The sequence below is a fragment of the Dermacentor andersoni genome, chromosome 6 (assembly GCF_023375885.2).
Source record: "Dermacentor andersoni chromosome 6, qqDerAnde1_hic_scaffold, whole genome shotgun sequence".
NCBI lineage: Eukaryota > Metazoa > Arthropoda > Arachnida > Ixodida > Ixodidae > Dermacentor > Dermacentor andersoni.
Window position 1 is genome coordinate 119163812 of NC_092819.1, and position 72089 is coordinate 119235900.

The window sequence follows — 72089 nt, forward strand, 5'->3', positions numbered from 1 at the left end:
TGTCGAATGTATTCTCGTTCCATCATGTTGCAACTGGCGCGTCAGAAAAGCGCCCGAAGACGTCTTCAATGTACGCAGTGTATGACTCACCGTGGTGTGGGAAATGGTTGGCGAGCTTCCTTTTCGCTGCATCAGACCGGGAAGCAGATGTGCAGAAGGTATGTGTGATCTTCTGCGTAAATGTCGCCAAATAGGCGATTTCCTGTGTGCGGTTGGGGAACCAGGTTTCAGCGACGTAGATGAAGAAGAATGTGACGTCTAATAACTTCTGATGATCGTCCCATTTGTTAACATCATTGACTCTGCTGTAGTTGTTGATGCAGTCCTTAATGTCATCACCACAAAGTCTTGCGAACATCTGGGCATCATGCTAACGGCTATTGACTGACCAAACCGGCGCGTTTAGGGCTCCTGGAGCTGTAGCGTTAATAAAAGTAGAGCCGCTGTACTCCAATACAGTGGACTTACTTCAGTGAACTTCAACCGAACCAAAGAAATAGTTCGCTTAACTAAAAGTGCAATAAATTGAATATTCACGAGGATATAGAACATTATAGGGCACAAGACACATTGAGTCAGTTGTGTGAAATGCAATTTATTGAGGTATGTACATCGATATATACGAAGTGCGTAACAGTTAAACTGCTGAATAGCTCATTTTAAAAAAGAGAAATCTAATTTTCATTTTCAATGGTGCTCTTAAAGCGAAAGAAGTAACAAACCTGTCCAGAGAATCTAACTTTTTGTGCACTTCCTCTGGCATAGCTTGTTGCTGATACACGAAGTCTCGGAACTTTCCAAGCCATCCTGCAGCCTCGATCAGAATAACAGGATTTGAACCTGCCTCTACCGTCGCACCTTCCTCATCGCCTCCTTATTCTGAGGCACCAACACTCGAAACAACTTCCAGATCTGATATTTCAGCTCTGGTAACCAACTCACTGTCACACTGCACATAACCGCCGCTGGAGGGGCAATGTGGTGATGGTGGGCGTCGGCTACTCCCGTGCTGCAGAGCGCAAAACTTCGTTGATCTGATTTCCAAAGTAAGCCCGGTTCGACTGATCAAGCTCACTCAACTGAACTATTCGCTGTTCAGAAATTTGCTCAACTGAAAGATTTTTACATTTAACGCATAGGAAAACTGGAGGGGATTTTTCAAAAGTTCATTATTCTAAAATATTCGTTAAACCGACATTTATACAACTGATAGTTTACTGTGGCTCGCATTTATGCGAGCGCACCCGGCGACCTAAGCGCAGCTCAAGGGAGAACGGGAAGCTGGTACGGCACAAGGATGGAGGGAGACCTCCAGCAGTTAATAGTAAAGACCCAACACAGGGCTTTTATTAAGCGAGGATGCAGATAGCGCCCGCCAAAAAGAACAAGACCTGGGATGATGACGATTATATAGATGAAAACGGTGAAGTGCGCTAAAAGCGCTCACAAAATTGTCAGTTGTAAAGGAAAGCGAAAGTGTTACTAGTCGATTAAAGAAAGTCCTTTTACCGCGTACGTCAAAGAGGATGAAGGCGAAAGCCTTCGCGCTCGAGAGACATCCATTAAATTACCTGACATTCTCCTTCGAATGCGCTCTTTCTTCTTATTACTTGTTTTTCCCCGTAGCAGTCGTGAGTTCGAGTGCCCTAATTAAAGCTACGTTAATTAACAATGTCTTAACCAATTGAGCCCTAATTAACACCGAAGTTCATGGGTTTGACGCACACCAAAGGTCGTAGGTTCGAGTGCTCTAATTAACTCTATATTATTTAACTGTGCCTTTGTTTGGCATGATTGGCGGCATCGATGTGACAGCCATTTGGAAGAAGACGACAATGACCGCGTCATCAGTGGCACGATTGTTTCGATTTTCTGCAGCTCACAACGCGACCTTGAAGCATAGCGTTCTAACACTCTTGCCTTAAAAGGCAATGTGCCAAAGGGCTCGTTCAAATGAAGACGCATCAAAAATATTCCTGAGACAGTTATCGCTAACTGGATGAATGCCAAAGCATTGCCACCATCGCGCAATGCCTAGGCTATTTCAGTCCTCTCAATTTAACTTCGCCTGAATGAACACCAGAGGTCGTGGGTTCGGCGCACAATAAAGGTGGAGGGTTCGACTTCCACAAAAGGTACTGAGCCCTAGTGCCCTAATGAACTATATATCAATTAGCGGTACCTTAATTAACTTCACCTAACGAATACCAAGCACACCAATAGTCATGCGATCACCCACCACCTAAGGTGATGGGTACGACTTCTTTAAATAAATCCATCCTAATTAACTGTGGCTTAATTAACTTCGCCTCACAACCAAAGGTCCTTGCTTCGACTCCCACCAGAGGTCGACGATTTGTAGCCCTAATTTACTCCATAGGTCGTGAGTTTATTTTGCTGTATCTTAACTAACCAGGGCTCAATTAATCCCGCTATAAATAAAACCACAGGGTGAGGGTACAATTTCTGCCAAAGTCGAGAGTTCGCAGCCTTTTTGTGCCATCATGTGGTCACGCCGACAACGGCGCATTTTCTGCCTCGTGAGCCATTTAAGGCTTTTACATTAATAACCATGTAATGTTACACTTAAACAACCTGCGTCGCAATGTGTGGTAATTTAGCTTACGCATATTCGACAAATACTGAAACAAGAAAAACTGTGAGACAAAAAAAATTTATTCACAATGCTGCCATATATTCTAATAATTCTGTTTTTGGTAATTTCAGCGGGTTGAAAGAGTGAATGTTCAATGTTGTCACCATCGTGCACCAGGGGCCAGGCGGCTAGGGAAGCATATGGGTCCCGTGAAGAGGGAACCACTTCCATCGACGGCGTCTAAGAAGATGTCGAGCTCGGCTCATAAAGTTGTTTCTCTCTCTCTCTCTCTCTCTCTCAATGTTATTTCTAATTTGCAATGCATTAGTTGATTCTTAGTTTTCCGCATCGACCAGTTCTTCTGGTGCAAGCGATACCCTACGTGTGCAAGCTTCTGTACAGTTAAGACGTCGTGCGGAAAGACATTGTTCGTTTCAGACTTGAGCGCGGCGGTTTCTTCAGTTTTTTTTATTTCCTTGCCTGCGTGTTCAAGCCGTGTCATGCGCTTCACTTCAAGTTTCGAGTGAGCTAGCCCACGATATTTTTAGCAAAAGGTGTTAGTACGTCGCGGTCGCTATCGTGCATATTCAAGCTGTTGCATCCGACGTGCTGTATCTCTCGGTCATTATAAATGCGGCACGCTACGCGATGAAACATCGAGCTATGTTCTTTCACTCTCCGTAACACAGCCTCTGAGCTCCCTACCGGCTGCTAATTTGGTAGGTTGAAATCTATCTAAATGATAATATGCTTCTACCCTCTATTCTTCGATAACTGCTGCATATGGATGTATTGTGTCGCACAGAATCGTGAGTGCTTGAAGGAATCTCTGAAAAGGTTTCGCATATATTGCTATCTTGTGGCCGTGTCTTGGCCGTATACCTTTCACGTATTGAAACATATTTCCTTTATCACATATTTTGGTTCTCTATTTTATGGCAAATAAGAAAAGTTTTTTGGTTATGATTGTGATCTGATTATGAGGCACGCCGTAGTGGGCGACTCCGGAAATTTTGACCACCTGGGGTTCTTTAACTTGCGTGCACCTAAATCTATGTACCCGGGTGTTTTCGCATTTAGTCCCCATCGAAATGTGGGCGCCGTTAAGGGATTCGATCCCGCGACCTCGTGCTTAGCAGCCGAACACCATAGCCACGAAGCAACCGCGGCTGGTAATAAGAAAGAAGTCAACCTTGACATTGTACTCACTAGCACTGTAACTCTTTCCCATCCCATTTCGTCCTGTTCTTAGGGAACCTAAGAATTTGTAGTTGATCCCATTCAAATTATGTTCTTAACGCACAGGCCATTCCCGTAGTTTGAGGATACACTGGAGCGTCACCTGAGGCGAGTATGCAACCTCAGAGCAAAAAAATAATCTGCACGCGTGATGGTCGCCAGAATGCAGGACCCCAAAGGAATTCCAACATTCATGCCAATCACTGTCAGGTCTCGATGTTAGCGCCACTTGTAGATGGGGCGTCTGGCTCATTTATTTGTAAACAGTTGTCTTCACGAGCCCCAGGTGGCGGTGGTTGCGGCAAGTCGGCGCTTTCTAGTCAAGTGGGTTTCGGCGGAAGCTCTGCCACCTTGGGACACGGTTAGTTGGCGGCCCGCCAGCTGTTATCTTTAAGAGGGAGAGAGTGAATGTAGAGAGGAAGAGAATCCACACGCATACGCACGGGTGAGAGGAGAAGCTGAGAGAGAGGCGGCCGATGACCGCGATAGGGCGGCAGTTTTCCAGCCGGCAAGGGAACGCGACGCACCGCAGACGCCAGGAAACATGAAAGGAAAGGCACTTACGGGTGAGTTCCATGGCGGGAGAACGCGCTGCTTCGTCGGGCGCGAGCTGTGCCTTTCGCTTTGCTAGGCAGCGAGGCAGGCGTGTCTTTCGGTAACTTCGAAGTCGTGGCAGCGCAAGAACTTTATTCAGCGCATCACCTATAATTAGAAAGTGAAAGAAGCGTTGTTTTAGAATTGTTGCCGAAGGTTTTGTTCCTGTTCCTGGAAGAATGTCCCAAAGGTTTTTCTAATTCCTACGTAAATCCCACCGACGCCGCGGCATGCAGACGCTGAAGGTCGTCCCACAATAGGTGTCCCATAATTTGCACTATCAACATCGTCATAATTAATAATCGTACGTAATCAAAACTACTCATAAAATATAGGTTAAATTGAAGGCGCTGATGAACTGTGGGCACAATAAGAATGTGCGATTAATTCAAACAAGGAAGGCACAGTACTGTGCCAGTTAAAGTTACCTTACGCTGTTCGAAGTCTTTTAAACCTACTTGCCTTTGTCATTGCTCTTTTATTTCTGTTTCACAGGTACATATACAGTAATAAATTTTGCTGTTTGCCGTTTCATGCTGGTGTACGCAAATCTCGACGCTTTCATTAAGTACTTAGTTTCATGCGCATTCACGGTCAAACGCAGGCATTTAACTCGTCGCCACTACCTAGAGCTATTGCATATTGGAACGGTCTCCCGGATAAGATTGAATCCATCTCCAATCGTGAAATACTCCATGATAAGCTGAACTCGTTGCATATTATTACTGTATAGCTATGTTGCACTTAGCTTTTTTTTCTGTTATGTTAATACTGTTGCATACTTTACTCAATGCCCTTCAGTGGGCATATAAGGTAATGCGAATAAATGAGTAAAAAAGTAAATAATACACAGATATGCTTGTTAAATTGAAGGAACACATTTACAAAATTATTCAATAGTTTACGGATGTTGCAAACTGCGCTGGTTCACTAGGACTAATTATTAGAAGCAACCGCTTTAACGCAGAGAAGAGTGATGTTTAGGTGAGTTTAAGAGCGATGCTTAAAAGTGATGTTTAAAAGAGAGTGATTTTAAGTGAAAGGTTTTCTTAACATGCAACTACTTCGTTTTACCGGATTTAGATCTTTATGTATTTTAACAAGTGTTAATACGCAAACGCAAGAAAAGAAAGCCATTCTAAAAAGAAAAAGGACGCAAACGTCACCGAACGGGTCCGTGCGTCGCAAAGAACAATCATGAATATCCCGGATTTGGTGCCTCGCTGTGGGACCGATGTAGAAACAGTAGCCATCTGACAGCCTGTTACGCGTTCCCTGTCGCGAGCTTCGCGGCGATATGTGCAGCGTGATATTATATTGTATATTTCGTATACATAACTTAGTATATGCATACTGCTATATAGTATAATTATTTGACATATATATATATATATATATATATATATATATATATATATATATATATTTTGCCCTGCTGTAATCTGCCGTTTTGCTGAGCCTTCATTTCCGTCACTATGGCACCTTAACACCCATCGCGTCCGCGCACCCTACTTTCGCATTCCGAGGTTCTTGCAAAGTGTCGAATTGGATTTCTGACTGCAGCGGCTTCATTTCGATACCCCTGGTACAATCAAACGTTGGCTTGCCGTGTTTCAGTCCACCTTAAGCCACGTCGGGTTGACAGTAAAATGTATAATTATGGCATTTTACGTGCCAAAACCACGATTTGATTATGAGGCATGCCGTAATTGGGGACTCCAGAATAATTTGGACAACCAGGGGCACTTTACCGCGCACCTAAACCTAAACCTAAGCGAGTGTGTTTGCCCGCATCTAAAGGCGGCAGCCGTGGGTGGAATTCGATACCGCAACCTGCTGCTTTGCAGCCCAACACCATAGACACTAAGGAACTACGGCAGGTAAACGGCGTGACGGCCGAAATTCAATTATAAATATCAATTTGTTCAAACTGGCGGCTACTCTTCCGACATGATCCCTGTTACCTCAGAAGCATCCCACGGAAGTGTTCTTGCCCCCATTGTTGTTTCCAATTTATGTAAATGATTGAACCGCAGTGCAAACACAGAATCCGTTAAACTATTTGAAGATCAGTGTACTGTATACGAGTGTTGCGTGATGAGTCTCGAAAATATTGCAGCGTTCTCTGCTAGCAAATGAACGGTGATGTCGAGAATGGGACTTTGGAATTAATGGGGACACAACCATCTTTTTGATGATTACACCCAAAAAGCAGCCTTCTGTTTTTTGCTGTAACATGAATAATTATGAAATCACTCAGGTAATCAAAGATAAATGTTTAGGTGCTATTCTCAATCTATCCTATTCTCCTAAATACACATTATAGAAGTTTGTTTTTCTGCATTTGTGATGCCATTATTCTTAAGGAAGACACTCAGAAACACGCCATTGAATCTTGAGCGACTGTCCTTTACTTTCACTTACATCACATCATAGATACAGTACGCCTTGGTAATTTGGGACCCGTGCATTAACAAGGATACACACCACTTGGTGCTGACACAGCACAAGCCAGTCCACATTTTTTTTTTTGGGGGGGGGGGGAATACAAAAGATGCCATTCCCCTAGGATGCCATAATGGCTGATAGTAACATTCCAACCGTAGCTTAACCACCTAGTGATCCTCTGTATTATTCTTACAGGCAAACACGACACCAGTACTTAAGTGGAAAACCTTTTAGCACACGATATGCACGACATACACAGGAACATGCTTTGCAACCAATTCTTGCAAGAACAAACGGCCCCTTTGTCCTGATTGTTTGCCAGCTGAATGCACTATTTTCACTACCCTTACCATTTGAAAAAATTTTGTTAAGTTTTTGTTGCAATAGCCAGCAAGTGTAATGTCCAGTACATCGCATCTTGTCAGGCTGTTGTTCTTTCTGTTGTTTTTTATTCATTCTGGAACTGTTTCTGCGGCGTGTGCAGAGTCCTTACGTATTTCCAATATATTTTATCTACATATACCGGGACCATGTATTCTTCGCATTAGTATATGTCTCATTGTGCTCGGTACTTCATTCTGTCGTTGTTACTGCCTTGCTTTGGCGAATGGAGATGCTCATACTATTTGGTGTGTTTTCTCGTACATGCACCTTGATTCTCTTTGTAGTCATGCACTCGTATTTGGGCTTACTGGCCTGCAGTATTATAAAAGAAAAGAAAATAATCCAGACCGTTTGTAGTAACCTCCGCGTTTTTTTTGGGGACGTTGAGTCGCATCATCCCTGTTAACAAACTCAGCTTGCTGCCACAGTTTATTACAGACACAAGCGGAGTGGTAAAGTTTTACTACCTGTGGCCCGCTATCTCGGCATGTTATGCCCTTGCCCTCGGCGCCTCCTCAAAAAAATAAATAAACAGAAACCGAGATAGTCCTACTTTTTTATGGATATAATCGCGTTGTATCGATCACTAACTCTAGAAATGATCACTTCGCTTTCGCGCGAGTTGAAGTCGTAGAATGAATATTTTCTTGCGTAAGCACTATTCTAGTGCCACTATGCTGTATGGCCTGCAGGTTCGTGTTTTGAAGTACTTCTCATTGATGTACCCTACATGATTATTAATATTAAGGTTAGATACCGAGCCGCATAACACAACCAGGGCATGGCCAACGTACTTATGAACTGTTGATTTGACGGTGATTCTTCTTCCTTCCAGACGTGCTTGGTAAATTCCGCATGAGAAGTGGTTTAAGCGTGGGAAAAGGGCTTGAAACATTCTGGAGAAGCGTTTACAAAAACAAGTCATTTTCTTGCTAGGCTATTTTCGGGCGATCATTTGTGTTTATACTTTAGCCTTCTCGAGATTTCGCGTCATTAGGACTGGGCACCGTCGTCGTGTAAGAGAGACAGTCTCTGTTCTGCAGTTTCAAAAAAAAAGTGTGCCTGGTACTGCGCCAAAACCGATCTTTCTCGTAGACGTCGGCGCGTCTGGAATCTCGCGAAATTTAAAGTAGGACCCTGGTCAAAGGACACCAGGAAACGATCGCCCGAGGATGAGGAAGAGTACATTTTAATGAAGGGAAAGGAGGAGCGGTCGGCCGGGAAAGCGTGTTTCTAGCCTGCTACTCCTCAACGGGTAAGGGGATGCGCGAGACACAGGGGAAAAGGTAGGTGGCAAGTGATTACGACATGGTACAATTAGCTACTAGATACATGTCCAATACGCGGATGCACGTTTTAGACACACTACATGCCAGATGGATCTTGTCCACGCAACACGTTACGCAATGTAATTGCGTCTCACAGGTCATAGAGACGAACGCGTAAGCCATTCTCACATAGAAAGTTCCAAGAGCAATATTATGGTGCGGTGGGCATGGTGAACACTTCTCTAGGCGCCTAAAAATCTTTTCTTCCGAAAAGGGGCTGTAGTCCGAGCAGTGCGAGAATGCGCACTGTGGTGGAGATCTCGATGAAGCGGGCACTTCTGACAGCACGTGCACGCCGTTGGAAAGCGTGTGAGCACTAGAGCTATTGCGCGCTGTGGGCGACCATTGACGCATACTGAGGCTTCATCTGGCACAATCACAGCTGCGATAAAGAGAATCATGGTTGCGCGTGTTCCAACGATTTAAGTTATAAGAGACTAACTGAGAGGACTTAGTTTTGTAAGTGATGAATTACTTTTCGTTTTCCTTTGGGATTCCATTCCCAGAGCACGGGATCGAACCCCGGCCGCGCCGGCCGCATTTAGATCACAGAGGATGCACGCTAAATAACCCTGGGTGGTCAAAATTAAAACCCCAGTCCCCCACTACGGTGTGCCTCATAGTGAAATTGAGGTTTTTTTATGTAAACACCAGATGCTTTTTGTTTAGGTGAAACTTTTTCAGCGAGTGATCACCACTTTCTTCTATCGGGTATGTGTCTAACCTCTTTCATGGGCCGATCTCATAGATTGTGCAGACTCAAATTGTGTACTCCTGCAGCCGCTGGTATATATACATACGTATAATTTTTTAAGTAGGAGCTCACTCACGAGAAATGCCTCGTCATTTGCTCATGTTTGGGCTTCCGCACAGCATTCGTTAGACATTTATTTATACATTTATTTATGTATCTTAATTTTAACAAACAAACAATTATAGGACGCTTAAGCTTCGCCTTAACGCAATAAAGTTCAAAGATATCTGACTGCTGCTTACGCTTCCCCGCAACGGCAGGTTGCGTAAACGTAACGCATACCGAAAAACGCTGGCGGCGAATGCTTTGCACGAAGGCGAGCTTTCTGATAGAAGCGCGCCCTCTTGCGTGGGCCCATCCCCGACGTTCTGCACAGGTGCGCAAAAGAAAAAAAAAATACATTACAGCTTTAGGGTATCAGTTATCGTGCCGCTCTTTTAATATTTATGTCCGAGAAGATTTAGCATAAAAGGCATGCACTCTCGGTTTTTCGTTTAATGACGTTTGTGCGCTCTCATTCTCGCAATTCTGACGAATAAATTTGCCTAGAATGTAAGATAAGCTATGAGCTGAATTAGTGATAGAATAGTGTGGCAATACAACGCGCAAGTACGCCATGTCTTATAACAAGCGATGTCATGTACGTATGATTAAATATATAACAAAATGTTGGCTGACCGACAACTCCGTCTACGCTGACAACAGACTTTCTGCGACATGGGGCCCTTAACGCTGTCGCTTTAAAATAGATGGCAGCAATGAACAGAGTATCGCACCAGCCCGATGCTCTATTCATTATGCCACGGACGCATGCCTCAGTAGACGTAGTAAAGCGTCCTTAAAGCCACCTGCTCTACCCTTTGAGCGTGCAAAACAAATCCTACTAGACGCGAGAGAATGCTTCCCTGAACATCTGAGCCAAATATTGATCAGTTCTTTGCAGTGGGGAACATACAATGCCTCCGTAAACATCCATCGTGCTTTCGTACGGCTACGTGAAACCCCTATCAACTAAAGTGCACACGATGACGCCATGACACCCTGATGGGCTAGATGTGAGAAAAAGTCACTAGCATGTATAACTTCAACAATGATCACAAAAGCGTCTGCAACGGTAACAATGTTCATGATACTTGACATATTAATAAATTTATTAATACGAGATACTCCTGCATTCGGACTTCTACACAGAAATTCACCTTTGTGCTTGCGGTATTCGGCGACCTTCGTGTTCTCGACTTGTCTCACCTCCTCCGAAGAGCAAGATGGTAGCTTCGTTTTGCCGACTGCCGACACACTAGACGCCTACGCGTTCCAGAGTTTCGCTCGCTTCCTTTCTAAAACGTGTGCTGGAACGCAAGAACATGGGCAGCGGGGGAGTGGTGTCTTTAGTTTTCGCAGCTGTTGATTTTCTTGGGAGACGCACTTCACTAGCGTTTGTTGCGAACTACGACGGCAGTGCAGTTTGCAACAAAGTGGTGAGTGTGGTAAAAACGCGCTTCTCCGGTTTCAGGAAGAGGAGCTGCTTTGGCAGCATAGTTAGGTGCCAGGCTCTAAAATTAGCGTTTCCAAAGCGCCAATACCAGAATACCAATACCAAAGTCACTCCGGCACCTTTTCTCACTGACGACAAAGAAAGGAGGGGAGTTTCGTAGACAGGGTTTTCACGCTTGACTCAAGCTAGCGGGTCTTGGTTCGTGGGATGACTTAGCAATAAGTTGGAACGTCTGTCAAACTACCTTGACGGCTAATAGTGCCCATGAGGAAACAGGGTAGAGCGGCTTTTGTAAGAGTTTCTTTCTCCAATCGTCAGGCACAGCCGCAGTGAATCGTCCATGAAGCCAAACGTGTCTCGTCTTGTTGTCTCCGAAGGTCTGTGCCAGGGGACTCGCAAGGGGGTGGGAGAGGCGAGAAGGTCACTTTCCCCACTGGCCGATCTTAACAGCGCCTAGACGCGGCGCTGCGAGAGCGCAAGATTGAAGCAATCTGCCAGGGCCGTAAAGATACCGTACCTATAACCAACGCTGTTTGAGATCATTGAGTTCTCTGGGTTCAAGTGTGTCTGCGCGCGCCAAACTAGCCGTGGTGCTGAATCAGATTGTGTTTATTGCAATTCCCAGTGGCACTAAAGCAACACGTATTTGTGTAATACTGCAACAAGTGGGAATCTTTCAATAAAGCAATCAGTAAACTTCGCCAACGGCCGGTTTCGAACAGATAAGAGGAAGTTTTGCGCAGAACATTTACGGTGTACTCCGCCTAGACTGCCGTATCATAACAATTTGCACAAAGCCACTCAACAAAAAGCTACCGAGAACACTGATGTGAGTGCGGAGAGCGTTCATAGAGGCAGCGGAACGTAGAACGCGGCCTACGTTCCACTAGGAAGCCGATGTAGTGGAGCGTCAGGCTGCGTCTAGTTATTCTCTTTACCGTTTTACAGCAAAGCTGTGAGCACGTCACTGGCGACTGTGGGAGACGCGCTTCCTAGACGAGCGAACTCAATGCATTCAATGCAGTCATCGGTGCGCGTGAAATGTGTGCGGAGTCGAGAGTAAGCAAATGCTCTGCTAAAGCTGTCTAATTTCGGGCACAGAAGAACCATGCTACTAACTGTTACACCACGGGCTTTTTTCGGCCACAACGGATCGCCTCATAATCAGATTGCACCTTGGCGTGTAAAATGCGGAAAATGGTTTAAAACGAAACATTTCGGGAAGCGTCAGAAATGTGGACCAATCCCGAAAGTATTGCTGAAACATTGCGAAATATAAAACCTGCAAAACGCCCCCGATATATATACATATATATATATATATATATATATATATATATATATATATATATATATATATATATATATAATGTAGATGAAGGCTGTATCTCACCCGCAACATTGCGAATGCATGTTTGATATTGCGTTTCTTCTTTCTTTCTATTCTTCTTTTCCCGTTTATTGATATAGAAAAAGGCCCACCATGGTGACGTACTGGCTAGGGCGCCACGCTGCTGAGCCCGAGAGCACAGGATGAAATTTCGGTCCTGACGGCCACATGTCGATGAGGGCGAAATGCAAAATCTCCTGTGTACCGTGCACTGGGTGCGCGTCCAGGAATGTCATGTGGTCGTAATCTGGAGACCCTCACTACGGCGTGCCTCATAGTCGAATTGTAGTTTTGGTGCGTAAAATATCGACTTTGTGTAATGCAGAAAAGCAGGTGGTGCTCATATACTGGCACGAAAATGGGTGCAATAAATAAAAATACAGGCACCTTTCTAATTTCGTCTCTCTGACTTTAGAGGGTCTCAGAAACAGGTTTATTTGAACTCTAAAAAATGCCTTAGAACAAGTGGGTGCCTCTAGTGTGTTATTTAAATAATTATTCTACAGACCTTCCACGAACAGATACTATGGTATCTGTGCTTTTTCGGGGATACTGCAAGCGTATCATTGTTGCAATGTATTTATGACAGCCCCTTCTGCTCCCATGTTGATTTTTTTCATGAGTGATTGACGAGGCTGGATCAGTCCTGGCATCTTAGAGTTGGGCCACGGGGCCCATCTCACCGAAGTAACCGAAGAGTATGCTTATTATGCGCTTGCGCTTTCGTCCACTCTTGGTGTGTGGATGGCGGGGAGATGAATGGCAGCTTTTGTGTATGCGTGTACCACGCTGAGCGACATGCTAACCTGCCTACTTTCTCTCTAACGTCCCCTGTTCCGATGGAGCAGAGTGCCGCTGGTACCGTGCCTACGGCGTTACGTCACCTGCCTTCATTATCTTTGTTTCTTCTTTTCATGCCAAGGTGCGCTAATCACGCAAGTTACGAAGCTCCAGTTAGACGTTTTACACGTTATTCTCAATCGCCTGATTAGACTGCGTCGACAGCACGCACATTAGGCGGGCGACAGACGCTATACACCGGATTCGCGTTGCCATTATTTCTATTGTATGTCTTTCCACCAGGGTAGTGAGACATGTCGAATGTGTGTAAATGCGGAAGCAGACAATTCGGAGCCTACATGATCCCCGCAATCAAACGTCCACGATAATTATTGGTGCTTAAGATCCTGCAGCAGCACGCGTTGCCACGCCGAGCAAGAAATGTTTGTTCTATATTTCGCGCTCAGATCTACATTGTCCTTTCATGCTAACTATTTCGTGCGTTTTTCTGCGAGTTTGTTAAGGTAAACTTTGAGCTGACTAAAATTTGGCGGGGAGGAATTGGGAGGGTTAAAGTCTACATGATGCTTCGTACCAACGCAAAAGGCGGGAAATGATTGCATCCGCAAATTCTTGTGTATGCGATCACAGCAGGAGTGGGCCACACCATAGCATAAATGCTGTTGTGCTGTGCATCGCAGTATCATTGGGTTAGAACGATCTGGATGCAGCTGAGGTATCTTAGCTGGACCTTACCACTCCAGCTGCATGAGTGCTATTTGCGCACTATCTAATGCTCGCTACCACTGCCAGAAACGTGCGCGAATCTGACAAATGACCGATGTGGCAATGCTTTCAAAGCGACACGCTCCAAAAACCCTCGTGAGTTACTTGCCTTGAGGCAATATCTTGTTGGCAGGCTAGCAACGCAAGTGTAGCTGCAGGTTGTTTGCAGCCATGGGACATACAGTAGAATAAATGCTGCCGAGATAAATCAGACGCCGTCGTGAAAGGCAACGATGAATGATGATTTGTCATGCGCTTCTTTCAAGCATTTTATAGAAGTCGGGTGTCTCAAAAATGGCACCATCACTGCAACAGAAATCCCTAAGCAACTTAGTCTGCAAAGCATTTCATTTACATGAATTTGTCATGCCTTCCTCACAGGAAATATCGCCTTGTGGCGTACAAGATCTTTGCCCGATCGTTGTAAATTCAGTTTGCATGATGTAACTGAGTGGCACAGCCTGCTGCAATAAAGAATTCATAAAGTGCAAGAATCATATTCCCTATTACGCGAAAATCTCACGTCATCGTCGGCGTGGCCAAGTGATAGTCCCAAGAATGGCCGACGGTGGCGAGAAGATGAAAAATACGTAAAAGTGTTGATGTGATTTTCTGCTATTAACGTGAAATTTTTTAGCGAATTCGTGTAAACAAAGTAAGTCAATGGTTCTGAGAAAAAATTCACACATTTCGGTCTGGGGGGGGGGGGGGGGGGGGGGAATCGAGAACGGTCATCCGAAGTGTGAGACGAGCACGCTTTACTGAGCGACGGCTGGTCGAAGGTTCTGGCTGACTAAACGTGTGCCGAGCGAGTCCTTGCTTCAATTGGGCACTTGACGGAGCCGTCAATGGAGATGAGAAGCAAGTGCTAACCTGGACTGGTTGGCACATGTCTGAAGAAAAGCGGTAACAACGCTGGACAACGGGACATCCCATTGCTCAGCGCTGTTACTACTTTTCTTCAGGAGATGAGGGAGCGCAACGCCATGAGTGTATAAAATGAGCACGTTCACGACGTTTCGACGTCTACAAATGGCATACTGCTTTCGCGTTCTCTCGCGTAAGAAATCTTAAGTGCCTTTGCTGATGCTGAAAGCTTTACCCATCAGCATAAATGTCGACTTCAAGTGTCCTCCACTTCTTGTCAAAGCCTAGCCAAACCTACCGAAGCTGTTATGCACAAAGCGGCAAGCCAAATCAGGCAAGCCTTTACCGGGATGGAAGAGCGAATTATGTAAAATTCCAGTACTTTATGGAAAGAGTAATGACGTCAAAATAATAGAAAGAAAGCAGAATAAAGGAAGACTGGTCTACACGGTTTAGCGTTCCTTCCTTCTTACTGTCCCTGATACATTAACCTTTTTTGCTCTTTACCACTGCTTGAGCACTGGATTTCTTCTGGTAATGTCATGCATCTAATTAGCCCAACGTCATCTGTTATCCAGAATGCCATCACCAGGATAACGCAGACCATCGTCAGCAGCAGTGATGTCGAAATGTGATAGTGTGAACGGAAACGGGCTTTTTGTCCTGACGGCGCCTCGTGATTCCATTGCTTGGAGACCCTCAGAGAGCCTGACGGACGTGAACAACTGCAAAGAACTAGCCCAATGCAAGACGTGTGTTTTTTTTTTCAATCAGCCAAATGCGTTTACGGTGCGCTCCTCGGAGGCCGATGTATGCTGGGAGTTCGCACGCATTCGCTTTGAAGTCACACTAGTGGGCCTACGCACAATCCACATACCAGCTGCGCGACGCAGCATGCTTCCTTCGCCTAGAAGCGAGACGCATGCACCAGACCAGCCGTGTCTCATTCCACTACAAAGCAGACTGGGCGGCCCGTGAGCGCGCATCGACTTGGCGCCTTGGTCATTTTTCAACCAAAGTCATGGCGCGTCGCTCACGTCTCGCTGATACGTGCTTGTCATCACCGTCGATTCTGCGCATTTCCCTGCGGTACCTGAACAGGTCAAATTAAGGCGGAGCGGGGCGTAAACAACGCACAGCATGGGCTGTCTAATCCTTTTTCCGAGAAGAGTTTATAGTGATCCAGGTGACATGCAGATGATGACATAAGAATGCTGTCAGATGAGCTTAAGCGCCGCGCTAAACACTGTTATCGCTCTCAATACTCGACCTTTGGGAAAAGCTGCCACATCTTACGTTCTGTCGTTGATTTGTGGTACAAATTAAGCACGATGCAGCTCACTGGTACTTGTGCACGTTTTCACTCCATCTCTTTCATTTACCCTTACCTTTGGGAGAATCGGCAGGGTCAAAACACTCTTCAGCCCGTCATCTCTTCTTTTCATTCAATCAGCGCCTGCTCTCTTCGACAGAGATGAAAAAACGTGATATTGGTCTTGTTTTTACACCTATCTGCTTCAGTGGTGGCAGGCAGTATGGCTCACTGATATGTTCAGATGAACGTTCCACGTGCAGAATAAGTTCTTGAATATGTTGGAGACAGTCACTTAAGCTTAAAGTTATATGCATTTCCTTCATGCAGTGCTGGGACCCGTGGAACCATCGGTGCTCGGCCCTGTGCTGACACATGAACATATATCGGATACCCTGGACGACCGAGTGTTCCTTAGCGGACCATCTGAGCTGCACCATGCCGAAATGAGCAGCTGCTCAATGGCCCTGGAGAACCTTTGGTGGATACGGCACTTTCCGTAAGGACTTCATCATGGGTTTCTTTCAATGTCTCAATGTCCCAAACCCTAACACTGAATGCTTTATGCGCCATCCTTTCATGAAAATTGCTGAACTTAAGGTGCAGGGTTCGCAAAAGCACTCAGCCTAAAGAGTGCTCAGAAGTGTTCGGTTCCCAAGACGAGTGTAGCAGTCACGATCCAAACCATGGTCGTATATACGTAATATGGGCCAACCGAGTGTATGAGCAACATTAGAGAAGAAAACTCTCTACATCACTCACGCGAGGACAGCTGGTGAACAAAAACAACGGTATACCACCTTTGCTGGCAATCAAAATGCTTAAGGACAGATCCATCTCAGAAAATTGCATTTTTGTCAAAAAACATTTTTTAGACTGTTTGCAAATTACGCCTCAGCGTTTTATCTTCCTGTGTAATGATATGAAGGCACGTCTCCATCAAGAATAGTGCGAAAAAAATATTTTCATGATGACGTGGTTGCTGTAGGGGCCTTAATTTTTCCACTTAGGCTCGGCTTATGAATCTCAGGAACACATGTTTTGCCAATAACAAGTGAGCGTAAGGCCTGACTGAGCCGCGTCCGGCTCATTTTTCAAAATTTCCTTTTTCGGTTCAAGTTCAAGTTCAAGCTTATTGCTTCATTCATTAGTGGTACATATATGCAGTAGAAGTTAAACAGAAAGAGGTCCCACAGTTAGAAACTGCAGCGGGACCAGTGCTTACACAAAGCTTCTCACTGTTAAGGAGAAAATCACTTCTCTAACCGTATAATCATTCAAGAAGGACCACAAGGGCTTAGAGGAAGTTTTGTAGGAAGTAGGCGTCCTTAAAACGTGGCAATTTATTCGGTCTGTGGGATGAGACAAACCAGAAAAGTTACAGACAAATTTTTGGAAAGGAGACATCGTCACAGTGTATCAAAAATCGGCCAGGAAGAGAAAGGCCGCAAGTGTAAAGTTGGGAGACCAAAATTTTAGGCAAAATATTTTTTTCTTACGTCCTTATTGTGCGTATTTACCTGACAGTGCGGGGCTTATTTTGAACGTTCAGAAAGAAGGTTCGTCACGATCTACAATGGACCTCTTCCTAATAGAGTTGTGAAATTTCAATCAGTCTCGGAAAATTATAACAGGGATGGCTTTTGGTACTGAAACAGCTGTCACGTGTTGTGACTGGTAAACATTCTGCGATTCAAGAGTAAATTTCTGCACTGAACCTTCTCAAGTAAAAGTGTGGCAAAGCTGTTTTGCAGAATAACCACAGTATGGTAGAAGCTTTGTAGCTTTATGCTAAGGGTCGGGTCAATGAAAATTTTATTCCTTTCGTGAAGTGCAAGTATGTGCTGCTAACTTTGATGTATGTTGATCGTTCCTTTTCACTACATAAACTACTACTCTGTGAAGAAACGCTCATCGTGAAGGCTTAAAACCTTTGGATTGTGCATGTCCGTCACTGATTTTACAACTTTTTGCGTCGTCTTTATTCACAATAGATATCAGATAAGTATTTTACCCTTTGAAACATACGTCATTTTGCTTTATTGAGAAAACGATCTGCAGAAAACGGGGGCATTTTGGTCGTTCGAAAACCCTAGTCAATCGTAATTTATTCCAAGACGCACATCACTAGTTATTAACTTAGTCTAATCGTGCCCACAAGACAGTATTGGCGCCTTTATATGCCTTAAATAACATATTTAGGGCAGGTTATAGGCGCATAGAACCGCAATTTCTAGTGGCTAAATAACTGGTATTTCGTTATGAGGGTAACACCTTAAGAGTAAGGGAATGTTGAAAGTTTCCTGCAAGAACTTGTGTACATCGCGACCAAACGTCATCCAAGTTGACCATTTCCTGTTGCCAATATCATGTTATGAAATTGGATGGTTGTTCTTCTTTCTTCAATATCAGGCCGTTTCTACATCTTCTGCAACAGAACAATTTCACCTATTTTGGCAATTTCACCCTAGTTTCGCCTGTATGTGCACAAGGATGCGTAGAATACAAATATATAAGTTTTATTGTATATTTTACCATTTGTGACTTAGCGCTTTTTATGAAATCACTGGTCATTGTTCTCAATAATAGAATTTGGGAATAAAATAAATTTTCTCAAATACAAAGTTACAGGAAAATTATTTTTTAGCTTGTTTGCAATCAGTTTTTATAGGGAGTAATATCTGCTACTTTAACCACCCTCTTGAGCATGGTATAATGCCTAAGTGTTACAAGAACAAGCACATTTCTCCCACATTCAGAGATCATAGAAAAATTGCGAAATATGATATTAAAATACAAGAAAGTATTCAAAATCAAGTCATGCCCCACCTTCTTCGAGAATTTCATTTAGTCATCTTCATTATTAACAAATGTAGGTGGCTAAGGCGCATTTCCATTTAATACTGTGTTGTCAGCATATGCGAGTGAGCTGTTTGCTTTGCATTTTTCTGCGGCTTTGGCGAGAGTGTCCAATGAAATATGCTCGTCCTTACTGTCATGCGCACGATCAGCGTACCCACCTAGGACAACACGTCAGAAAACCTGGACAATGATCACTACATTATACTTATTCATGTGCCTGCGTGCCCGACCATGGAGAAAGCTATACCGATCGAAATCATGGAATGCGAGACTTTTCGAAAATTTCATCTGACACGAGACCAACCTAAGATATAGGTGACCTAGGCCAGGGGGTTGCAGAATTGCGCTCCCATATACAACACTCCGCCAAAGAGATACCAGACGATGCAGAGCTAGAGGTGATTGACAGCCACTTCCTACAGCTACGACAAAGTCGCAATAGTCTCCAACAACACTGGCTCCAACTTAAGACCAGCCGACAGCTACGGTCTCAAATTAATGAACTGGACAAGAAAATTGTCCGATATACCACACGCTCACCAATCCAACAATGGCACCATGAGTGTGATGACACGCACGATTTTCTGAGATTGTCCCGGCCATGGCAGCTTCTTTGCCACCTCCTCGACCCAGATCAAGCAAAGGTAGAACAGCAGTAAAATATAACCCGACTACTACATGCACACAGCTGGACGCGTCTGTCCCTATGTTAGAGCCCGAACTCGCATATATTGTCAAATCTCTGACATAACCAACCACCCTTGTGTGGGTCCGGAGAAAGCGGAACTCGACCGCCCCATACTCCAGGCAGAATTCGGAGAAGCCCTGACACATCTGCAGATTACATCTGCTCTGTACCCTGATGTCGTCACCAACCATGCCTTAAGCAAGTTGGAAAATCCAATCAGTCACCCAGCTTACAAACTATATAAACCGGTGCTGGCACTGCCAGACCGATCAATAGACGCAAAGATTGGACTCATAGCTAAACCTGTAAAGAAATGAAGCCCGTGCTATCTCTTTTCCATTTGATTCACATCCTGCACAGGGAAGCTTATACAGCATGTTATACTGAACTGCCTTATTAATTACATGGATATACAAGAACTCTTTCCACCAACCACGTATGGTTTCCACAAAGGGTTATTTACACAGGACAGCATGGCAGAGGGGCAATAGTGGACCTGGACCTTGCCGAAGCCTTCAATTAATTAGGTCGTGAGGCTATACTACAGAACCGCCAATCTAACGGGATTGGACAAAAACATACAAGTACAATGCAGAACTTCTTGACACATACGACGGAATAATTACATGTAGGAATTGTTAAATCTTGAAGAACCATATTAGGCGGACACACACGCAACATGGGTCTGTGCCCTCACCATTACTTTTTAATGCAGGCACGATATGGCTACCTACAGAGCTCAATAAATTGCCGAACCTCCGTCATAGCTTAAAGAATTATGGGGTTTTACGTGCCAAAACCACTTTCTGATTATGAGGCACGCCGTAGTGGAGGACTCCGGAAATTTTGACCACCTGGGGTTCTTTAACGTGCACCTAAACCTAAGTACACGGGTGTTTTCGCATTTCGCCCCCATCGAAATGCGGCCGCCGTGGCCGGGATTCGATCCCGCGACCTCCTGCTCAGCAGCCTAACACCATAGCCACTGAGCAACCACGGCGAGTCCGTCATAGCTTCTATGCTGATAATATTGCGCTTTGAGTGAATAAGAGCAATGATCTCAAATTGAAGATACCCTATAAACAGCAGTAGACGTTATCGTTGCATACATCAATCACAAGGGCTTTCATGCTCACAGGCCAAGTCGAAGCTTCCGTGCAACCGCCCCCACCGAAAAAGAAAATTTGCCAACTCACATCTGCATAACCGCACAAGGCACTGTAACTTGGGAGATTCAGACCATCAAAGAACAGGAGTCATGCATCCAAAACAACCACCGTATCGCTGCAACCATAAAGCACTTGGAAAGCACACTGTACAGACCCTCCGGCTAACCAAATGAAAACAAGACCTCGTCCTTTAACCAGGTACCTCGATGACCAAACTTCTTGCCCTAGGAGGCCACAAAAGCTTGGACGAAGTTAATGTGAGCTCGGTTCAGCGGAGGCAAGGAATACACTTTTTGACAGGTTGAGAAGGGAGAGTTGACTGGATTTATACAAAAGTAAAAGGTTTGCCGAGGGGTAGTGGTGGCACCCAGGTAGGGCCGCCACTCAGGTTCCCAGAAAGGGCAGTGGGCAGTAAACCCTATGCCGGGGACAAAAAAGTGACGGGTGGCCGCCTCCCCTCCCCCCTGGTATTCTGTAGGCTTAGGTGTGAATGGCGGAAGTAATGATGAGTTGTTGTTCAACACTGGCTAGTTTCACGCGGTCTCACAGCAACGCCTCTTCTTTGCCGCGAACGTGACTCTTGAAGGTTTTCTCTGAACGCGACACCCCACAGCTTGAGGGCGGAGTCAACTGGCTATTATTCAAAACAAAAAGCAGGTTTGCGGAGTGGTAGTGGTGGCGCCCCAGTCGGGTAGCCACTCCCGTACCAAGAAGGAGAAGGGGGCAATGACACCCACGACGGGGACAGCGAAGTCATGCACTGTCGCTACGTCGTAAAGGAAGCCACTCTAAAGGCGCCGGAACAGCGCCTTGCATCACGACACACGGGAAGATCCCAATATCCTTTGGACGCCGACTCGCTACCACCTAGCAGAAGCAAGAACCACTTCCCTATAATCTTCGTGCCCACTTCACAATCACACCTGTCCGCCGGAACATGCACCTGGAATTCCACGAAGCTAGGCTACAAGGCAGAGTCACAGCATTATTGAGGCATTATAGCCCCTGCTTCACTGTTTGCTATGTGGACGCCGTGCGCTATCACTACAAACAAGCAAAGTCGGTGGTCACCACAGACCATCTGGACCATACACAAGGCTTCATAACCATCTCTCGGAAAAGAACTGTAGAATCAGAAGAGATTGAGACTGCCATAGCCATAGCAATAACCATAGCCCACACTGAATGTACAATCATCATCAGTGATTCACAGTACGTGATCACGGCCTGCAAACACGGAATAATTTCCCCCTCTGCAATGAACATCTGATGATACACTCGAACCAACCCACCCATCCGCTTAATGTGGACACCCACGCATATTGCCCTCTGCGGCAATGTCGCTGCACAATCCGTCGGCCGAGAACTTGCTGGTCAGGGAGGATAAGATGAAGGCGACATCGCTGTTGGACATGGAAGAGTGGCACCTACGTACTCACACATCACGCAGCATTGTAGACTTTCCTAATTGGCATGCTCCCTTGGACACCATACACTCACAGAGTATGATGAATATCATTGTCGGCGTCTTCAAACCAGTACCTTTCAATTCCCATTATGTGCACAGAGATACTATCCAGATGGTTACCAGACCAGCTGTCAATGGCGCAATATCCCTGCAGCTGATAGCATATCATGTGGGCACGCGGTAAACACCCCCCTACGCCATTAAACGCGACAAGTGAGAGGGACATGGAGACTATGTCAACCAACTCAATACATCAAACCCCGCACAACACGGTCGCCACAGCGCAAGGGTTCCCGGCCACCTCCCACTTAGCGACTTAAATCGTTCTAAATGAAATAAATCTTCTTGCTCTGTGCTGAAACACTTATCCCAAAAAAAGACAACAGACTTTACAGCATCCACTAACCTATACCACGCGCAGTAGTGGAGTCTATTTTCTCATTTAGCAGGCAGGCTTTAGTAGTGTCGTAGAATTCGCGCAGTTTATACCGATTTTACTTTACTCACCCCAGGGCTTCCTTAAAGCCTCCTTTATTAGCTGGCTCAATGCCTAAGATTTAATATCTGTGAAATTTCCTCTGAACTTCACCTGGTAGACTGCAGATAACTAAAGTTGATTATTATTATCATGTCACTCAGCCCTCCCTGCCTCAGTATATAGTGGTGCACAGAACACAAGACTCAAATGGAAGGTGTAGGACGAAACTTGATAGTTTAACGAGCGCTCTTGAAAGCTAGACCTCGCTGGCGATTGCAATTTCTCCTGTGCGCGGTTTCTTACCATCGAATCTCTGCAACCCTCTGAACTTCTTTCTCTCTGTTTTACGTGAGAGGGGTTTTAACCATTGTGGACTGCAGTGCATTTAAATTTTAAGCCTTCGGCATCATTTTGACCCTGAACACCCGCAGCACCACAGTGCATGTAACATTGAACACTAATTAGTCATGCATTTATCAACCAAGTTCTAATTCGCAGAAGTGGAATGCACTGCAGTGTAGCACCCCAGCACAATTACATTTTTTGTAGGTCTTGCAGGCTTTGCACTCAAAACTTTTTACACATATTCTCTACATGTGATCATACACAGACTCGGAAAGATATAATCCATGCCGACTAAAGCCTCGGCCTTCCTGTAGTTGGTGTCGGCTTGAGTCATTACTAAATTAAATGCCTCTCTGAAACAATACAAAACAAGATAGAAACATTGATAGCAATAATTGTGCCTTGTCGTAAATGTTTCTTTTTTAAATTACGTTACACACTGAAACCAGATTATTTAGAAGACTCGTATAATTAAGCACGTTCAAGGGTTTCGTGCAAGAGGTGGCCTACACGATGCACATTCCAGCGGCTACAATGAGTAGCCTTCCAGAATCATGTCAAGATGTGCCATGATTTGTTTCGATCAAAAGTGAAATAATGTAAAGCGCTTTACATGAACAAGTACATACGGGAAGATAAGAAAGAAAAGCACTGGTGTCTACTGGTGTTAAAACGCTGATCAAAATACCATACTAATTACATTGCAAAAATTATGTTTACCGTAAGAAGTTCTTGTGTAGATAGAATACCCTCGATAAAGGCGAATGTAGATAGTTAACTTTTTGAAGTATGCTCACCTGAAAACTTGTAACACTGGGAAGTACGCGCATTTGTATTTTTTTGGAGAATTAAGAAGAAAGCAAAGATACTAAATCCAGATAACTTGAATGAAGTTTGACTGGCGTACCTGTGCATTTAATTTGCTTGTTTTTTACAGGCTTTTGCATCATGATCCCACGATCCCTTCGGTCAACTTGTTCCCCTGGCTATTGTGTGAATGTCCACGACTACTGTCAAAAATTACATAGCGGGTTTTACGTGCCAGTAATACGATCTCGTTTCTGGGGCACGCCGTAGTGGGAGACTCGACAAATTTGGATCACCTGGTTTATCTTTAACTTGCACTCAAGGAAAGTAAATGAGTGCTTTAGCGTATTACGCACCCATCGAAAACGGGCCGCGGTGGCCGGGATTCGATCCCGTGACCTCGTGCTTAGCAGCCCAACACTGTAGCCACTAAGCAACTACGGTGGGTGACAACGGTATTTAGACCGCATAATTAACCACGCATGTCATGAATACTTGCGCAGGAGCACCAGTATCTTTCGCAAGCTTAGACAGATTTATTTTTGTGATTTCGTGCTGTTTGAATACGTCAACATAAGAACCCCTGTTACTGTAATATTGCTCTATTACTTTTTTTTTAAACGGGATGCGCATCGCTTGAGTGCGTATTCATAAATTAGGAGATGAATAGCCGAGTAGTAAATTAGTGAAAATACGCCAAAAACTCCTTGAACGAAGGTAAGACGAAAAACGTAAGCGGCTCGACACATTGCAGAAACATGAATTAGTGTACCTAGATAACTAAGCGCGGCAATAGGCTGCGGAATCACTGGCTTGCATGTTTTCTTTATGTCCCAATATGGCCTCAAATTTGCTGAATGGGCACCGTGCTGGTAACCTGAGTTCCAGACGAACATATTATGCGTCCCTCTTAACTGAGAATCGAAATGTCGTGTCTTATTCGCAGGTACAATCACCCGGAGAACCTGCGTTTCCACGGTGCCGACGTAGATGAGGCTGTTCTCGCAGAGATGCGCTTCCTGCGATCCAATGGTGGGGGCGCCTTGGTAGAAAATACGTGCCGCGGCATTGGACGCAACGTACCACTTATGCGCCGTGTAGCACGGGAAACGGGCCTTCACATAATCGCTGGCACGGGTGAGCGAATCGTAAAGAAATTAGCGCTGAGCTGAGAGGTCTGTGTTGAAATTTCACCTGTACGCTGTGCTCTTTTTCCGCTAATGAATGTGTAACAACGTTGAGTGCAAAAGTGCGTGTAGATTCATTATGAAACAAAGAGGCGAGGCGTGCAAACAGGACACAAGAGCAGAGAAGTGGACAACACGAACTTCTCTACTCTTGTGTCCTGTCTGCACGCCTCACCTCTTTTTTTCCATAATGAACCCTTACCAACTAGCTCAGCTTTCTGTCGTTCTATGCATGTAAATATTCTATCTACTTAACCGAAAATTTGGTTTGTAAGCGTACATAGCCCTGCCAAAAAAAAAGAACAAAGTAAAAACACCAGTACGCTCTGTACCGTAAATGCTGTGGGAAGGGCGCGGCGCCACAGCAGACACTAACGGGCCCCAGTCTTGGCCAACCGCCCTAGTGTCCCGCACTACTTCGCCTTGCATCGCAGGCTCCGATGCCGCTCATCATTGCGGTGTTCCCATGTTGCCCATGATAGTGCGAATTTCGCATAGGGTAACAGTTGTTTCTCTGAGACAATGGATCTGACCCATACAAACCACTCTTAGGTGGCAATAAGAACAAGAACTGCAAATTTTCAAAGCTTTCATAATTACTTTACGTGTCCTCTGATATAGCGTACTTGTCTTTCCCATGTCAAATGACCGCTGCAGATAGGATGACAAATATATCGGGCTCAATATTTGCCTGAGCTTAGCTATTTGTGACGCCATGTTTTGCACGACGTAAGTTGTGCTGGAAAGCTTACAGAACATGTGTGACACAGCGGGGATGGGAAAAACAATGTCTAAGCGTACTCGTTCTTTTCAAAGTATTTTTACATAATCGCTTTAGATGCAAGACATTCCGGCTGCAATTTGCTGAAGTGATTGCTCAGTTTCTTCTTCTGATACGAAATTTAAAAGTCCCCTCACCAGGTATATTGCAAAATGTCTGATATGCGATTTCAGCACGTTCTGCGAGTGCACTGGAGGTGCACTCGCTGAACACGCCGAAGCCAATCAATAAGACTCTAACTGGAGCCAAGCTTCAGTCGTCGCTTAAGAAAAGAACTCGACAAGGCGACATTGGGTCGAATCGCTGACTATGCACACAACCGCGCGCACACTTAATCGAAATGATGGCAATCTCCCGCCAACATATGCAAGATGCCTGAAGCGGTTATTGATGCGGATTTAAGCTGAAGGCTATTTTGCTTCTCAGCTCAGTGAACAAGGCTTCCGTGCGGAAGCCGAAACGTTTAAAAACATTTTTTGACAATCCTATGTCGGTCCGCGTTGTGTATTCCTATTATGCCAAAAGACATTTAGAATTTACCCGTAGCCGGACATAATCAAGCCTGCGCCAGACAGGCTTTACAGTCCAGTCACTCCGACTTTTTAGCGCACTGCGCCATGAATGGCCATGTGGAGCGAATGGATAATTAGGTGCTCGCATGTAACGGTGCCGCACTCATCTCAGAGGCCACGTCCACCCTTTCTGGGCTTGCCGCTAGATGGCGATGCGTGCGCAGAGCGATGCGCAAACGAATAGCGTGTTTGCAGTCAATACCTCACATGACTGGTTTTAGCGAGGGCAATAGGATGCGTCGCTTCATTGTATATGCGCTTATTTGCATTAGCGTGGACCTTCATCATAAGGTAGATTCGGCTGGATATTTGTTTCCAGACTTAACAGCGGGTTTCCGGAGGCGTTTTCTTTCTTTCTTTACTTCTCATTTATTTATTTTATTTATTTATTAAGGAACCCACAGCGCCAAGGCATTACAGAGGGGGGGGGGGGGGGTACAAGAAGAAATACGTACGACACCTCTGCTCCTGTACAGTGTTGAAAGTGATAACAAAAAGTGGAAAACGAAAAAAATCGAAAAAAAAGGCAAGGCCCTTAGCAATGCACATCTACAATCTACAAGGTCAAAAAGAAAGCATCATTTGATTCAACCCTCACAACATCACTCGGCAGTCTATTCCATTCCCTAATGGTTTTAGGAAAGAAAGACATTCTAAACAATTCAGTTATTGTCGCAAATTCACGGACCTTAAAATCATGGTCAACACGATTAGATCTATGAAAAGGCTCTTGCACAAACTTTTCGCGATCAACCCGAACAGCTGAATAATAAATAGCATCGAAAAACTTCAGCCTCAACTTCTTACGGCGCGTGTCTAGTAATTCCCAGTTGAGTGCTTCATTCGTACGCGATGCACTGTATTGAGCCCCGCGTATGCCAGATTCAAAACGAGCGGCAATGTTCTGCACCCGCTCCAGCTTATCTTTATCTCTACGAGTATGCGAGTCCTAAACCGTACACGCGTATTCCAGAATTGACCTCACATAAGTCTTGTACAAAATGTCCCGACATGACTGTGGAAAAGTGTTTGCATTTCGGCGAAGAAATCCCAGCATTTTGCATGCTTTAGCAGCGACATAATCGACTTGACGGCGCCAATTCAAAGCGGGAGTAAAATAAACACCTAAATATTTAAATTCGAATACCTGTTCCAACATTACATTCCTAATAACATATGGTTGCATATCAAGGTTTTTCCTTCTTGTAAATTTCATATGAACAGTTTTAGACAAATTGAAATTCGTATTCCATTTGACGCACCACTGTGAGATTCTGTTCATGTCTTCCTGAAAGATCTCAGCATCACGGTCACAAGTGACTCCTATATAGAGGACGCAGTCGTCCGCAAATAACCGCATTTGAGACACTATTCCGTCACTAATGTCGTTCACGTACAGCAAGAACAATAGCGGCCCCAACACGGAGCCTTGCGGAACACCGGACACAACTTTCACCTTCTGTGACTGAGTACCATTCACCACCACGAACTGCTGACGTAAACGTTGGTAATCTTCAACCCATGATATTAGTTGAGGACTGGTATTGTAAACGGCCATTTTTTTTATTAGTAAACAGTGCGTCACGGTATTAAATACCTTTTTGAAATCCAAGAACACACAGTCCACGCTAAGACGCCTGTCCAGTGCTTCTGCCAGCTCGTCCACAAATTCAGTCAACTGCGTAGTACAAGATAGGCCTCTTCGAAAACGATGCTGCCGAGGATTAAACAATGAATGTGCGTCCATATGTGCTACTATACTAGTACACAAAATATGTTCGAGAATCCTGCACACAACTGAAGTTAGTGATACTGGCCTATAACTTGAAACGGTGTCACGAGGACCAGATTTGTGAACTGGCACTATGCTTGCGATTTTCCAGTCATCTGGAAGGCAGGATTCGTCAAGCGATTTTTCGAAAATATCTTCAAGTACGGTGCAACCGACTGAGCACAAAATTTATAAACCTTGTTCGGCAAGTCATCAGGACACCCAGCCTTACCAATCTTCACATTCTGCAGCAGTGACTCTGTGCCATTATTGCTAATAACAACATCATCCATAACACTCATCACCGGCTGGAAATTCAAGGTACAGTGCTCACGGAATGAAACGCGTCAATTTAGGGCTAAGTAATGCGCATACTTTCGCTTCAACCGGCTGCAGTTCGTGTCACATCGACGTAATTCTGGCGCGTACACTTATATCGGAGCCCTCGTCACCTTTGGTGACCAAATTCCTAGCGACATGACATTGTGCTCTCGCGTACTTTGCACATATGTAGGGTTGTACTAAATGCTCCGTGTCCTATTTCAATCCGTGAGCACTGTACTCATATCATGTCTCTGTTGCAATGCATAGCTGAAAACAGAGCTAAAATACGTATTAAAGAACTCAGCTTTTCCTAGGACATCATCAATAAAGCTGTTACGAGACACAAGCGGTGGTATAGTCACAGTGTCTTTTCCATTTCTCCTTGCATGTTTCCAGAATTCCTTCGTGAGCCATCCAGAGCGTTTGTCAAGCTCAAGCGGTAAACCGGCGATGTTGCCAACGCTGCGGAACAATAGCTGCTCCGAGAATGTGTTCATGCGCTTTCGCTGAACATATGGAATGTTTTCGAGATATACACCCGTGAGCAAAAGTGTACGGACCACAGGGTCACCGAAAAAAAAACAGAATATATTCATAATTAACACACATAAACGGAAACTGACGCATGCACTAGAAACTTCGTAACACCAAGTTTGGACTGCAGCATTTAAAGTCAAGTTGCGTCCACAGACAGAGGATAAAATGAATTCTATCGCGCAATACCTGGTCTGTATACTTTTGCTAACGGGTGTACATTGGTGTTATTCCCGGTGACGAGCCCATTACCTGCCTGCGCTGTAGTTCATACGTGTTTTTAAGAGACTCCACCTACGTGTAGGGAAAAGACGGGGAATGCGGGAGATGGAAGTTCAAGACATTGAGCAAAACGTGAACAAGGTGAATGAAGGAGCCAACGTTTCGACAAGTGGACTTGTCTTCTTCAAGGCAACGTACGCTTTCCTCGCCACAGTATATATAGGTGGGGTTCTTGTAAAGGGGAGAGGGTGTGAGGCGTTGAGGGTGCGGAAACGAGGGCAGGTGTGTAAGCGTTTCGAATTGAGAGTAAAGGAACGCTGTGCACAAGGTCAAAGCTAGGGCCACCCCTCACCTCCCACCCGGTCTGTCAACCCACTCGTGTAAGCCGGCCTGTCAAGGGCGTCCGACATGCTGGCTGAAAAAAAAAGAAATAAAAGGGAGAGGAATGAAAAGGAAAGAAAGGGGGAGGAGATACGCCAAGAAATCCAACTAAGTGTTGTTGCCTATAGCTTGAAGTTTAGCATAGCGAATAGATTCTAAAGCTCCCGTTGAAACGTTTATGCCTGTTGGTTGCAATGTCTTGAACTTATGGATAAGGTATGATTCTCTGTATTTTCTTTCTCGTTCAGAACGGAAATTTCACTTTAAGATGTAGAGTTTAAGTTCATCAAAGCTATGACCTGGTTGGTTGAAATGCTCGGCAACGGCTTTGGGAAGCTTTAGCTGTGTCCGTGCGGTGTCCGTTTAATCTGACGTTCATTGGTTGTCCTGTTTCACCGCCCAATATTATCAAGTAATGAGCGTCTGCGAAAAGCGGTCCCGGATGTACCTAGGATTACCAATCGCCGAAACAGGAACATTAAAGACATGTTAGTGCACGCAAAAGTCAGCCAACAGCATTCCCCCGTAATAAAAGCAAGTTGTCGCCCTAGGTGCAAAACCTGCTGGCACCTTCAAAGTGACCTTAAAGTTAAAAGCACCGCAAATAGTTATACACATGAAGTCAAATCTAGCTTCACTTGTACAAGTTCGGATGTCATTTATATGCTTGAATGTTCCTTCTGTAAGAAACGATATATCGGTGAAACAGTACAAACAATGAACGTCAGATTAAACGGACACCGCACGGACACAGCTAAAAAGCTTCCCAAAGCCGTCGCCGAGCACTTCAACCAACCAGGTCATAACTTTGATGAACTTAAACTCTACAGCTTACAGTCAAATTTCCGTTCTGAACGAGAAAGAAAATACAGCGAATCATACCTTATCCATAAATTCAAGACATTGCAACCAATAGGCATGAACGTTTCAAAGGGAGCTTTAGAATCTATTCGCTATGCTAAACTTTAAGCAGTAGGCAACAACACTTAGCTGGATTTCTTGGCGTGTCCCCCCCTTTTTTTCCCTTTCCATTCCTCTTCCTTCCTTTTTTTTTTCAGCCGGTGTGTCAGACGCCCTTGACACGCGGGCTAACACGCGTGGGTTGGCAGACCGGGTGGGGGGTGAGGGGTGGCCCTGGCTTTGACCTTGTGCACAGCGTTCCTTCACTCTCAATTCGACACGCTAACACACCTTTCCTCGTTTCCGCACCCTCACGCCTCACACACTCTCCCTTTAGAAGAACCCCACCTATATATACTGTGGCGAGGAAAGCGTAGGTTGCCTTGAAGACAAGTCCACTTGTCGAAACGTTGGCTCCTGCATTCACCTTGTTCACGTTTTGCTCATCCACCTATGTGTAGGTATTTAATTTTATTATTTCTTAATAATTCCCAGTTGCACACTCTCAATATCACAGCTGTTATTTTCTAACTATTTGCGAAGCTCTTGCAAGGCGTTTGCGGAAATAAGGTACTTTAGCTCCATCCATTTTTTTTTTATTATCATGGCCGAAAACAAAGGGTCATATGAATGATGATGACAAACTTTTATTAAAGTGTGAAAGGCTCACCTGTGTATTAATGGTAATGGTACTGAAAAACGAGATGTCCGCACGGTAATCCTTTCCCTGGTTGGATGTCCAATTCCTCGTCAAAGGCGAACAGCGCTCGCAGGACATTGTATGGCTCCGCAGAGATGCGAATGCATTCTTTGAAGCTGGTCAAGTGACCCTGGGGCTTCTGTTGAAAGGCTGCGCACCTGGCGCAGTCTCAGAACAAGTACTTGAAGGGTTTCGAAGCTGCCCTTTTGCGCGCGTGGGTAATGCGTTATCTTTTAAACCAAGTTCATATTACTCGTATCGATCAGTAGTGTATAGCCGGTTTGCTACAGCATGTCACATAGTATTACGATGCCTTGAGTGTCACTCAAAACCAGTTGCGTTTTTTTTTGTCATTCTGTTGACTTGTTCCCCGAAACGGGTATTGGATTCGCTCATACGCATTGTCGCGGAAAGAGCAGAGGCACTGCAGAAGCAATGAGTCTTCAAGTAACTTAGTCTTGACCTTGGATACGAGTGCCTGATATTTTGCTCTAATTCATATGACCCACAGAGAGCACCGTACTTTGTAATTTTGAACGTGAGTTTGTAATGGAACCGCACCGCGAGAAGGGAATCAGATCTATGGAACGTTTAATAATGTAAAAAGGTTGCTTATTCTTTAGTTGTCACGAAAGGGCCAACATTACAAGATATTGTGATATTACTTTTGACTGGCCATGTCACAACTGACTTTTTTGCTTTCTTGCCGTTTGTTCTTGTTTTGTGTTTCTTAATTCAACGACTACATTTTACTTCTGTCCCCAAACCCCGGTCCGCCTACACTTAGGTCAGCCCGGAAGGGCTGTTCTGTACTGATGATGCATAAATGAATGGTAAACGATGAAAACATGTTGGCCGTTACGTAGGGAAAAGTTGCACATAGCAATGAGTTTCTCGACACAAAATTTTGTTGGCGTTGATGTTCATGCTGTTGCCACGCGTTCTGAGTACTTCCTTCTATAAAGTAATAGTTCACGTTACTTTAATGCAATTGAAGGTTTATTCTACTTGGTGTACGGGGATGGGGGGTAGCTTATCTCTCAGCTAGACTAATAAAAAATGGCACGAACAGCATTCCACATGCCTGCTCTTGCCACGGCGAGCACCTGAACCATAAGTATCACCTTATGTCACTCGTGTATTACTACAGCAACTTCAAATCTCTGCTATTCTTTAGTCGCAGCGCTGAAATATTAGACATCACAAACGCGGCATTCAACAATTCTTTGTAGGATTTATCTATGCATCATAACAAATGACTGGTTTGCAGGCTACTACGTGTCGGCCAACTACGGCAGCTCCGTGTTGACCAAAAGCGTAGAAGAACTTGAGCGGGAGTTCATCGCTGACATCACCGATGGCGCGGACGGGACCGAATCCCGCTGCGGTGTGCTCGGCGAGCTCGGCTGCACCTGGCCTCTGCACGGTGAGAACGGCGTTCATATTCCTCATAGTAATGCAATATGATGTGGCAGGGTAGCCTCTGTCATGTGGGTGCATCCTATTCCTGTATAATTTTAAAATAATTCAACTGACCAAATTAAAGATATGCGATGAGATCAGAGAAATATATAGACCTAGTGCTCATAGCAAACACTTTCCGAAACCTCGCATGGAGCGCCGAGCAAGTATCGACTCGAAGGGTGTCAAAAACTATATGTCGGTGCCCTATTTCCAGTTCTTGTCTGACAGCCATCGCCTTGATTCGGACTAACAGAAAGTACGGGTAGAGTACATGCGGAATCTCACATTACTCCATCGTTAACAACACTTGTCGCAGAATTACACCTGTTCAACGAGCTCAACATCGACGGGACAAAACATCCATTGAATGAACATCCGCGCATCTTGACAACATGTGCGATTTCACTAAAGAATCTTTTTGGGCTCAGCATATTTTTGACATCTTCGCCATGTTTGCTAACGTACTGTACAGTTCTGTAGATGACATCGCATATACAAAGTCATTTTTCTAAAATGCAGTGAGAAGTCAAATATCTCGAGTTTATACCTCACAATAACGGGATAATTTCCTTTCTGTGAAACTATTTTCAAGTTGAATGTCGTTGTTTTATTCAGCATGCAGATAGTTTGGGGTTTTAGGGAGAAAACAGTCTAGATTTTAGAAACCATATTGCACTACCAGAGATAATGTGAGGCAGACCAAGGGATTTGGTGATCTCTCCAGCTCTCCATTGAGCATTGTTGTTCATTTCAAGTTTTCACTTTCCTGAAACCTTTTGTTCCCTTTCTAAATTATTATACAACCCTTTACAGCTTCATATTGCATTGTTTTCTGCAGTAGAAGGATGATTTACCGCATGTCTACAAATCTGTGACTAGTTAGTTCAATCGCCCAGTTCGGAGGAAGCAACAGTGAAAGCTTGATCAACTCGTTTGCGTTGTGCACAGAAACATTAAACTGGGTAAAAATACACGGGCTGAAAAAGTGATCGTTGTGCGAATTCTAAAATAATTCCTCGCAGAGTTCGAGGTGCGTGTGCTGCGAGCTGCCGCATCGGTGCAGCAGTCTACGGGCTGCCCGGCCATCATCCACCCTGGACGGAACCCTCAGGCGCCAGCCGAGATCGCCAGAATTTTCGCAGAGGCCGGGGGAAAGCTGCGCCACACTGTCATGTCACACCTAGAAAGTGAGCCTGGCCCATTTGCTCCTGTAGTTTCGACTTACATTTGGCAGCGTTAAATATAGTGTAGATGAGCTCAACTGTACTTTTCTCAACGGTTGCGCTACTGTGAGTGTGAGGCCAATGAGAAAGCAGAATGCGATGGTCACCTTCGAAAGAAAGCGCTGGGCTGTATTTCGGTAAAATCTGCTTGTCGTTGGTCAATACTGTTTTTCACAAGGCGAAACAAATGTGCGCGGACAATAGCACACTAGTATGCAAAGCCCTTAGCATGCACCAAAAGTTCTAAAGCGACTGTTCTTTAAAAATGACTGTGCAAAAATGCACGTTATAAGTTAGAAACATGATTCCTACGAATAGAATAAACTGTGATTGACCAGATAAGTGGCCAAACCACAAATTTCAAAGCTTCGCTGCACTGAATGAACCACATACATTATGATATACTAATACCAAGTGATCATGCAGCACTTCTGTGTGTCTCATTGTTGCTGCATTGTGCGAGGCTTCACTAATGAAATATAATCTATGAAATTTAGGCAAGCATGATTTACGCGCCGTGCCATTGACCACGTCACTACTTTCCTTATTATTGACTCGTTTCCTTATTTATTGTTGCTACACAGAAATAACTCATGGTTCGCATATATCTAATAATTTTCCGTGCTAGCCCGCATAATAAGCATCAGTAATATGCAAACTTCGCGTTAAGCAACTTGCTGCATACGAATGTTTTTTCTCGTACAACCTTTCATAAAATTTTTATTCGCGTATCTACGTCGCAGGCTTGGATTTCATGCATCTGAACTTTGGGATTACCATGTTAAGTAAAAGCCGCACTAATCGCACATGCCCATGCAATCTTTTTCGTGGCCTATGATAACAAATCCCATACTTTACTTCGTTCTAGAATTTTCATGTCCGTCTCTTTCGTTGAAGGGACACTAAGGCAAATATAAAGTCAAGCTAAATTGATATATTAGTGCTCGAGAATGTCTAAGGCGTCAATATAATCCCGAACAGCGCCTTAATAATCGAGAAATTGAGCTAAATGCAGGATATGATTAGAGATTCCTTGCGAAATTCAAGGACTTGCCCGATGACGAAAGCACCCCTGATATAAGTTCTGTATTAGTACTCAACCACACGTTACAAAAAAAAATATTCTTGTACTGTATTGTAACACAAAATAAAATGTAACATGTCTAATTCTATTTCATTTAAAAAAAGCAACTCATTAAAATTACCTTTCACAACGTCGCGGGTTGTCGGAAGGCTTTGTTTTCGCTAGATTTCACGCCGCCCAGGCTTTTGCGTTTCAGGTGTTTCGTTATCGCGTAGTGCTGCGTTGATTTTTCTGGCCCGCGAAACATGCACGAACTACAAGTAGCAGATAATTGAACTTCCATGTAATGCCGAACGACGCCCGTATGGTTTACACCTCTTGACCTAAAAGCAGCTGCAGTGGCGATTCCTCAGCGATGTTTTGGCTTGGTACCGTCGTCTGTCGGGCGCCATTTTACTCACCTACGGCAGCAAAACGTGGTGATGGCGTATGCAACGTCACCAATTCCCCGGTTTGGTGGGGGAGATTTGAATTTCCAAAAGGTATTCGGTCCCTTCAAATGCAATTTTCTCGTAAACTAAATCTTTCCTTGGCAGAAAACTAACGTTGCGAAGTTTCTGGAATGGTATTTAAACATTTTACGTCGACTTGGTATTTTCATTTTGTGTCCCTTTGCGCTTGTCACTTCAGCGCTTTTCTGCGTAACTGCTGCTTTTTTTGTGCTATCCTATATCTGGTCTTGGACTGATCAGCTGGACAAAGCAAGGTCACCTAGCTGCCACAATAAATTGTGTTTCCACGCATTTGTCGGCCGAACATATGACGACTGAAATCGCCTTCCCGCCACCATTGCCTACGTATGGACGACAATGCTTTGAAGACTGTGACAAGGCCACATCTGCTTAAGATTACTAGGTTATTTCCTTCCAGGTCTTTAAATACTACGGCGCCGTTGTGATGTCCTGATCACGGGAGCAAATGTGAAACAAATATAATATGATACGATTGATAAAGCCGCAGCGCATATTGTGACACAATCGCTGCAAATGTTTCTATGATGTTCGTAACCGGAAGCTTTCCTTTTATTTGTGTACGAGAAGTTTCTGAAGGTAAAAACAATAATTCGGCAGGCAGTGTCGAAGGCACAGCCGCAACGGGAAACATGAAGTGCCTAGTGCATGATGAAGGGAATGTATGAGTACTAGAGTACAACAATGACGTTACTAAATTCACAAGTTACATTTCATATTCATAAGTTGAACGTGCTTAACACATGTTGAAGCAAGAGGGCGTCTTACGGTTTACTTTAGGACTCGCGTCCGTTCGCCATTTGTAGGCGGCTTACTTGTTGAGCAGAAGGTGTTTGGTTGCTAGGGTACACAATTGAGCCACCCACCCTCCCCCGTAGCTCTTAATATTGCCCTACAACGCTCAAGCTCACTGAACTCGTGGATGGTTCTAACTCCTGCGCTTCTATCAAGGTCCTGTGCTTGCGCTTCCTAAGAGGACTGACATGCTCCACCCTGTAAAATAGTAGGGTATTCCTCTATCATGGTTCCTTAATCTCTTCACGCTAGTTCTTGACTCTATGTATCGAACGCGGGGGCGCTAACGCCGTGGAAGTCTGAGGGCGAAATAAAAATGAAGGTATGTATGCCTTGCAACTTCTCATGAGCATCGGTTTGAGTTTGATGAAATACACATGGCTATGGCAAGTGAGCTGTGACATGAGCACTCTCGCTCAGATCGACATGCCTACTGCAGTGCTGTACATTCTTGAACGCTCAACGAGAAGCTGAATTTAGCTTCATTTGCGTCATGCGCGGTGCAAGAACAGCACCATGTGCGCTCTCCATATATGTGTCATCAAGCAATGGCTTTTTAACTTATAACAATGATGCTAAATTAATGCGCACGTGTAGCACTGTTGTTTATACGCAAGCGAATATATTCCTTAACCACAGTTTTAGGATACGATCCCTATCTAAAGGTCGTTCCATGTGATGACAAAGTAAAAAACCCATAGTATTTAGCCTCACTTTACTAAAGTACTGTGGACAGACATCAAAAAATTTGATAAAGTGTTCTAGCTACTGAAGCTCTTGGTTTGTTCTTTCGTGTCTCCTGGATCGGCCAGTCGATGCGATTGTGGGTCCTCTCCTCTAGAATGAGATGGCAAGTCTGCACTTGCCTGGGGACACTTTGGCCACTGATTGTATTGTAGTCCCCGAGTGATGCCCTTCTTTTGTGCCAGATAGAGGACTTAAACTCGAACCAATAATTCTTCTTTGACTGCGTGTGAGCCTGAGTCCCGCACTTCAAAGGCCGTTCTTTTATTACCGAAGTACTTGTCCGTTTCTATTAGAGGCCAGAAGCTTTACCAGCGCCCTCTCGTGCGTGACATCAGCACGGCGACTCCGCTGCCACCCTACGCGTGGTATCTGCGTCAATGCTCTTGACGTGTTCGGTTGACCTGTCCTGCTCCAAGTTATTCTTTCTTCTTTCTTTAATCTTGTGTGTCTGCGATAAAGTGTGCGGTATATTCTAGAACAGCTACCGCACATTCTTCATATGCAGCTTCATCAAGTGAACGCGGGTGTTTGTTGATACACGACATCGAGCCTGACGAACTGTCGAAATTACTTGTTGAGTGAATCACCCCTATAGTCGTCGTTAGCCGTGACTATGTTCATGTTTTCGTGCGGCAAAGTTATATTCCGAGTATATTGTCTTTCACGGTTGTGACGCACTCGTTTTGGTTGTGCTTTCGGTTTCTTAACGACGATCTGAAGCACCGGGCAAGGGCTCCCATCTCTGCGCTGTAATGAATCAGACTTTGCATGTGTACCACGAATATTTCGTTATGATAGCACGCTTGGTTGACCACGCACACTTTCTCGTCGCCTAATTTTGGGCTATTCTTCGTCGCTATGGAATACCGACTCAGCTACAATTCAGTTCTTCTGAGAAACATTTTCATGTTGTTGCTTTCGGTAAATTACAGAAGGCGGTTTACTCGGCTCTTTACAAGTTCAGTGGTCACTGAGGAAGGCGAATGCAGTGTGTTGCAGCAAAAAGTGCATCTTACTATAATGCTGCAGTAGATAAGCTGTGTCATGTTGTAAGTCATAGTTAGAGCGAAACTTCCCGAAATGCACGATAAACCGAAGGGTACGACTATAATGCAAAGGGTCGATAGGCCAATCGTCTTACTCGATTTTAAAGGCACATAGTCTCGCCATTCGAATATGTTTCTGTTGTAAAGAAGCGTGAGTAATTAAAAAAAACTGTAAATGCTGCCTGTGTGAACCAACTTCATCAGAACTCAATGGGGTGATACGAAGTTCCATTCTGCCTAATGCCCAGTGTCCAGAATGTGCAGCGCAACGAATGTGTTGCACTGCGCAAGACAATAACAAGGCCGTATTTTAACAGGAACAATCTTGGACACCGACGCGCTGGTCGAATTTGCGCAGTCGTATGGCTGCTACTGCGAGCACGACTTGTTCGGCTTGGAGACGTCACACTACCAGCCAGCGCCGTCCTTCAGCATGCCTAGCGATGCCCAGAGGCTGGTGCAGCTCAAGCGCCTCGTGGACGAAGGCTTCGTCGATCGAATTGTGGTCAGCCACGACATTCACACCAGACATCGGCTGGTGAGTGCTTGGGCGATAATTTCATATATTGTGATGAAACTTATAAACTTGCGGCACGTACCTTCGCAACCGTCTACTAAGTGGCATGAAAAACTAAGGTATAAACAGTCGTTTCCTACCAACATTTTTTAAGAAGCTTTATGTATTTATTTATTTATTTATTTCAGAATACTGCAGGCCATTGATTGGCCAAAGTAGGAATGAATTTAAATTGTTACATAACCAAGAGAATAAAATTTACACAATTTTAGCAGCACACGGATACGAAACATACATATTATCAAGTAAGTAGACGATGTAACGCATCAGAAAAATTTTTTGAGGAAAAAACAGATGCCGGTAACGAATTCCAATCTTGCACTGTTCTAGGGGAAAAACTGTATTTAAAACTGTTAGTTTCGGCGAAAAGGGGAGCAAGTGAATGCTCATCAACGCTCCCAGGCCTTCTCACTAGACAGCTCGGGTGCTCCTATCTAAATTCATGTAAAACGAGAATTCATTTTTCTCGGTAACCACTGCACCAAATTTGACGATGTTTGTTGCATTTAAAAGAAAAACTTAAAATGCAGTGACTGTTAGGCTCGAATGTTTGATTTAAATTGCCTATTATTCATAAACAAATGGCAAAATCCAAGTTTTTCAGAAAACGAAACTATAAAGTTGTCGACTATGTTTCTCAGCAAGGAAAGACGATAGCACAATTATGTGAATTGCATACGTTGGTACGTCTAAGGCCGACAAATTTAATATCCTACACATAAATCTTAAAAATTGAGTCATATGGAAATACAGCTTTTTCAGAACCTTTGTACACAACGTAACGAATTCCCATAAGGTATAAATTGACATATCAAAGTTGTCCGCTTTGAATGACCTAATGGATACCGTTTACAGAACCGCAATATCTATTCTTGATGCAGTGGTATTAATTTATAAGCTTCGCTCGCCGATTTTTTTTAAATCCCAATTTTAAAAGTTCTTTTAACAAAATGTGAGCCCTAAATCGAAATTAGGTTGCCAGCAGTCACTAGAATTGAACTTTCTCTCTGAAATGCAACAGATTTCATTAAAATCGGTCCATGGGTTACCCAGAAAAGCGTTATTGCGTTCTACATGTATTTGAATAGGCCGCCTCAGAGTTGGGCCAGAGTTAAAGCTTCCTCTTAAGGTTGGCGACATTGTACAAAATTTCGCATTTCACACGCCGCTACATGTTGCCCCTCAGTAATGTGCTGCTACAACTAAGCAGCATTTATCAGGATGCTATGCAGCATGTTAGTGCTCCAAAATTGAACATATTTCCTGTAAGTATCTAATACCCCTGTCACACGGGCACCCGCGAACTCCGTTGAACTCCTTCGTCTTTACGCCAATGGAGTTGCGCTCCGTGTCACACGGTCTCCCTTGCGCCAAGGAAGTTAAATGGAGATTTTGGGCGAAGGGAGTTCGGCAATGACCATTACGGTTGGATGGAGTACTCTCGTTCACAGGCAGCTACAGTTCTGCAGAAAACTACGCTAGTAAAATCGTCGTAACTGGTTCATTTACAAATTTTAGCATTATTATTTTTTTTTTGCTTTGGGATATATGCCACATAATGGAAGTTTTAATTTGTTTTTAAGGGCATCAGTACCTGTACTCTCTACACCAATACTTCGCCACGCTGCATTGGGAAAAATTATAGGAGGCGTTGCATTGGGAAACGTCGTTCCGCCATTTTGTTTGTTTTTATATGCACGGGAGCCGCACGTATCGTTCAAGCCGTACGGGTAAAATTCTCCGGGTGACACGCACCATGAGCGATCCCGGCGCACCGCGAACACACAGACACGCGCGATTACACAGCGGAATCACAACTCGAAGCGCACCGACCCAACAACGTGACCCGCTCTGCCCACGCACGAAAGCAAGAGCGCAGTGTGGCCAGCATCGCTTGCAACTTCGCTATGCTTGGACAACAAAAGTCTTGCGGTAACGTACCGCAAAGTTTCTCGCTGTGATTTTATATTATTACACACTGCGTTAAAAAAATGCACATAGATTACTTTAACGGCGACCGTATATGTGAACAGTTGCACGCGGAAGTAAGCGCAGCAGCGCCGTTTGTACCCCGTGCGGCGGCCGTCGAAAGCTCGCGCTGTGCCGTGTAGCACGGCCGCAACTCCATTACCGTCAATCTCCATTAGGGAGTTTCATGCTCAACGGAGTTCGCGGGTGCCCGGGTGACAGGGGTATTTGACGTGTACCAAGAGACGGGCGTTTGTTGTATGGTGCAATGGCCACTGGCCACTTCATCAACTCTTTTGGACATAATATATATATATATATATATATATATAGAAAGCTACTTTTACCAACATGATACACCTCAGATGGCTCTTCTCATGCTTGGTGTGGTGCACCGTTTGATTTGATGTGGCCCGTATACAGAAGTTCAACGTTGCAGAAGCCTTTCAAAGCTCTGGCATCATTCATGCCATCTCGTGCAAGTTGAGCCTTAGCTACAGGTGATGCTCACACCGTATTGTTGTTGTGCTGCATGCATGTAAATGGCAAGTTACTTATTTAAATAAAGTAAGTGAATGTATTTCGAGCAAAAAGACAGCCATCCAGACCAAATAAAATTACATTCCCGCAAATCACCAGCGCCAGAGGACGACGCAAGGAGCTATGGAAAGAAGAATGATGGGTGTAACGTTAAGGGATAAGAAACGAGCTGACTGGGTGAGGGAACAAACGCGAGTTAGTGACATCTTAGTTGAAATCAAGAGAAAGAAATGGGCATGGGCAGGACATGTGGGAAGATAACGGATGGTCATCAAGGGTTACGGACTGGATTCCAAGGGAAGGGAAGCGTTGCAGGGGCGGCTGAAAATTAGGTGGGCGATTGAGATTGAGAACTTTGCAGGGACAACATGGCCACAATTAGTACACGACCGGGGTAGTTAGAGAAGTATGGGAGAAGCCTTTGCCCTGCAGTGGGCGTAACCAGGCTGATAATGATCATGATGAAATCACCACCATTTCTGCCCCGCAATTCAGCTGTGAAAGCGAGGCAAAGCCAGAAATCACAAGTGCCTAATATATCAAGCGTAGAGATATGCATCAGGTTACCCATTTTTTTATGTATTAAGGAGGTACTGTTGAAACATTGAAGGGAATGTTCAAAATTCCTGTCTTCGCATGAAGGTACCAACTTATCGTTTCTGGTTTGTACGTTTCCAGTTTTGCTTTCTTGCTTGGTATTTCTTCCATATGTTAGTGATATAGGTGATAGCGTTTTCTTGATAATAAATGTTAAGTTCAATGATAATAACTAAGGTTGTCTGCATAGGCTAGGGACAGAGCGTTCACTGTTGCTCAGGGTAAGGGTCGTGTGCTGTTAATGAGATCATGCTTTTAGAGCTTACTAATATATATGTTTGCTTCATTACACTAAAGCAGAAGTGGCACATAATTTATTTGAACTTGTGATAGGAAATGTAGTTCATACGATTATAGCATGGATCATTTGAAGTAAAGGGCGCCATATCAGAAGACCTTAAAGCACCTTGCAATAAATTTACTGAGATTACAAGATGAAAGGTTCAGCCTAGACAGTGCACACAATGACTCAATGAACTAGTCTCCCGACAAGAAAACAACGTGTTCCACTTTTAACCGGTACGACGCTGACGGGAAACTTTTAGAGAAACTTAGTGTCAAAGTAAGTGCGTATTTGAATTCTTATCTTGTTCCCTCCACCATTCTTGTGATGCCAAACTCGCTCGGAGGATGTCACTTAGCTCGCAAGTGTTATGTGGCATACCGGAGTGGCGATTTGGGCAAGATGGAACGGCTGAGCTGAAGTGGCGGCCATGGCAATACGTAAAATGAGGGGCAAAAATATAGCGAGTCCACAGTGTGTCAGCACTGCTGTGTTAATTTTTTTCCTCATTTGTTTTGCGTAGTGCGTAGGCAAACATTATGACCTGCGGTTGCATTCAAACACGGCGGAAGAAATATCAGGTGTCTCAACGACTCCCGCGAATTGGTTTCTTCTTTGTTCGTAGTTTTCCCCTCTCTCGCTAAGAGTGTAGCAGGATAGGGGCATCATTTTCCAGTGCCACATCATGGAAGTCTATGGCTCGGTCACCGCGAGTGTGTATTAAAATGCGGTAAAGTGCCTTCAATACCTAAACATTGCGTTGATATGGCCACGGTAATAAATTCTGTTCATCTTGAATGCGAATTCGCCAGTTTCCTTGCTTCCAGAGGTAGTGCGATAGCAGGCCGAACCCCCGCAGGAGAAGTATTGTTGAAGCGCTCTACAAAGGTAAGCGCAAAGTGCACACATGCTTTCGAATCACGTGTACAACATAAGGAACAGCATTCCTTTCAATAAATAACAAGCACAAAACAAACACTCGTGCAACATAGTTGATGATAAGGCGCCACTAATAATAATGCGAAGCTCGTAGCGCTCTTTGCGTACGTTTCCCAGTTAAGATTACTGTTGCGCAAGCTAATATGGCGACGGCAGCTAGTGACGTGAGCAGTGACGTCACTAGCCTTTCTCATATAACATAACTAGCCTACCAACCGATTTCACTACTGCTGCAGCACCGCTATGGGTAGGCAACGCATAGTTAGGACTGAGAGGAGCAGCTTGAGTACAATAAGCTGCAAACAGACAAAGAAACTGAAATACGACAAGAGGTGGCGTGCTGTAAATGTTACCATTACTGCCATTACTGCGATTACTGTAAGTTATCACCGCTACCATTACTCTAAAGCAATAAAACACTGCATGCCCCCCTCAGCAGTTGTATTTGTGGTTTTCAACAGCTTCGGAGGGTCCGATTTCGCGTCCAATTTCGCAAGGTGGGAAAGCGAAGTCAATTTTTTTACTGGGAAGAAATTTGCCACGCTGAAGTAGGAGGCTGCATGCGGTCTCTACAGCTTTACACCAGGTATATAATGAAATGAATATTTGCGCATTTTGTTCGAAATGCATGTACTTGAGGAATCAAATAGGAACTGCTTTGTTCAAGTTTTGCTTGAAAGACGAACGATCGCAGCAGGCAAGGTGCAGCTCAATTCGAGGGTGGCTAACATGCATGGTAACCCCATAGGTTACTAATAATCTGAGCAAGTTACTGTGTTCTATTCTTTTTACTGACACCGAGTAATTTCCATCTTGACTGATGGATGCTAACGCTGCGCGCTTGGGCGAAAATATAGGTGCACAACTGTGTAAAAAGAAAATAATTACCATTGCGACCATTACCAACGCGACAAATATTAATATCTGCATGGTGCACTCCATAGTTAGAATAACGCTACGGCAATTGTTTGTCATAAGAACGATGCCCAAAGAAGCGAACAAAAATACTGATCTGCTCAGTCATACTCACAAATTAAGCTTCTTGTACATTCAAACACATATGTGCGTGTGGCTTCGACCGCACAATACATCTCTATCACTGTCTGCACGCTGACGAGCAATGAGCGTGACAGTTCAGCAAATTTAATCTGACACGCAATTCCAGCACATCTGGACACGGCAATGCAAAAACCTTGCAAATCGCCGACTAAGACGTACGATGCTGAATGACTGCACTGGAAATCAAGATCCAGGAAGTAGTTGGGTAGTGGGTCCCTATTGTCGTTTCTCATTTTTCTTAGGAAATAGCATCGGCAACAATAAATAATGAACGGGCAACCGTTAGTGCTGCTACAGAAAAGTGCCGTGGTTCGTTGCAAGGGCGTGCGTAGCACAATACGTGAGCTGAGGCCCTCGCACCCCTAGCAGATGACAGAAAATGATGTGGATGGATGGAATGACGCTTTAAGCGTTGGATTTGAAAGGGGTCCGTCGGCTGCACCACCATGCTCTTCGCATTTTGCCTAACGCCCTACGTATCTTGTTTAAATAACACGCACACAAAGAAGGCCCAACATCAAATTCTTGAACTATAGGGAACTTTGTTTTTGTGTGCCTCTGTCGTTTGTCGTCCCCATACCTTTCTTCCACCATATCTCCAATCGCCTCTTACTAATCTCTATTGCGGAAAAGTTCGTTTTCCACCTGCTACCCCCGAATCCAGTGGCTTCAAGGATAACAGAAGAACCCATACCGACAGCTGGAGAAATATCTTCGCATCCTAATAAACAGTCAAGCACTCCTGCCGGCAGACAAAGGAAACGCGAGCACAGTTGTACTAAGCCCGCTATGCAAACAGGCGGCACCGTTGATATACCTATTTATTCTTCCACCGTGCATTTAATAGATCACTCAAGTGACACCTGCACTACAGTAACGAAGAATGCAATAGCGAGGGGTCGTTCGCGAACTAAACCACACCTGCTGAAGCAGCATCTTGATATAGCGTTACTTTATATTGAGGCTCGCACACTCTAAATGAAGACCGCAGAATTTATATGCTCTTTATTAAAAAAAGACAGAATATGTGGTAATACAGAGCTTCAATGGTTCAACAGCTGCTTTTTTTTATCTTGCGGGTAACGTCCCGGCTCAAAAGGTTTTCAAGACCTCCGGTAGCAATACCTAATTTTCAATGTGATATTCAGCTCTGTTATTGGGTCTTGTTGACGACCGTGTTCTTGCCAGAACATTTTTATTGCAAATACAACAAAGGCTGAAAGCATGATAGGCGCTTGAGATGATAAACGGTGGTTGAGCATGGGATGTCGCTGGAGTTAACGTTTCTACAAGGGGCCTTCCCTTCTCCAGGGCAACAAATTTCATGACGCGGACAAGTCCCGCTATCTAAATATTGGCTTCCGTGAAATCGACCATTGGTTTTTACGCAAGCTTGTCATCACGATGTTCCTCATTTTTTTCCAGATGAAGTACGGTGGCCACGGTTACTCCCACGTCTTGCTTAACGTAGTCCCAGCCATGCTTCGACGGGGGTTCTCGGCCGACGCTGTGCGTGCCATCACGCAGACCAACCCGCAGACCTGGCTCACTTTCTGGTGACACACTAGCTTATTCATGTTTTCATGAGAGGCTGCGCAAACGAGGGAACTTGTTTAATCTTTCTTCTGGTCCTCGTGGCTCAAAATAAACGTCGTTTAATCTTGTGGTGGCGTCACCGGTATTTTATTTAAGAAGCGGATCACTGGTCGGTAATCTTGAAATTTGTTTCGCATGTGCGCTAAAGGCTGCATAGGCACACCGAGATACGCAGACGCCTCTAAGCCTGTTCACATTATAAATAAGGAATGCACAACGGAATCAGCCTCTCCATCCTTGTGCTGTTGCTGTTCTGCTGGTGTTTCACTGCACATTACGCTACCTCAGAAAACTTGCACGCGGCATCGCTGCCCGACAAAGCCTCCAATAAAGCTATGGCGTCACAGGTGTTCTGCTATCGAATCCGACATCACAAGCTTTGGCATTTTCTTATTTCATTAGCCATGCAGAACAACGCGGACTCGTAGGTGCCTTCGCCTCACATCAATGACCTGATGACAACTAATTATTTCCCCATAAATTTTTCTATCCGCAATGCTGCTACTATCCACAGTACAATCCGCCAGCGCAGCAGCTACAAATCAAGAAAATATGAGCTTAAGTATTAAGAGGGACACATGAACAAGTTAAAGGAAGGTGTATAATCAGTGCATTTTACCGTTGCTGACATATGGGGCAGATACTTGGAGACTGACAAAGAAGCTTGAGAACACGTTAAGGACCGCGCAAAGAGCGACGGAACGAATAACGTTAAAAGACAGAAGGAGAGCGGTTTGGATCAGAGAGCAAACGGGTATAGCCGATGTTCTAATTGACAGTAAGAGAATAAAATGGAGCTGGGCAGGTCATGTAATGCGCAGGTTAGGTAAACGTTGAACCATTAGGGTTACAGAATGGATAGCAAGAGAAGGGAAACGCATTCGAGGATGGCAGAAGACTAGGTGGAGCGATAAAATTAGGAAATTCGTGGGCTCTTGTTGGAACAGGTTGGCACAAGACAGGGATAATTGGAGATCGCAGGGAGAGGCCTTCGTCCTGCAGTGGACATAAAGATTATTATTATTATTATTATTATTATTATTATTATTAAGTTTGTTGTGCGCGTTGAGACAAAATGCACGACAGAAGAATCGTGCAAACTGTATCTGTGTCATCCTGCGTTAGCATGCTATGGCCGAAGCTGCTCACAATATTAGGTCACATATACTGGCCACTAGGCCAGGTACATCTTTGGGTAAGACATATTCAGTACTTGAATTTAGTGGTCAAGGTACCGTCGTGTAACGGTTATACACGAGCGTGAAAGAAGACCGCAATTTAATATTACGCAGTTATACATCCTGTCTGCCGTATTGCCGTTATGCTTTGATATTTTAGCTGCAACGTATACTAACAGATATTGAACACCAAAAAGGCTGCCCACGTACTCAAACACGTCGCGCAATATTCCTCACACTGGTATTGAAGATTTGTGCGACTGTAGAGGACATCTTTAAAGAATGTTGGTAATTTCAGGAAGGTGACATTCGGCACATGAGAAATTTTTTTTTGCTTCCTCATTGCGCTAAAATCGGTAACAGCCGTTGAAGAATGAGGCGGCTAGTACTGATTGACCCCCCCCCCCCCCCCCCCCATTCAATGCCGGAAAAGGGCCTTTAGTGTATATGAATTAAAGAAATCATGGACCATATTCCATTCTGTAAAAGTGGATGGCCAGCGAAACTGTTTAGCTCACAACACATAGGTGACAAACAAATTTGAACAAAGGTACGACCTCGGTTACTGTCACTCTTATATACCGTCACGTGGACGACGGGACCGCCGTCCCGAGGGGCCCGAGTAAACTAGACACGTGTGACGTTTCGACAGAATCGCCACCACGGGAGAGCGGAGGGAAAGGAATCTAGGTATGCGAGTGCTAGCGCTAGGAACGCCGACAAATATAGGGTGGTGTGAACGCAGAAATGGTCGACATGGGTCGAAGTGTAGTATCTGTTCTTCTCAGTTTAATATCTTATACGGGTTCAGTTGGGACCCAATATATTACACTTACTTTTGCAATTTGGCAGAGTGTTTGATGTGTGCTTCAACTACACTGCGGGTCGGCCCGGTAATGCACTATCGTCGGGATAGGTCCGCAGTTTTGCTCGCGCAGACCAAAACTGCATGGAAGCCTAGCCACAAACAGATTCACTGTAAAATAAACAATGACGGCAGAAGTGAGAGAAATACCAATTTACTTAGTGAAACGAGGGTTTTTTTTTTTACACATTCACTGTGCGCCTCCGGTAAAACCAAGTATGAAGCGCAGCTTATAATACTCATGTGCAAACTAAACATCATCATTAAACCTGGTTATTTAGCCGACTGGATATCTTTGGATTCTTCTAAAGCTTTCGAGAAGGTGAATAATCTATCATTCCTGAATAGTGTAAGTTTATGCGGTACTGTACTTTGTTCGTTTCCTTATCTATAGTAAAGGTCACCAACTTATTCGTTATCTGATATGCAGTTATATGCGGACAACTGTGCAGTATCTTGGGGAACAGGGCACAGTGGCGACGTAAGATGTCTTCAATCTTGCATTAACGCAATTTATAATTGGTGCTAAAGTTTATGAATGAAAGTGAACATTGATAAATATAAGCCCACGCGCGTAACCCGATGCACTTATGAAGCAAACTTATTGCGTTAATAGTGTCCGCTTCCAAATAGTACCTCCTTACAAATGCCTAGGCGTTCCCACGTCAGTCGACCTCACTTGTAGACTTCAATTAGCTGTTTAGCTAACAATGCTAGCAAAGCTCTGGGATACCATTGAACGAAACTTTCGCACACACCCTTGAAAATAAAACATTTACTTGACATATCTCGAGTCCATCAAAAACTGCAATATACGCCGAATCAGTATGGGACCGCTCTTATACAACTTAGATATGTATTATAAGTCATGCAAAAGAATTCCGTTCTCTTTATGCTATTTTATTACAATAGGCCTGCCACTATATGCAGCATGAAATGTACCCTCGAACTACCGTTGTTAACACATTGCCGCAGTTACCCCGGCTCTGTCTTTTTCAACATATATCGCATCACCATTCTCTGCGAAATCAACTCCTTTTCCCTCCCCGTTATTTGCCATCTCGACTAGACCATTACTACAAGGATCAAATTGCATCATGCGCAACTGCTGCTTCCTCTGAATCCTTTCTATTAACATACGAAGAGTGGAATCCCCTTCCTGCGCACAGCTCACATTTCCGCCACTGTTTAAAATGAACACCGATAATTGCTTAGCTTGCAGTGTAAAAAAACAGCCATTCTGTTGTGTACTGTTTTCTAGCACAGCCTTTAGGCTTCGTTCCTGCTGCGAGCGTTGACGTCGGCGTAAATAACCAAACGATAAAAGAATGAACGCGGAGCAGTTATACGAAAGATGTGAGGCGCGAATGGCGGAGACCAATCAGTGACGTGCGCTAGGAAAACTGGTATCATGCCGACCCGCCCGACCGTCCGTTGCTTACTGCCATCTGGTCTCAGCGGATTGAGAACTTCAGTTTGGCCTAGTTGGTGTTTACTGCATATCATATTGACAGCAAATTAAGACGGGGCAGCAGAAGAGAACACAAAGACAACACGGGTGGCAACTTTCAGCTGGTTTATTCACGGCAGCCCGTGGGCATATACAAACAAATAGAACATGCGAAGAACGCAGCAAACAAGAACACTCATCAGTCTAGCGGGGCAACCAATTATCCAAAAGAACTATTTCCGATTGAAACAACCTAATGGAAGTGTCACTAACACAGTCTTGCCCTTTCTTTTTATGTAATAAGCCTCCATCGGTTCGCGCACAGTCTGGTCCCGGCTTCTCCCCAGAATCCTTATCTCGTTAAAAGGAGGTGCACAGTGACAGGTATTGCAGCGGGCAGCCAAGTGCGCCAATTCATCTTTCGATAACTTTTGTTCATGTTCCCTGGCTCGACCATTCAGGCCCCGTCCTGTCTGCCCTATGTAGGACTTGCCACACGCCAGAGGGATTTCGTACAGAACTCCTAGATTGCATTTTGCATATAGCGTGGTATGGTTCTTGCCACAGCCTTACCTTCCTTTATCACGGGATCACGGGAGGTGCGGGGGCAGAGCCGCGCCAGCTTAAAAGGGGCTGAAAAGACAAGGGGGACTCCAAACTTGCCTGCCACCTTCCTTAGGTTGTGAGTGACCCTGTGAAGATACGGCACCACTTCAGGTCTCATGGCCATAGTAGTCGTCCTCACCCTTGCTTTGCCTCCAGATCATTTTACCTTCTGCAGGAGGGTTTCCACCACTGGCGTTACCATCGAGTGAGAGAACACTGCCGTATTAAGACGGGAAATCTGATTGTCAAAGGCAAGCTGCATCTTCTGCAAACACGACATGCGGAGAGGTGATTCTAATAAGAGGATCGCTACTGTTCGTTTAACAATCTTTGACTGGGAGGAGTCATATGGCACCAAACCCTATTGTGCCGGAGGGATGTACTGCCAGCACGCGTGGGCTTTAGCAAAGGAAATACTTAGGTCTGAAGAAATGCAGGGACTTGTGGAATGGAAGTTCGTAAGTATAAAAGAAAGCGCTTTACCCAGTTGTTGAATAACAGCTAGAATGCTGTCACAAGAAGTTATAGTTCCTTGCCCGTTAAACACAATTAAAGAATCATCCATATATATAAAAACTTTTAGAATGCCTACCCCCCGCCCCCCCCATACGCCTGATCAAAAGCGACGCAATGCACGGTTTATCACATAAAAAAGAAAGGCCAAGACTGTGTTAGTGACGCTTCCATTAGGTTGTTTCAATGGGAAATTGATTTTTTTTATAGTTGGTTGCCCGGCTAGGCTGATGAGTGGTCTTGTTTGTTGCGTTCTGCGAAATTTCTATTTGTCTATATATGCTCAAAGGCTGCTGTGACTAACCAGTTCAAAGTTATCGCCCGTGTTCTTTTTCTGTTCGCTTCCGCTGTCCCCGTCTATATTAGCGGTCACGATATGCAGCCGGATTGCTCGTTTCGTACTATCGTCTCCTCGCCTCAGTTTTTGCTCGCGCTCGTTAGGCTTGCTTTGTTTGGTCTCGTTCGCGTTTGTTTTGACTGTAATATTTTCGGATCCTTTTTTTTTACAATGATGAGTCTAAACCGACACGTACTGATGGAAAGGTTTTCGCAGACATTGCACCAAATCCAGTTCTACACGAGAAGACGGACCCGGAATACAAGGGCATAAAGGCACACTCAGTGCCTCATTCACCATGACTTAAGAACGCGGCGACGCCAGAACAGAAGAAAGCGCGCCAACATGATTATGATCATTGGCAACGACGTCGCCGTATCCTTAATATATGACTCGCGTTAAGAATAACGGAAGAAAAACGTAAACACGCGCCGACCTGTCAGCAAACGAAGGAAAAAGCACGTGACATCTGGCGGCTTAATAACAAAAAGAAGAGACTTTACAGGCAGGCAAAGCTGACTGGTCTAGCGAGTGCCCGTGATAAACACAGAGCGTGTGAAAAGGCTTATAAGGCATTGCTAAAATCTACTCGCCATAACTTTTTTTCACTTAATATACCATCCATGCTAAAAAATAAAACTCGTCACTTTTGAAGTGTGGTGAACCCTGCAATTCGCACTGACATCATTCTTACTGATTCTTATGGTATCTCTATCCCCGATTCAGATAGCGCTCAATTCTTAATGATACATTTGTAACAATTTTCACTCATGAAAATGTTAACTCATTGCCAACTTTAAAGAAATTAGTGGGAATCACAATGCATGAGGTGCAATGCAATCGCTACTAACCAATCTTAGATGTCATCTAGTGCCGACCATCGAGGTTTCAATTATAAAATTTTAAAGAATACATCGCATAGTATTTGTTCTATGTTAACCGCGCTATTTTCCCAGTCACTATGAACTGGTGGCATTCCTAATGACTGGCGCATTGCCAAAATAATGCCTATTTTCAAATCAGGTGATCGTGCTTCTCCCCGTAATTATTGTCCCATCTCCTTAACCAGCACTATTTGTAAATTACTCGAACATATTATACACAGTCAAGAAATCAACTTCCTTGAAGACCATAACATTATTTTAAGCATCAGCACGGTTTTAGCAAGGGCTACTCGTGCGACGCCCTACTTGCCGGATTTATTAACGACATACATGGACTAATAGACGGCGGGTTCCAAGTTGACGCAATATTTTTAGATTTTTCTAAGGCATTTGACCGTGTTCCACACCATAGGATGTTACTCAAACTTTTGCAGCTTAACATTCACCCTACTATAATTGCATGGATCATCCATTTTCTCTCATCTAGAATACAGTTTGCATCAGTTAACAATTCCACCTCATGTTATGCTGATGTTACGTCTGGCATTCCACAAGGCAGCGTACTTGGAACTTTACTCTTTCTAATTTATATTAATGATTTACCCAGTTGCGTGTCATCCAAAATCAGACTATTTGCAGACGATTGTGTAGTTTATCGATGTGTAAAAGGTAACACTGATAGCCACTTAGTACAAACTGACCTGGACGCAATAAGTGCATGGTGTTCTAATTGGTTAATGCCATTAAATATTTCCAAAACTACACTCATGTCTTTCGCCCATAGGAGACGAATTCCAAGCACCTACTCACTTGATAACAACGCTGTAGAACTCGCAACTACTTACAAGTACCTTGGCATCAATCTTCAGTCTAACTTATTATGAAATAATCATATTAATCATACCCTTGCCTCTTCAAACCGTACTCTCGGGCTTATTAAACATAACTTAAAACAAGCCCCAATGCATGTTAAAAAACTAGCATACACAACATTAATCCGTCCTAAACTGGAATACGCGTCTGCCATCTGGAATCCCGAACAAACTTATATCATGAGTAACATCGAAGCCTTGCAGAACCGTGCTGCGCGATTTATATTTTCAGATTATTCACGTTACACCAGCGTCACCTCGTTAAAAAATAAAGCCGAGTTGGACAACTTAGCGCTTCGCCGTAAAATTTCTCGCCTGGCATTTTTCTATAAGCTTTATCACCATCCATCTCTTCACGATGATTTATTTCAGTCACCTCCAGTTATTTTTCCACGCCGTGACCATCCATACAAAGTCAAACGCATTAACTGCCAGTCATCCCATTATGCATATTCGTTCTTACCACGCACAATACCTGAATGGAGCGCCTTGCCATCAGTCATTACCACGGAAGTAGACTTGATTAAGTTTCAAAATTTAATTCGCTCACGACTGATCGACTAATCTTATTATTATTTTTTGGAACTTTTACAGTGTTTTCGATGTTTGTTGGTGTTTTTCATTGCAGTTGACTTATGTTCTCCTAATATGTACTAATGTATGCTCTGTAATAATTGTGACCTAATAATCTTGTATGTTACCTATTTTTCACTGTGTTATTGCTTCCGTTACATGCTCTTGTTTTTAGTATGTACAAACTATTACCATTGCCTGTGATCACCCCCCCCCGCCCATGTAATACTCTCGTAATGAGGGCCTTTAGGGGTATATTGAATAAATAAATAAATAAATAAATAAATAAATAAATAAATAAATACATCTCGCACCTACATAGTGGAGGCCAGATTTTCGTGATGTCACGTGACTGCCACAGCAGCTCGCCGCCAGTTGGTATGGCCGCTCTGCCGCAGGTACGTTTTAACGCCGGTGGCGCACCATGTGCATTTTACCGCACAAATTGCCAACCGTTTGTCCCAGGGTGCGAGAATGAAAATCTGAGGGCTTTCGCTCCTCGATAGAGAGGAGAAATGGGCGGAAAGACAGGGAGGTTTTGCTCACTATGCCAAAGTGCTACGGAGGAGGAGTTATTTTGCTGGTTTTGTATGCGTTTGTCCCTAGGCGTGCCGGCATTGGAGTTTAAGGTCGTGCGCGTGCTGATCGTACACAAGGTTTCCTCGTGCTCCCTAGGTGTTGCTGGCGAATTTGTTGCATTATATTTTGTTGCAATGGCAACATAGGGAATAGTGTGATAGTCACTAGGCGATCACTGAACCTGTTATATCGATGACGAATCGGATGACTTCAACGCCGTGTTTAAAGATACGTCGGACGTACACGAAGGTGAGGAGCTAAAGGTTGGTGGGACGGCAAAAATGCAGTCTTTTTGGCACCTGTGGCACTCAGGCGCAGTCAGTCATGCCAGATTATACTTTTCTCGAGCCTTACCGCACTGTACTTTCAAAATACCATCGATGATTATTGCGGGGGACGAGTAGGGGCCGCAGCAGAGACCGGGAGTGCTCTCATGAAGCAGTGTCTTCGCTCGTGCCAGGCTTTTCGTATGCTGCTCTCAGTGATCTTTCAAAATTATTTTTAAGGCTCGCCTTCGAGTTATATAGATGTCCTTCTGCAAAAATGTGTAGACGTGTGACGGGGGAGCTAGCGCAACGGGAGCAAACCAGGTACGTCTGACGAATATTAACCTTCTCCGGCCTACCGATTTTTGCATATGTTTTCCAGGAGGACGTTTATTTAACCCTAAGGGAGGCTCCTGTTTGTGACTTTTGAAAAAAATCGCAGAGAGCAGTGTACGGAAAGCTGGGTACGAGCGAAGATGCTGCTCTAGGGCAGGAGGCCCGGTTTCTAACAGCCCCTGCTGCTGCCCCGGAAAAATCAATTACGTTATATTGAAGGTAGAGCGCTTAAGGCCCGAGAAAGGTATAATCTAGCATGACTGACTCGGCACAAGCGCCACAAGTGCGAAAAAGACTGCATTGTGGACGTCTGACGTACAGCGATGACCAGAGTTAGGGTGAACACGCGAGCGCATGGCCGACGTAAGGGGCTTTAGGCCGATGGCGCTGTTAGCGCCGCATCATGGCAATCGCTGGAAGCATTGCACATGCAAAGTTTACGCAATGCGAAATAATATTTGCACCGCGCGCACCACGTCACTGCAGACGCTCGTTCGTCGCCTGCTAGTCGCACTTTTGTCTGCTGAGCTGATAGTTTCTGCACTTCCTGGCCCGCCTGGTAGAAAACGAGGTGCGTCATTGAATAAATCAGCATAAGACATTCTTGTTTCAACTATTTATTCAACTAAATTGCAAGCTCGCCGGGCAAGTGGATAGACGTACTACAGGGAAAGAAAATATTAGAATTTCTAGTACCGAGCCATGCCACCACTGACAGCAACGACTGCCGCTGTACTGGACAGCAGCGAGTCATAAAGGGCCTGCACATATTCGCGATTGGCCTTTAGGCTTTCTCACTCGTGGCTGGCTGCGGCCCACAACTGTCGGAAGTCTTGGAATAAAGGGGCTGTCTTGACAAGGCAGATTTCATGTGGCCAAACACGTTTTCAATAACGTTAAGGTCCGCCCCTTTCCGTGGCCATTCCAGTAGGGGTATGTGCTGATCTGCCTGGAAGTCCTTCACAACCCTGGCCGTGTGGATCGGCGAGCGGTCTTGCTGGAGAAGATAGTTGCCGTCGGGGAATAAACTGCTCGCATATGGCGACAGCAGATCGTCCCAAATACAGCAGTATTACCGAGTCGATAAGTGTCAATAGCGCGAAACCGCACCCCACACGCTCACACGTGCATCTTCGTCATCTGTGTGGCCCTAGGAAGAGGTGCAGGGGGCGCATCCCAAATGCGACCTTCGTGCTTACATGCCTGAATTATTCGGTTCACATTCTGGAGAGGCCTACCTACTAAAGAGCCGATGTATCGCTGGGAGTAACGTTTTAGTGAAAGGTCCACAATGGGGCGTCTAAATGCCGAAAGTATCAGCTCACGAGGCAAAAGCTCGGCTAGCAGACGATGAACGGTCCTCTCCAGTGACGTCATGCGCATGGTAGAAAGTCAGCCTCGCCAAACGTGTATTGCGCATGTGCAGTGCTCCCAGCGAACAGTGCCGCCGGCCACGCGTTCGCATGTTTACCCTAACTGTGCTCATCGCTATACTTTTAGCTTCAGAGATTAGCGTATGCCCGACGTCCATTTAAACACAGCGTTAATGTTATCCGATTCGCCGTCATTCTCCCAGGTTCAGTTTTCATATCGTTACTATCAAACAATGTTCTATGTCACCGTTGCGACAAAAAAAAAAGAAAATGCAAGAATATCGTCAGCAGCATCCAAGGAGCACGAGGAAAACTTGTGGAAGGTCAACACCCACACACACTATCTTAAATGACAATGCCGGCACGCCCAGGGACAAACGCATACAAAACGAACAAAGGAACTTTTCTGTAGTGTACCTAGGCAAAACTCGAATTCCAGGAGTAAAAGACCGAGATTTTCTTTCTCTTACTCCCTTGTATATGGCTGGCAATACCTTAAATTGGCCAGTCGTCTGGTTTGTAACGGCTGTCTGCGACGACGATCGCTCCGAGATAGCAACAGAGTAGCACGCGTCATCTTTTCAGTGATGACGCCATTCGTAAGGCATGCGGCAAGCGCGTCAAAAGAAAGCGCTGCATGAGCGGATGTCTGTCTGAGGCAGCTGCTCTAAATCGTGCCTATGCGTCACCCGTACGCAGCCTAAATGTGATCTCCCAATCAGCGAGGAAGTCGCGCCACATTTCCCTCGTCGACAGCGTGTCGCACGAGACGGATTGTCCGTGCAAGCAAATATATCGCGAAATGAAAACACGTATACAGCTGCCCTCAGATTTCGCATTAGGAAGTATCCTAAACATCGGACAATTTTTTTGCGACTGCTTTAAGTTTCCCTGTTGCTTCACCGTCTGACTGTAACTACTGCCCCCCGTAGTGCCTTTCAGCCCTGAGGGTGTATATATTTATAAAGAGTATTTATTAGAGAAATATTTCAAAAAAAAAAAAAAAACACCGCGCTCCCACTCCGTACATATGGTTATCCAGCAAGGCTGGAACATGCGGTCCCAGTATTTATCACTGCGTTAATCTTGACGCTTCATTAAACGACCGCTTGGTACGCTGCTAGATCGTCGGTATGGCGTTGCTGCTTGCGCTCGGCTACAAGAGCCTGTTCTGGTGCTTGGGCTGCAGTAGCGGCACGGCGTAGACGAGTTCATTCCCAGTTCTGCTCGTGGCATTGCTGATCGAAAGCTGCTTGCTCCTGAGAAGTACGTATGACGAGTGGCCTACCCATTTCGGAGCCGGAGAGAAACTGCGGCGCGCGCTCCGCTGCGATGAACAGCAACGACGTCACTACTGGCGCAGCTAATTCAGCATGTATTAAGCAGATAGCACAAGGCCTTTTCACTCCGATCCATGACGTCATGTCACCTTTTCCGACTGCCATAGAGTCTAATGTGGATGGTCCCGAGCAAGCAACAGTGATTTTGACGTCACCTCTTTCACCATGCCAGCCTTTCAGCGGAAATTTCGGGACAGGTAGCGTGGCGTCAGGGATCGGCGTAAACAAGCTTGCGCTGTCTAAGTAGTATTGGTTAATCATGCTCTTCTCTTTCCCTCCTTTTTTTCGCACATGCGCATGGGATTGCGCTGGAGGAGTTTTCGGCGTACAGGTGACCGACAGACGGACGGACGGATGGACGGGCGAATCGGCTAGCCCTTTACACCTTCGCTGTAATTAACTTGTTACGCCAACAGAAATTCCTACACCTGCAATTCCACTTGCACATCTCATTACATGGCAGCTTTGTGAGACGCGCCAGGTAGTTGTCAAGCCTTTGTTTTGGCAGCGCAGTCAAAGTTACCTCGCCTACTGCGTCACCCAAATATGTCATTGACATGTGTGGCTAAAACACCCTCCGAAGAGTGTCAGCGCAGCGCTAAACTTTACTATAAGTGTCATTTATTCGTCCGTCCTGCGAAACTGCGCTATTTTGAAGCCAAATGAGAGCCTAGCGGACACGGGGCCTAGAATAAGGATGCTGCTCGTCTTTTTTCACTCTATGCTTGCATTTTAATGGCGATGAGGAAAGTCAAACCAAGTAGTTTATACTACTATTAATCTCATAGTGATCTGAAACAGCCTGGTTGAAGCACAACTAAAAGATGGCAAAGCAAAACAAAAAAAATTTGTTTTCTGCAGATTGGCAAGCCTTCACACATCCCTAACGGCAACGTTGAAACAGATTTTCACTTTCGTTGCGAATAATTTAATCAAGAAACACAAGCGTTTGGAAGGTATATGTTTGTGTCATCCATTAGTGGGTAATACATTTGAAGCATGCCATGCATGTCCCCTGAGCGGGATTGTAAATAATCACGCCGTGCGCCTCCAGAAGGAAAAGCCTGGCACAGCCCTTAGTAGTTCCTTGATTAAATAGGCTCTTCGTAGCGGCCCACATAGTTCGATAAATGCTGAGACTGCTGACCACGAAGCTTATCTGCATAGCGGCCAAGGCGTGCATCTGCGCCTTCGTACAGTAAGACAGCCCACCATTTCTACCGAACAAACGTAGCAGCGCGGATCCCCACAGGGAGTATCATAATGATGAAAACAAGCGCTGGTCCGTAGCAAAACAGACCAATGTTTTGCATGCGCAAACACCGTCAATGTCGGTGGAGAAGCACGTGTAAATCGCCCCATTCGCTGCGTGTATTTGACGGGTTCGTTCAGTAGGTCCTGCTTGCAAATGTCACAACTGGCAAATACTGTCATTGTAGAATAAATGTTACCTTTGGCGGCACACAAACAAGAGTCTATTACAGCGTGTCGGCAAAGCGCTGATGAGAAACATAGCAGCCTATCTGCCTTACACGGCATGGAACATAGTAGAGGGGCTATACCAAGCTTCGTTGTATGCACAAAACGTCGTGTTTTCTGCCTTGCGTCTTTATTTTCACTACTCAATAAATCTAGATAACATAATTTAGAGGCCGAATTCGCAAAGTTTTTTTTTATAGTAACGGCTGTTTGTTATTTTCCGTCTGCCTTTGTTAATAATTTCTCCGACATCCTGATCTGTTGACATCTTTTATTATGAACAGTTCTAGCTTAGAATATTTGTGTGTGTTTGTGCATATGGGATCGGAAGCCGCCATATTCACAATTATATCAGGTATCAATTCACATATTCACAATTCTATCGCGTATCAATTGACTGTAAGAGTAGTATCGGGCAATGGTTTTCTTTTTTCTGGATACGGACCTCTCACCACCAGCTCTGACTAGAAATTGAAAAGTCACTCGAACCACCAACTATCCTTTTGCTTGGACACTATGGCAGCTCAACCTTTCGGATGCTTGAAAACTGCTCCTAGAAAGCAGGAAATAGGGATAAAAAGATGAAGATGGAGACACACTAGGGTTAGATGACTTCGTAAAAAATTGTTCGAAGTGTGATGATGCTACTGGTGCGAACGACGAAAGGCACGGTGCGAAAGAACACATGATGCCGCGTGTACGGCGAGCAGTAAAACAGTTCGTGGCAAGAGTTCGACGAGCCACGTCGTTTTCTCCACGTTGGCGACCCATACGTGATTCGAACACTCAAACTTCTGTACAGGATACTTCTCCACAGAAGGAACTAGGCTCACTCTCTTTCATCCGCTAATTTGAACGCCGGAGCAGGTAACAACTTTCCCTGAACTGATCTAATAGTTTTCTTGTTGTAGCGCAAGTACGCTTTCTGTCCTGAACAAAAGACATTAAAATTAAAGAATGAAGTGCAAGCCGCAAAGCTACAGACGCGATATCACATTTCGCTACAGTGCGAGAAGAATAAGGGGATCCTAGGAGCTTTAATTTGTATCGCAACGTACGAATAAATAGAGAGTAAAAGCTACAGGCTTATCACGAAAGCTTTATGACGGTGTCCACTGATCGGGAGTTCTGGCGTTGCCGTCTTTCTCTAAAATGGCAACCATGCCAAAGTGTGGCAACCCTGTTGTTCTAGAACAAACGAAATCATATTTTCCTGCAAAGTCACAAGCGGCTTCAAGTCACTTTCAGATTTGTTAGTATTGTCTTACACGGCATGATTCCAAATTACAGCTCTGCATTCGCGTTGTTTCGCATTTCCCCATAGCCTATATTTTATGGGGTAATGAACAAAAGTAACCGAAAAGAAATACCGACACTTAAGCATTGCACTTCTCCCAGTCATCATCGACAGGCAGCTACGTTAACATCCCTGTACTTGCGAAAACAGAACTTAGAGCTGTCTTCAGAGAAACACTGCTTATTACATTCACTCGGAAGGCAATGAAGCCTTAAGCTCTATAGACAAGCAATTGCAAGCGCACAGGAACACCGCTTCTTTAGGGGTAATTATTGGCCGTGACCTATCATGGAGCTCGCACATTTCATACCTAAAGAGGGGGTTACGGACAATAATACATCTCAGCTTTCTCGGCTGAAAGTCATGGGGCACATTGGTGCAGTCAAGGCTTCAGCTTTATTGCAGTAACTTTTTTGCAGTCATTTGTACCACGCACATGCAATGAGTGGAATCGCCTCCCCGCTGCCATGGCCACTATCGCAGATCACCAAATATTCCAGAATGCCATAGCTAGCACTGTATAACTTGGAACCTTTTTCTTCACATTGTTCAACCTGTACTCACAAACGCCATAGCTAACATTCTATATCTAAGCGCCATTTGTTCAATAGTTCTGTGTATATATATATATATATATATATATATATATATATATATATATATATATATATATATATATATATATATATATATATATATATATATATATAATTTTCGGCACTAGTAAATCCTGTTGAATTTACCCTTTTTGCTTGTAGCCACTCCCCTCTATAATGCCGTAATTGCCCTGAGGGTATGATAAATAACCAAATAAATAAATAACTCCTTATTCCTCTGTTTCGCTTGACATAGCCCCCATGTGCTTGATAACACCTGCAAAAGAAACCTGCGTGTACTCTAGTGCCTACAAGCTCAAGCTCTAAGAACGTGCCTCGGTCTTCCCAAGTTTGTGTCTATAGGGGCAACGATTGTCATAGCTACTGCGCCGTCTATAGTAAAAGCTGCTGCAGCGTATGTAGTTCGGAGACTCAGCTTTTGATCGATATCTATCTCGACTCTCTATACATGGCGTAACACTGTTCCCCAAAACAATTTCTGAAACACAGTCGTGCAAGTTCACGTGGTATCTATAAGAACCCGAGCGTATCACTTATCTACTAGCGAAGTTATAAAATCACATTTCAACAAAATATTTCCGCCGCTCAGCTTTGGTATATCCATTGTGTGTTTATACGTGTTTAGAACATGGGTCAGGTTACAAGACCACATGTGTAATTTATAATTAGCGCGAAAACATGGTATATCCCATGTGTAATAGGTATTGTGTGTATGTTAGCCCGACGCATGTGCAAAGATGCCAGAGTAGAATAAAAATCGGCAGTGGATGCCGTAGAAAAATTAATTTTTTTGTAACAACCTAAAGTTATAAAAATGATTGACGCGGACAATGTTATGTTCTTCAAAAGCATACTTCGAGGTAGTTGTATTATCAACATTGGCGATTACTCGAACAATTTTCTTATGCAATACGTGAACCTGATTTATGTTTGTTTTCGCCACTGTGGTCCATACTAAACTGCAGTAGTTAAGGTGAGAATGTACATGGCTTCACTTTGCTGTAAGAAATTTGAGACAACAGCTCTCTCCCAATAATGGGGCTCACTGCTGTGAACTTATAGCATAATGACATCCAATGTCACATTTTCACATGAAATGTGCTGAATGTTTCTATTAAACATGAATGAAACGCAAAATGTGATTCTATGAGGGAAGGGCACTGAGCTAATGCCTACTAAACAATCTGTGTAAGTCTGAATGACAGCATCATTAACAGGACTACCCTGCTGCTTTGGAAGGTGTCACTCACCTTGAAATCAAGAAAAAGAAATGGGCATGGGCAGGACATGTAATGAGGAGGGAAGATAACCCATGGTCATTAAGAGTTACGGAATAGATTCCAAGGGAAGGAAAGCGTAGCAGAGGGCGGCAGAACGTTAGGTGGGCAGATGATATTAAGAAGTTTGCAGGGACAACATGGCCACAATTAGTACATGACCGGGGTAGTTGGAGAAGTATGGGAGAGGCCTTTGCCCTGCAGTGGGCATAACCAGGCTGATGATGATGATGACTCCATCTCAGTAACATCAAAAGCGGGTTGCGCGCATCGCAGAACTGTGGCAAAGTTCCAAATAAGGGCCAGAATTACGTAGTATTCTTTATTGACCTAATAATACCCACTATGTTCTGTCAAGTCAACAACGTCACACAAAACAGCGAATTATAATGGCCGCCATCAACTCAGTACTGTGACATACTACGTCTAGCGACTGCGTAATAACACATGATACTTACGTAATACGCTACTGGCACTTTCATTTTGCAGCAAGCAGTTAAAGTATTAATCTACTGCAAGTACTCGCAAAGCAGAGTTAGTTCCTTATAGTGAGATGAAGACCACATAATAAAAAGGACACCACAGGTACAGCATAGATGAAGTGTATTCTGCAGTACTGTATAAGTGCTGAAGCTTCCTTCTTGGTACTGCTGGGTGATTTTCATGCTACGTAGTTCCTGTTTCATGGTCTCACAAAGACTGTGGAATGATCAACACATTGCGACAAGAGTCGCTAATGTTACACATTCACGTTCATTAGAACCACTTCATTTGTTTAACACTTTAATGACCGCACATAAAAATACAAAACAAATTATTTTATACCTAAATGTGCAAGACATCGAGAATAAGCATAATCAACGAAAAGAAAGAATATGTTGTAGAAACTCCTTTAGTAATATGAGGGAATAAAACTGGAAGTGGGCTTCTCCCCAAGCCACATATGGCTGCATTTGGAATTTGTACAGAGAGCTCTTTTCATACGTGTACTATAGGTGTACATTTCTTCGCGTTGTGTGTCTGAGATCACTACTGCAGGAGATCTCGCGCCGGTCCGTCTCCTGTGACCGTGTTTTCAATAGAAAGCAAGTCCCATCTCTAACTTTTTTTCACATCCTGTGTTCCAGCTCTAAACCAACAAATGACGCTTGCAGACAGTCATTCATGTTGGCTCAAGACATTTAACCAGAAACTTTTACTCAATGCCAAAAATAAGCAAGAAAAATATTTTTTTTTGGTATGCTGTATGCAGAACTCCTCAATAAAGGGTTAAAACAACTCAAGTGTCAGAGCAGCACAGCCACCCACCTTTCACTACATCTTAGCATGCATATCAATATACATTACAGTACGAATGATGTATTACTAGTCTAGAAATGCATCTACCACTAGATCTTGAAATAATGTTTCACTCTAGGCTAAAGTTGGCAATGCGATATGATATTTTGCTCCTTGGGTCACCTACAAAATCTTTGACGAAAGCATTGCAAATATAGTTGCTATAGCCTGATTGCATATTTGCATATTTTAAAGAAAAAAGATGTAAATGCTATGAACAAGTACATCAAGCGAAGCAACTAAATGTTTCAACTAAGTCACATAACAAAGAAAGGAAAGTCCGTTTATATAATAAAATATGCATGCAAACTTGCAGATGATCAGCTGTCTTTGAAATCCAGATTTTGAGCACGTGTCAGCCTTTTCGCTTGCCTTTCTTGCTTTCACTTCTGCTTTTTCCACATCGAATCTAGGGAATCCTGGCGGCATTCCCTCTCGCCTATTTTTGTACTTGTTTCTTAGGCACATATACCATGAGAACTGGAATGAAATGAAAGCAATTGACCTTACATACCTAAACAACAGTTCGATGACTTCCAGTTTTGAGGTGGTGAAAGAAACTGCAAACACAGTACACAGTTAAGCATGGAGTTGCCCTAACCTTAGCTGCTTTTTGCACTGTTTCCTTCATATTCTAAATTGTACCAACTGAGCTATTTCAGTACACCTTTCAACCCAATGAATGAGAATTTCTTTCAGTATTGGTGATGGTAAAAACTTTAATGCGTGAAAACGGCTACAGGTACAAAAAATACATTATTTAACGAAATGTATATTTAGCTGAGCATGCAGTTAATTTGACAAGAGGGGGCCGTATTGCATACCCGATGCAGAGGGGCTGTCGGCGTCTTCATATTTAAATAGGCTGCGAAGCAATCAACCCACCACATGTCTACTCAATCACAAGCACACAGACCTGAACAGCTGCAAGCAAAGATGCTCATAAACTTTACAAAGTACTAAGAAGGGCTTCGACAGCATGTTTAACGTAAAAAAATAATGGGGTTTTACGCGCCAGAACCATGATCTGATTAAGAGGCAGCCCGTACTGGGGCACTCCGGAAAATGGGATCACCTGAGCTTCTTAAGCGTACACACGTGGGGTTCTTTAACGTACGCCTAAATCTAAGTACACAGGTGTTCTTGCTTTATGCCGCCATCGAAATGTGGCCGCCTTGGCGAGGATATGCTTAACATCTAAAAGTGCAAAAGAAATCGAAATAAAGGAAAGTTATGAGAAAATGCTCTTACATGCCCAGGGTCCACTGTGCCCTTCAGTGCTGGGTACTGGTCTATGAGGCTCCTCGCAGCAATATTGCGCGATTTATTTTGGTACCTGATGGTTAGAAAAGCATGCATCAACGTTCTACATAAAACAATACACAAAAAACAATATGTAACATCACTGTAGCACAACCATTTCCATGAAATAATATCAAACAGTTGAACTGTGATTCATGAGATGGGAGAACTTACGTAAACTGCACCATGAAAGTATTAGGTGCGTGATGAGACCGAGGTTAGAAAATTGATCGGATGGATTTGACACAGAACAGGGGTAACCTTTTATTCTTTTGTCTTGCAATAGCCAAGATAAACTGATAATCATGACCAGAGTTCACAAACTACAAAGTACTTTCACCAAACAAGATGTTATAAAAAAATTTAATGAATATTTCAAGTGAGCTTATTACTAAAACATGCACATAAGGCAAAATTAGCCATGAATACAAACTTGAAGGAGCACCTCCAATAAAAATTTAGTAGGGCAGCTTATTGAGCTACTTGTTGATCCGTTATCGTGAGTGTACAAAGTAAAGGTTAAACGAGGACGTAGACACAATCACTGACTACAAATTGAGGTTTTATTGCCGAATTCACCCAATAGTGATATAGCTATCTAGTAGCTGCTAAAAAGGTGAACAAAGCAGACCATCAAGAGACACACGAAGGAATTTAGAGTTGCATAAAGATGCTGGCCGTAGTTTTGACTTCCCAGAAACTTGCGCTCTCTCTTTCTGGTAAGCCAATGGATGGCTTGCTGATGCATTCACTCTGTTCCCACGCCAATTGTGTTACTTCAAGTATGATATGGGTATGACCATTCCTGTGCTTGTGAATAACTGACATTATTTCAAACCAAGGAGTGCACCCACGCATGCTAGTATAGTGTGCCAACAAACTTTACCTGCCATTGCGCACATTATATGCATGCTCACACAACCTCTCATGAAGGCATCTGGCAGTCTGCTCCATGTGACAAGCGCCGCATGAAAGAGAAATTTCGTACACAGCCTTTTATGTGGAGCCAACTTTCCAAATCTTACGCTTGGCCTTGCAGATGCCTTTCTGAGTGACCTTCAAAAGAAGAGCTAAAGCTTTTCTGGAAGTCACGTGAACGGCCCGCATTTTTGAGTGTTACGTTTCACCTACAACGCGCGGTATAGCCGGCGCGGATGCAACGGACGCCGGGGCTTCGTTCAAAGCGGCGGACATTTTGGCCCGTTCAGCGCCGCCGATACGCCTCCCCGCCAAGCGCGTCCAGGCATGTTTCAATGCCACGTGTCTTCAAGTGTGCGTGTGTGTGTGTGTGCATGTTGGTGCCCACGCTTGTCAAAGCGCGGCAGCCGGGGAGAGGAGCTCCCCAAGTGTGAAGCGAGGAGGTCTGACCGGCGCCGGCCCGGCGGATGCGTCACTACACTCGTCCCAACGTGTCTCTCAGCCTGTCCGTGCCGCGCGTCACGTGCGCCTCTATCAGGCGTTCCCTCTTGCCCTCGACTCCGAGACTATAAAAGCAGCTGCCCCCGGACGCCGAGAGAGGCTCCGATTTCTTCTGTTGAGTAACGTGCTCTCCCATCTCTCCACTTCGGTCGACCTGACCGGCCGCTCTTTTGCGATGCTAGAATAAACAAGTTGTTCTGTTAGCAGTCGACTCATGCTTTGCCAGGACCTTCGGATGCTTCCAGTTCTGCCCCAGGCCGCCAGGCCAACGCTACCCTTGGGGCTTGCGACCCATTTGCAACAACGGGTGTCAGCGCTGAGATTCCAACAAGTGGCTGGTAGCGGTGAGATCGCGACAACGGAGGCCAGCAGCGAAGATATGCGGTTGACTGTATGCTGAGCAGCACAACGACCATCCGGGAGCAGTGCAACGAACCCTGTGTGATGACTGGTTGCCTGCAGCGGAACGGCTGCACTGAATTCTTGGCTGCGAGGTTTGGTGAGTGCGGGACATTCTTCTGAGTTTTGCGAGGCTTTTGTTAGTGTCAGAAACAGAGCTGGTAATTGTGGTTGTCGTTGCTGCCGGGTTAGTTTGCGGCAAGACAATAGTAGGCAGTAGAGAAAGCAGCATTCAGAGCAGCCATGTATTTGAAGTCGTTGCGCAAACCGAAATTGCTGGAGCTTGCAAGAGAGTTGGGTCTGGATGTCTCAGACAAACTCAGAAAACCAGAACTGCTGAGGGCTATTCTTGAGTTAGAAGCTGAGGATGACGAGCTGTCGGAATGCCTTGAGACCATTGAGGAGCGCGCCAAAAAACATGAGCGCGAAGTTAAAGAGCAAAAAGAGAAACAGGAGCGCGAACTTAAAGAGCAAAAATAGAAACAGGAGCGCGAACGAAAAGAGCAAAACGAGAAACAGGAGCGCGAACTTAAAGAACAGAAAGATGAGCGCGAACGAAAAGAACAAAAAGAAAAGGAAGAGCGCGACCGTCAACACGCTTTGGAAATGAAGCGTCTCGAGGTAGAGATGGAACGCGCTCGTAATGGCAGTCAGGCACACGGTGCAGGAGAACGAGTATCGTTCAAAATGACTGACCTGATGCGGCCGTTTAAGCTTGGAGAGGACATTGGTTTGTTCCTGGTTAACTTTGAGCGAACGTGCGAGAAGCAGGGGTTCTCTCGGGAAACGTGGCCACAGCGCTTGCTCACTTTGTTACCCGGCGAGGCGGCCGACGTAGTCGCTCTCTTAAAGAGAGAGGAGGCAGATGATTTCGACAAAGTGAAATCGAGTCTGCTAAAAAAGTACAGGCTGTCAGCGGAGGCGTTCCGTCGGAAGTTTCGGGAAAATGAGAAAGGCAGAAGTGAGTCATATACAGAGTTTGCCTACAGGCTAATGTCAAACATGCAGGAGTGGCTCAAAGAAGAGAAAGCGTTTGGTGACCACGAGAAAGTTCTGCAGTGTTTCGGGTTGGAACAGTTTTATAGTCGGTTACCTGAGAACGTGCGGTACTGGGTCTTGGATAGGCCAGACGTTAGTACGGTTGCTAAAGCCGCTGAGCTAGCCGAGGAGTTTGTGACGCGTCGGGCTCGCGGAGCGAAGGACGGTCAAAAGGGTGAATTTGGCTCCAAGTTTGAGAGGCCGAAGTTCACGCCCATGAGAGCAAAGGTGGACAAACGTAGTTCGGATGCGAGTGAATGCAGTCCGACCGAACGTAAGGAGACGGCGGCAACCGAAGCCGAACGCAGAAAGCGGTTCGAGACGAGGCAAGCGCGCGTATGTTATACGTGCCAGAAGCCAGGTCACTTTTCGGCGCAGTGTCCAGAAACAAAAACAAAAGTCGTGTTTTTGTCATTATGCAGCACTGACGAGAACATGAAGCTTCTCGAGCCTTACATGCGAGACCTCCTCGTGAACGGGAAAGAGTGCCGAGTGCTTCGCGATTCCGCAGCTACAATGGATGTAGTTCACCCTTCTTACGTAGAACCCGATATGTTCACGGGCGAGTGCGCATGGATCAAGCAAGCCGTGGAAGCTCATAGCGTGTGTCTGCCCGTAGCAAAAGTGCTTATTGAAGGACCTTTCGGAGCACTTGACACGGAGGCGGCAGTGTCATCTATGCTGCCCCCAGTACCCGTACCTATTTTCGAACAGGTCCGATCACCTCCTGCGCGAGAAGGGGTTTTTGTTTGGTGACGCTAGTGTTCAGGCCTTAACCAGATCGAAGGTTCGGCAGCTCGCTGCAAAGGCGGTAGTTACGGGGCCGACGTTGTCGAACAATGAGAAAGGGTCAGAGGCGCAGCAAGCTGATATTCGGAGCACGCCCGAACTGAATAAAATTGAGCCTGTAGCGTTAAAGGCACCAGATACTGGAGAGGAAATGCCCGACACGGGAAAGTTAGAAGAGCTATCTGCAGATTTGCTCATCGCGCCTACGTCAGACGGACTTAATAGGTTGCTAAAAGTCAGCCGAGCGGCTTTGATAGCCGAGCAAAAGAAGGATGGCAGCCTAGAAAACATACGCTGCATTGTCAAGGAAGGTATCGCCAAGAAAAATGCTCGCTTTGTGGAAAGAGGTGGGGTCCTGTACCGGAAGTATCTAGACCGCAGGGGAGTGGAGTTCGATCAGCTGATCGTGCCTCAGTGCTACCGTCAGGATCTGTTGCGCTTGTCGCGTGGGGGTTCGTGGTCCGGACACCTAGGAGTTAAGAAAACTAAGGACCGTCTCTTGCAAGAGTACTATTGGCCAGGGTGTTTTCGGGACGCAGACCACTTTGTGAAGACATGCGACACCTGTCAGCGGGTGGGCAAACCAGGGGACAAATCGAGGGCGCCGTTGAAGTTGGTACCTATCATTACGGAGCCTTTCAGACGGCTCGTTATTGATACAGTGGGACCTCTGCCGGTAACAGCCACGGGGTACAGACACATTTTGACTGTGATCTGCCCAGCGACAAAGTTCCCTGAAGCAGTGCCGCTTAAAGAACTCAGCTTAGTTGAGATAGTCAATGCACTACTGTCCATATTTGCGCGAGTTGGTCTTCCTGCGGAAATCCAGTCAGATCAGGGCACGGTGTTTACGAGCGCTTTGACGACAGCCTTTCTCTAAAGGTGCGGGGTAAAGCTGTTACACAGCTCAGTGTACCACCCACAGTCGAATTCCGTTGAGAAGCTCCACTCCGTCATGAAGCGCGTGTTGAGAGCATTGTGTTTTGAACAACAAACTGACTGGGAGCTGTGTCTGCCTGGGGTGATGTTTGCATTAAGGACTGCGCCGCATGCGGCTACGGGGTTTTCGCCAGCTGAGCTGATGTACGGTCGCTCGCTGCGATCTCCGCTTCGCATGCTTCGAGAATTGTGGGAAGGCAGGGGCGACGACCTAGTCGTGGTGGAGTACGTGCTTAGGCTCCTCGAATGCTTAAGAAGGGCACAGGAGTTGTCAGGTGAAGCAATGGCAAAGGCCCAGCAGAGGGCCAAGGTTTATTATGATCGGACAGCCAGGGCCCGTCGTTTTGAGGTGGGAGATGAGGTCATGATATTGCGCACGTCGCTAAAGAACAAACTCGACGTGCAGTGGGAGGGCCCAGCACGGATTGTTCAAAAACTGTCGGACGTTAACTACGTGGTGAGTCTGCCAGGAAAGCGGAAAGCACAGCAAGTTTACCGCTGTAATCTGCTCAAACCCTATAAACAACGGGAAGCAGTGGTGTGCATGATGGTAAACGTTCCCGAAGAGCTTCCGGTCGAGCTTCCGGGACTAGGCTCAGTGACGAACAGGAAAGACACCGATCAAGTCATTAGTGACTTAATCAGTAAAGCATCGCTGTCGCCTGAGCAGAAAACCGAACTACACCAGCTCTTACAAGAGTTTCAAGGTATGTTCTCTGAGAGGCCTGGTAGGACTTCTGTCCTTACTCATGACATAGAACTTACCTCCCCAGAGCCAGTACGATCCAAGGCGTACCGGGTGTCACCCCGCCAGAGCGATATTATGGAGGCTGAGGTAAAAAAAATGCTACAGCTCGGAGTTATTGAGGCGCGTGAGAGTGATTATACCTCCCCTTTGATTTTAGTTGAGGTACCGGGCAAGGAACCTCGTCCTTGCGTCGACTACCGCAGGCTTAATTCCATCACTAAGGATCAAATTTATCCGATCCCTAACATCGAGGAGCGCCTTGAGAAAGTTAGTAGCGCTCAGTTTATTTCCACCCTAGATCTTGTCAGGGGTTATTGGCAGGTTCCACTTACAGAAGAGGCTAGTAGGTATGCGGTGTTCATTTCACCAATGGGAACATTCCGTCCTAAAGTGTTGAGTTTTGGTTTGAAGAACGCGCCATACTGCTTTTCAAGCCTCATGGATAAAGTGTTGCGGGGACAGCAAGAATTCGCTTTACCGTATCTAGACGACGTAGCGATATTCTCCGCATCCTGGCCTGAGCATATGGCCCACTTGCGGGCAGTGCTAACCCGCCTGCGCGAAGCGGGCTTGACAGTCAAGGCTCCCAAGTGCCAGTTAGCACAGGCCGAGGTTGTCTACCTCGGTCACGTGATTGGACGGGGTCGTCGCCGCCCCTCTGAAATAAAGGTGGCCGCTGTGCGAGACTTCCCGCAACCGCGCACGAAGACCGATATTCGGTCGTTCTTAGGTGTCGCCGGCTACTATCAGAGGTACATCCCCAGGTACTCTGATATCGCGGCTCCCCTGACGGATGCTCTAAGAAAAACAGAGCCCCAAACAGTCGTATGGGACGAGACAAAGGAAAGAGCTTTTAGCGCCCTAAAGAGCGCCCTAACAAGCCAGCCTGTGCTACGATCGCCAGACTACACAAAAGGGTTCGTTGTTCAGTCCGATGCTAGTGAGCGAGGCATGGGCGTTGTACTGTGCCAACGGGAAAATGGAGAAGTGGAACACCCCGTCCTGTATGCTAGTCGTAAGCTGACCAGTCGTGAGCAGGCGTACAGCGCCACCGAGAAAGAGTGTGCGTGTCTCGTGTGGGCCGTTCAGAAATTGTCATGCTACCTAGCCGGCTCGAGGTTTATCATTGAGACGGATCACTGCCCTCTCCAATGGCTGCAGACCATCTCTCCCAAAAATGGCCGCCTCCTGCGCTGGAGCCTCGCTTTGCAACAATATTCCTTTGAGGTGCGTTACGAAAAGGGGAGTCTCAACGGTAACCCCGATGGCTTAACTCGAAGCCCCTAACGTAGGAATCAGCCTCAGAGTTGTTTGTTACTGATGTTTTTCTTCCTGAGGCAGGATTTTTAACATATTGCTTTTGTTTAGTGTTTCAAAGTGATGACGTGCTTTCTAGTGCAATTTTCCAATTTGTGGACGCGTTCTGAGTGCTGCTAGACTACTGTAAGGAACTAGGCAGTGGTATAAAAGGGCAAAGAGCCTGGCAGGACTTGGTGAGGGTTGTTTCGTGCTTGCTGACTGAGCGGTTGAGTTTCGGCGTAGTTCTAACGCTTGCCAGGAACGAGAACAAAAATGTCAACTCTCCCGAAGTCACTTTTAGTGTCCTGGGTGAACCTGAACGAGAGAACGAGGCCTTCTCTGTGCGCTGCGCTCAAGAAACGCCGAAGGACGCCCGACTTCGGTTATGAGCATCATCGAGCGACATCCCTCCGGACAGCGGATGCAGTCCCCTGACCATCCGGATCTCCTTCCCCCGGCGGGGCGGTCTGTTACGTTTCGCCTACAACGCGCGGTATAGCCGGCGCGGATGCAACGGATGCCGGGGCTTCGTTCAAAGCGGCGGACATTTTGGCCCGTTCAGCGCCGCCGATACGCCTCCCCGCCAAGCGCGTCCAGGCATGTTTCAATGCCACGTGTCTTCAAGTGTGCGTGTGTGTGTGTGTGCATGTTGGTGCCCACGCTTGTCAAAGCGCGGCAGCCGGGGAGAGGAGCTCCCCAAGTGTGAAGCGAGGAGGTCTGACCGGCGCCGGCCCGGCGGATGCGTCACTACACTCGTCCCAACGTGTCTCTCAGCCTGTCCGTGCCGCGCGTCACGTGCGCCTCTGTCAGGCGTTCCCTCTTGCCCTTGACTCCGAGACTATAAAAGCAGCTGCCCCCGGACGCCGAGAGAGGCTCCGATTTCTTCTGTTCAGTAACGTGCTCTCCCATCTCTCCACTTCGGTCGACCTGACCGGCCGCTCTTTTGCGATGCTAGAATAAACAAGTTGTTCTGTTAGCAGTCGACTCATGCTTTGCCAGGACCTTCGGATGCTTCCAGTTGTGCCCCAGGCCGCCAGGCCGACGCTACCCTTGGGGCTTGCGACCCATTTGCAACAACGGGTGTCAGCGCTGAGATTCCAACATGAGGCAACCTTACATATTTTGTGTATCTAGATTTTCTGGGTTGTTCAGTTTTTGCCCGCTCGTCTGTGTTCTTGTTTCTATCTTCAGAAGTTAGTGTTTTTTAAGATAGCTCTTTTACTCGCTTCTGTAAACTGGGCACATTGGATAATAACATCTCAGTTGACAGTCGGCACTTCTGTCTATGTACTCGATTACTTTTGTGCTGTACACTACCTATAAAATCTGTCCCAGCAACTAAAGAAGCTTTACTCAACGCATCATTCTAGCGCCCTCGCCCTCTCATTAACCCAAGACCCATGGCATAGAAACCACGGAGGATATT

General features: G+C 45.1%; 1 protein-coding gene and 1 pseudogene across 1 annotated transcript; both read left to right on the plus strand.

Moving 5' to 3' along the window:
* The first annotated feature begins 4183 nt into the window (after positions 1-4183).
* LOC126522255 (N-acetyltaurine hydrolase) lies at positions 4184-45618 on the plus strand. The gene is made up of 7 exons (XM_050170979.3): positions 4184-4401; positions 16304-16472; positions 24737-24927; positions 32433-32588; positions 33649-33813; positions 38309-38529; positions 45380-45618. Exons 1-7 carry the CDS (start codon positions 4380-4382, stop codon positions 45512-45514), a joined length of 1059 nt encoding a protein of 352 aa, XP_050026936.1. The 5' UTR covers positions 4184-4379; the 3' UTR covers positions 45515-45618.
* Positions 45619-47475: 1857 nt separating this feature from the next.
* Positions 47476-47655, plus strand: LOC126523096 (U2 spliceosomal RNA; annotated as a pseudogene).
* The last annotated feature ends 24434 nt before the right edge of the window (positions 47656-72089 follow it).

Coding starts and splice junctions, on each gene's coding strand:
- LOC126522255 (XM_050170979.3), top strand. CDS start 4,380: ATGAAAGGAAAGGCACTTACGG. Junction 32,589..33,648: donor CTGCACCTGGCCTCTGCACG/GTGAGAACGGCG, acceptor AATTCCTCGCAG/AGTTCGAGGTGCGTGTGCTG. Junction 38,530..45,379: donor TTCACACCAGACATCGGCTG/GTGAGTGCTTGG, acceptor ATTTTTTTCCAG/ATGAAGTACGGTGGCCACGG.